This window comes from Papaver somniferum, chromosome 9 (assembly GCF_003573695.1).
Source record: "Papaver somniferum cultivar HN1 chromosome 9, ASM357369v1, whole genome shotgun sequence".
In the NCBI taxonomy this organism is placed as follows: Eukaryota; Viridiplantae; Streptophyta; class Magnoliopsida; order Ranunculales; family Papaveraceae; genus Papaver; species Papaver somniferum.
This window is the reverse complement of record NC_039366.1, coordinates 99,879,516-99,951,604: the sequence shown is the minus strand read 5'-3', so window position 1 is coordinate 99,951,604 and position 72,089 is coordinate 99,879,516. Positions and strand designations below refer to the sequence as shown.

At 35.3% G+C, this 72,089-nt stretch overlaps 3 protein-coding genes across 5 annotated transcripts; 1 reads left to right on the top strand and 2 right to left on the bottom strand.

Moving 5' to 3' along the window:
• Positions 1–4,241: 4,241 nt before the first annotated feature.
• On the bottom strand, positions 4,242–11,966 carry LOC113311016 (kinesin-like protein KIN-12E). The gene is made up of 22 exons (XM_026559851.1): positions 11,512–11,966; positions 11,156–11,311; positions 10,997–11,080; positions 10,709–10,828; positions 10,463–10,576; positions 10,118–10,210; positions 9,769–9,858; positions 9,600–9,670; positions 9,402–9,476; positions 9,208–9,295; positions 8,875–8,933; positions 8,688–8,751; positions 8,493–8,558; positions 7,961–8,119; positions 7,778–7,882; positions 7,438–7,673; positions 7,054–7,123; positions 6,899–6,955; positions 6,752–6,805; positions 6,473–6,532; positions 6,272–6,351; positions 4,242–6,155 (listed from the first exon to the last, which is right to left on the bottom strand). The coding sequence occupies exons 1-22, from the start codon at positions 11,773–11,775 to the stop codon at positions 4,403–4,405; spliced, it is 3,918 nt and encodes a 1,305-aa protein (XP_026415636.1). The 5' UTR covers positions 11,776–11,966; the 3' UTR covers positions 4,242–4,402.
• Positions 11,967–42,995: 31,029 nt separating this feature from the next.
• LOC113312344 lies at positions 42,996–44,993 on the top strand. Its single transcript, XM_026561103.1, has 6 exons — positions 42,996–43,011; positions 43,101–43,308; positions 43,399–43,495; positions 43,582–44,078; positions 44,182–44,272; positions 44,454–44,993. Exons 1-6 carry the CDS (start codon positions 42,996–42,998, stop codon positions 44,991–44,993), a joined length of 1,449 nt encoding a protein of 482 aa, XP_026416888.1.
• A 4,391-nt stretch (positions 44,994–49,384) lies between these two features.
• On the bottom strand, positions 49,385–60,967 carry LOC113311015 (D-lactate dehydrogenase [cytochrome], mitochondrial-like). 3 transcript variants are annotated; one of them, XM_026559849.1, is made up of 17 exons: positions 60,506–60,967; positions 60,267–60,367; positions 59,985–60,033; positions 59,693–59,785; positions 59,302–59,416; positions 58,195–58,255; positions 57,654–57,690; positions 57,520–57,581; positions 56,755–56,851; positions 55,748–55,822; positions 54,957–55,065; positions 53,064–53,173; positions 52,180–52,242; positions 51,338–51,417; positions 50,994–51,124; positions 50,241–50,284; positions 49,385–49,822 (listed from the first exon to the last, which is right to left on the bottom strand). In XM_026559849.1, the coding sequence occupies exons 1-17, from the start codon at positions 60,887–60,889 to the stop codon at positions 49,652–49,654; spliced, it is 1,782 nt and encodes a 593-aa protein (XP_026415634.1). In that variant the 5' UTR covers positions 60,890–60,967; the 3' UTR covers positions 49,385–49,651. The 3 variants fall into 3 exon arrangements, 2 of the variants coding, with proteins under 2 accessions (XP_026415634.1, XP_026415635.1); XM_026559850.1 differs by having other exon boundaries at positions 49,385–49,771; positions 60,506–60,966; XR_003341522.1 differs by having other exon boundaries at positions 49,654–49,771; positions 52,169–52,242.
• Between the last annotated feature and the right edge of the window lie 11,122 nt (positions 60,968–72,089).

The window sequence follows — 72,089 nt, the reverse complement described above, 5'->3', positions numbered from 1 at the left end:
CATGTGTAACTAGAAGTTACACACGCATCTGTCTAGTGTAATTGAGAGTTACATATGCATCTATCTAGTGTAATTGAGAGTTACACATGCATCTGATTTGTGTATTCAGCGTCAACTCCAATTCCAGCGAGACCATTACCACATTTAAGCAATTAGCTTTTATGAAGTTTAAATCTTTGCCTTTCCTTCTTGTCTTCTTCACTCCAAAATGCTTGCATATCTACAACAAAATAAACATCCATGGATTAGGTTGGATGAACAAAAAGCAAAAAAAATAATATTATACAACAATTGTAAGGCAAAATTATAGAACAAAGATCACAGAAAAGACACATGATAACCTATCTTAGCATGCGTAACTCCCTACACATGCATCTGTCATGTGTAATTGACAGTTACACATGCATATGACTTGGATACCTAGCATGTGGAATTTTTTGGTTGCAAGTTTGTTCATTTTAGCATGTGTAGTTACAAATGCATCTGTCTAGTGTAAAGAGGAGTTACACATGCATATATCATGTGTAACTGAGAGTTACAGATGCACCTGACATGTGTAACTGAGAGTTACACATCCATATAAAGCACACATTTTCAACTATAAAAGAGCTAAGAATCATCACTTCTCACCTCGTTATTCAAGAGTCTCACTGATACCAACAATCACCTTAAATCCTTGAGAAAGTGCATATGCAACATTCTTTCTAAAGAACTACATAACCATATTTCAAAAGAATCCAATCAATGTTATGGAACTATATAAAAATTAAGAAATACCAAAGGAAAATATGTTGTGCCACAAGAGTTGTACATAACAATAGCAATTAAGCTTATGTGCAAAAAAATAAATAAAATTAATTACCTCATTTGATTCATTTAGCAAAGCACTTCTTTCAAAGAGGTTGAGAATAACCCATGGGATGTTTAAACTGGAAAGCATCTCAATACATTTTATTTATTCATACATGCCTGAGTAGGATTCTAGTATCATAGCAGAACACAGAAAACATGAATGCATGATGTGAGAAGATTAACTACTGTAAATAGGAGTTACACATGCATTTTAATAGTGTAACTAGGAGTTACAGATGCATTTGAATAGTGTAACTGAGAATTACAGATGCACCTAACTTGTGTAACTGAGAGTTACACATCCATATAATGCAAAGAAATGTCTAATGTCTTACACCTAAACTCGTAAGAAATGTATAATGTCTAGTGCAACAAAAGTTGTTCAGCAAATGAAGTTCAATAAAGATAAAAAGTGAAGGTGCAAAACCATACATGTGAGGGATGTATTTGAGGCATCCTCAAGTCGCCTTGCCTCCCATAGAAAATCCAATTATATAGAATTTTGATCCTAGACCCAACTGGTCAGCAAGCTCTTCCACATCTAAAGCAGTACTCTTATCTGTAGGTTTCGATTCGGATCAGTTTCTCCATACCTAGCTCTATAAAATTAGCATGTGTAACTGGCGGTTACACATCTAATTAGCATGTGTAACTAGTAGTTACAGTTCTACTTAGCATGTGTAACTAGCAGCTACACATTCATATAACTTGCGTACTTGTAAAGTCTGAAGGCATCATACTTCAAAAGCTAATAGACCATACCAATGCTTAATGTTGTTGATAAATACAATGAACCAATACGGTATACACACATGAACTAGTGCCAAAATAAAAATGGAAACGAATATTGCTCAATATTTACCTTTCAACAGACACACATGAACCGCTGCTGGCCACCACCACTACCTTCTCATCCTCCTCCAAAACCTGTACCTCCGCCACCAAAATCACCACAGCTTCGTTTGTAGACCAAGACTGAAGATAAGCAAACTAAAAAACAAATTCAACTGTGAACTTCAGTAAAATGTTAATGTTGCTTATATCCAAGCAAACCAAACGCAGAAAGAGACAAGTAGTGAAAAATGAAATCAAGTCATGATATCTTCTGAACCTTGTTCCCATGCTTCACAGCTGCCTCAAACACAGACACCTGAAAATTACAAATTCCAAATGATTCATTAACGAATACCACTTCATAATCAGTTCAAGATTTCTATGAATATAAAAAAATGACCACCTACTCCAAAAGCACTGCCACTACTAAAATCTGCTGACAGACATACAAACGCATTGTAATCTGCTAGTACACATACAAAATTCATGTGTCATCATAAGTTACACATGCATATGGCATGTGTAATCAGAAGTTACATATCCTGGTACCAAGGAAAATGACAGGCATAATTATGGACAAATCAAAATGAAAGTACAAACATCCCCAAATCAAGTCGGTGCTACTAAAATTTGATGACACACATACAAACGCATGTGTAATATTCTACTACACATACAAAATTCATGTGTAATCAGAAGTTACACATGCATATGACATGTGTAATCAGAAGTTACTTATCCTGTTAACAAGGAAAATGACAGGCATAACTACGGACAAATCAAAATCAAAGTACAAACATCCTCAAATCAAGCCAGTACTTCATATTTCCATAATCTAAACACTCGTAAACAAGCATCCTTGTAGCAAGCATTAGGAACTTCCAACATAACACAAATTAAATCATGTTTTCATGTTACTTACATGTAATAGTTTTATGCTTTCAAAATTACTAATAAATAAACAAAAAAAATTGCAGATCAGAACACTCTTAATAATTGATGACAGGAAACTATCAATATTTCATATAACATACTTGAAATCTAAATAATTTGATAGTTTAAATATGAAAAATCAACAAATCGAGCAACAACAATAACAACAATGTTCAAAACTTACCTAGATTAGAGATCTGTTGATTCAGGAAAAATCGTATTGGTCTTTTCCTTCGATCTGAATGGAATCATCCAAAATAAAATTTTAAAACATGATTACAACAAACGAAAAAGAATCACTATAGATTGAAGTTTATCTAATTTCAATGATCTCATATGGGTAGAAATATAAAAACATGATGATTACTAATCTGAAATTAGATTTAAGATTAGATCAAAATTTCGGTAACAAATCCTAATAAAGAGATTTCGTTGAAAAAAAAAACTCTGAAAACCTTAGTTCCAATTGAAGAGAATGATAAAAGTAGTATGGATCTAAACTATGATTCCAAATCGGATCAAAAATTCGAAGTGAAATCAAATGAATTAGGGTTTTGAAACCGTAAATCAGTCATTCATAAGTTTATTTTTGTTAAAAACATGACGAGATTTCAATTGAATCGAGTATAGAGATGAGAAACTTATCTGTTTTGTTAGATTTGTTGATGAAATTGTTGCGATTCAACATTAATCTTCTGATATTCAAAACCTAAAAATAATTTTTGCCGGACCGAGAGAGAAAGAGAATGGAGAAGAGAGAGAAAGAAAATAGATAAATGAAAATATCTACTGAGATTCCTCTTGTATATATAGTAAAGGGTAGTGTTGTCATTATTAAAATTCGTAATAATTAATTATGGGCCAGATCTGAAGAAAATTTGATTTTTTGGGTCAAGCAGTATCATTTTCCTAAAGTATGGAGTTGATAGTGGATGATCCATTTTGTGGGGCTTCAATATATTGAACCCATATAGTAGGGGGTTCTAGTATTTTTCACTATTAACAGTGGCGGAGCCAAAAAATTTAGGGGTGCTAAAATACATCTGTAAAAATGTAGGGACTTTTAATGGGCTAAAATACTATTATTGGTGGACTAAATATAAAAAAATAGGTAAAACAAAGGTTTTTATGTTGTTTTTGAGAATTGGGGCTCCGCCCCTGATTGACATTGTCTGGCGTTATGTCTTTCCTTAAGAGACGATGCTTGTTGCTATTAGTATTTCACTTATGTGGTATTGACATTGCTTGTTCAAATCTCCTAACTACTTTGCTTCTGTAGGAGGATTCAAACTGCTTTCTAGTTTACTACTTTGCCAAGCATCAGACAGAATTCTATGTTATGGTTTTGATGCTTTAGTACTGGTGTTCGTTGCACCTTCTCAACGAGATTTCTCTTCTTTTAGAGAAAGCTTTTGATTTTTGAATCCGAGATGCAACTTCATATACACACTAGCAACTCTTTGCATTTTACGACCGCCAAAATCTGGTCTTCTGTTAATTTAAGCATGAAATTCAAACAAAACATTTTATCTGAACCCAGAACCTGTAATCTTCTGGTCCAACTTTCTAATAGTACAATCTTGTGCATCTGAATGTGATGCAAAAGTTAAATTTAAGGGAAATTTTTAAAAAAAACCATTCAAGTGATATTGATTAATCCCACCCTCACTCTAGTAAGAGTCAATACAAATTACAATGTGTTCGTATCAAATAGATACAATCCACCGTTAACAGTAATTTACAGAAATTACAGACTCTCAAGGGGAGAAGAAAGAAACTAGAATTACATATCAACTTCACTCAGCAATGATGTAGCTTCTGAAACAGATATTCTAGTTTCGTTCAGTAGTTGAGCCGTCTTCTGAGTTTCGATTTCCTGCATCTTTCTTAATTCCTTTAAGTTATTCATTTCCATCTGAAGTTCCTCACCAAGTAACTCCAGTTCCCCTTCTTTAAGATCAGACTCGAATACACATTGCTGGTACTCTACTACCATATTGCCTATTTCGTTCATCATAGTTTCTCTAGACTCATTAATCACCTCCTTCTCTTGGAAAAGTTCTTGAAATCCCAGTTCCAGTTCCTCTACCGATTTCAAACCAGCTGACAAGTCCTTTCTGACAGTTTCGGTATCAGTTTCTAACTTCTCTGACTTTATTTTCAACTCATCGATTTCCATTACCATACAATTCAATTTTTCTCGAGTTTGCTTGATTTCCCTTTTCAACTTAGTCTGCAGCTCTTCAGATATAAGAAGTTCAGTAGCTTTACCCCCCATATTCCAATTTCTTTGTGCTGGAACAACCACATTACTGTCTATTGAAAAAAGTACCCTTTCTGCCTCTACTTTCTTGTTCTCCTCATCCAGTTTTGATTTCAGACATATGAGTTTGTTCCTCAACTCATCTTCAGATTGATGAGCCCTCTCCTGAGCAACCTCAACTTCATCCTTCTTGGCTTGAAGACATGCCAGTTCATCTTTTTTCTGCAAAACACAAGTTGAAGACGACTCCAGCTTCCTCCTAGCTCGCTCTTCTCGCTCTTCCCAGTTGCTAAGAGCTAAAGAAATACTCGAAAGGGAAGATTTAAGAGCTAATAGCTTATGGTAAGCAATAGCTTTCTTGTCATGTATCTCAGAAGAGAGAAGTTTACTGTCTGCTAAATCTTGCTGCTTCACAAGTATACATTTCTCTGCAGCTTCAGTTTCTCTTGAGAGTTCCTCTTCCTCCGTAGTTGCCTTCTCGAGTAAAGCGAACAAGCTTAAAGCTTTGGCTGCACTCACAAGCTTATGCTGTGCTGTTTCAAGCTTCCGGCTAGTCATACCCAGCTCCTCTGAAGTTTCTGTGGCTGACATTTTTGGTTCCGCACCATCAAAAACATTTTCTTCTACTTCCATCGGATCCCCACCAACTCCGAGAGATTCTTCAATAGATCCAGAGACATTTAACTCATTTCCTGAATCTTTTTCTTCCCCAGGTTGAGAAGCAAGGTCTGTTAACTTGAGACTTTGGTCTCCATCCAGATTCTCTGAATAACTACATTCTTCCTTCACTTTAACATTGCTTTGCCGACTCTTAAATTCATCCCTCTCCAGCATAGCTTTCTCGTACAAACTCATTAGTTTCTCATTCTCTTCATGCAAATCTTGGAGTTGATGCTTCAGGTTATCAATCGTCATTTTACTGTCAGTATCTTTCTCTTTCTGAATATCTGCCAACCGGATACTGTTATCTTCAGTTTTCTCAGCCTTGTTGACTTCTGATACGGCCCCGTCATATAGTTCGATCAATTTTTTGTTGTCCTCGATAAAAACCTTTAGCTTCATCCGAAGTTCGTCATTCTCCTTAGCCAGGATAATTGCCGTTTCATGAGCTTCAGCTTCTCGTTCACTTGCAGCTGAAATTGCGTCAACCATGGTTTTAAGCTCCATCTGATCATCAGAAGCACCAACAGGAAGATTTTTCCTTGCTGCTTCCTCCATATTACTAGCTCTTCTTTTCTCATTCTCTAGGTCTCTTACTAAATCATCAATCTGTCTGCAAGGTTTCAAAACAGTTTCATACTATGTTAGAGTAGTCAAGGGATATCGCACAGGAGCTTCAATGATCTGGGAAGGAAATAAGTTTGAAAGAGAAATAAAAAAAACAAGAACCTCTGCAAATTTTCTTTTTCTTTAAGGCAGGAATCTAGTTTCTTGTGCAGTGTTTCAACTTCGCTCTGGTTTTGTATAGCCTGCAAAATCAAGACAATTCAGCGATATGTTATTGAAATTGATTTAAAGTAGAAACAAACTTGAAACCAGCTAAACAAGACAAAAATAGTTGAAAATCATGTCCGGAGAAGCAAAAATCACCTGAATACGAAGGAATTCATTCTCTGCGCTCATGGAAGAACCCCAAGATGATGCGGGATCCTAGTAGTTAACATACAAAAGAAAAACATTAGACAATAAAAGGGTGTTTAAACAGCTACCTATAGCTAGAAACTTTGTGACTGTATCTGCAGAATACAAGTCATCAGCCTAAAAGAGGAAACCGGCATATTCTGAAGATGCGTAAATCAACTAATCAAGCTCTATTATTTAACTGCATCTATACTATAATCATGCTTGGAATCAAGTTGGCTTTCATACCTGACTAGAAGTCAGCAAACTATCCTCAAAGCTGGCCAGACTAGAATTTCCTTTCTGAACGAAGAAACAAATTCAGAATTTCAGTTAACCAGATAAAATCGTTTAATCCAAAATGCTTCAAAACATCAAAAGAAGCATGTTGTCTACCTGGTTCATCGAAAATTCAGATTCATGCATAAGCTTCCAATCTAATGCTTCTAGCAACTGCAATTTATACATGATATAAGCACAAAAGAGTGGAATAAATAAAAATGAAGGGTATACAAACTAATGACAAATATCAATTCTGACCCACGGAATACCTTATTCTGTAGTATCATGATTTGTTCACTCATCATCTCGCGCTCTCCCTCCTCAGAAAAACTCTTTAATCTGGAATATCATATGTTCAACACTGAGATAAGAATATTTGTCACAGTTTCTACCAATGATTTCAATTAAATTGAGAAACATGCTTAAGTGTAAACGACTTCTAATAGACTTGCATAAAAGTGCATGTGTGTTATCTAAGAAACGTCTCCTCGAAATATCTTTTTCCATTCTAACCTAACAAAGCTTTCCTTTCATTTTGCAGTCGATAAAATAAAATTGCAGGCTGATTACTAGACTAGCATAATTATTAGTGCATGGAGTAACAATTTGAAGTTCCTATCCACTCAGATTGAATGGAAGAAAGAAACACATGCCTTCTGACTTCTTCTTTCAAACGAAGATTTTCCATCGCAAATCTAGTCACTTCAAGGTTCCTATCCACCTGGTTATGGAGAACCTCTATCTCTTTCAGATATTCCTCCTTTTCCTGTAAGAGATGCACCTCAGCTGAGATCTTCCCAGATGCAACTGCCTCCAACCTTTTGATTCCGGCCTCGCGAAACCGAAGCCGCATTTTCAGATTCTTTATCTCATCTTCTCTTCGTTTGGCCTGTTCAAAGTAGATAGAACCCAAATCTTTCAGCAACAATTTCCTGAAAAAAGAAAAGAACAAGCTAGATTTTATCATGCAAGATATGAAGTCAGCTATCTCACCAATTGCATTGCTGCCTGATTTTCAGCAGCCAGTGACTGCATTGCTATTTGTTTCTCCTTTTCCCTCCTGAAGGCCCCAACCAGAGCAGCTTCAAACTCTTTATTCTGTAACATTTTAACCAGATGTTAATATTTTAGGGGATAAGGCAGCACCAACAAATTTAAGAGTGGTTGAACCCATACACGAGGCTTCTTTCTATCACACGTTAGTGGACTAAATGATCCCTGCAATCCTTCCCACTTAAAGGAGCCTGGAGATCCCGGAAAGGAGACACTCGGAAAATCAACTTCCTGGTTCTCAATTCCTCCGTTAACCAAACTCCGCAGTTGGTTTACCTCTTTCTGTATATAAACCAAAATCAGAAATGAGCTACAATATCTTAAGTCAAACGATAGGACGTAAGAAAGCACGATAAATTTGGTAAATTAAATAAGTGAAATGTCACCTAATAATGTGCCATTAAAGACTAACCGCTCAACTATTAAAGGTCATTGTCAAAGTTTTTGATATGATCCAATGTATACATGAAAGATATAATAGCAACAGGAAGGCCACTTCGGATGATCAAATACTAGAGAATGTAATTTTGAAATGTTGATATTAATTAAGCCAGAAGTTTTAGTGAACTATTAATCTGACACCCAATAGATATCATAGCAATCCAGTACTTAAATAAGGAAAACGATGAAAAATGAAAACGGATGTAATCAATACCTTGAGTTGTTGAATCTGGATACGCATGGTAAGCACATCTCCAGATGCATCTTCATTCACTATTGCCTGCGGAAATGGACAATAATAGCAGTTAAAGCATCGGGTATAATGATTCATTTTATCTCTTCAAGTAAACAATTACACAGCATGAGGCATGAGGGGGGTAGATGTATAAGAAAAGCGAATCACACATACATTGTTCTTGATAAATTTAGCACGTTGTGCAAATTTCAATGTGCCCAGAGTCTCCAGTGAGTTACTGCGTAAAGCCAGAGAAGATAAAAAGAATAAATTAAGAACATCAAGGTAAGGAAATTGTAAATACCAAGACACTTGGAGAAATTAACAAAAGAAAAAATAACTGTTTAGATGAATCACTGACCAATTAGCAGGACTTATATTGGCGATTATTGTTGTTTTTGAATTCCCACCAAGTGAGTCCTGGACAAAAGTGGCATTGATATTTAGAAACATGTTAACATGTCTTGCCGTAACAATACAGTCAAGGCTATTTGTTCCTTTTTTCGTGCAACAGTCGAGGATATTGCAAGTATTTAACTTATTTACACTTTCTGTCGGAACCTCAATCTTATATGTCACCAAAAAATAAGAAATTAAGAATTTCCACGATAGCAAGGGTACACTTGCACGGTATATTATAGTGATAGGATACATCTACTGGAAACAACATTAGCATTTTCAATAAATTGTCTACCTGAAGCAAAAATGTGAGCTTTGAATCACGGTAAGGGACATGAAGTGACTTCCCATTGGAGATGTTTACTAGATTCATAATTACCAGCCTGCAAGTCACCAAACAAACTCAATTAGAACTTCTTATAAATGCAAAGACACGTCTCCATAAGGTAAAACCACTTGACACATCAAATATGGCAATAGTGGACAAACCCCAAGGTCGAAAGCGACTTGTTGATGTTTGTGGCTTCTTTTAGGCGTTCACCTTCAGCACCAGAACTCTTTTGCCTACAAGTCAACCATGCCTTGATGATCAAAAAGATATAGAGAGAAACAACTGTTATTCTACTTTTTAATTTTCTGAATAGGTATCCTCTTAATATTGGTTATGGAATATTATACAGGTATTACCTCTCTGAACCAGCCAAATCCACAAGATTTAGCCGTGCAAATCGATGGTGGGTAACACCTTGAACCTCCCACTGCATAAAAAAACAACAACCGTTCATATCATATGATTATAAAATAAACCCCAAAAATATGTAAGCTTTAGTTGTTGTTGTTGGTGACATATACCCACCTTACTCTCAATTATACATGTGAAAACACTATGAGAACGACTACTTGCATGGTTCATGTTTGTGGCAGCCACCTTTCTGTTAGTTGTTCCCTGCAAACATGAGCATAATCATTCTTAATTACTCACTGCTCAGTCAATGCTTCAATCATTAGCAACAGATAATACTATATATGTTATTTTTCATACACTCATGAAATGCTTAAAACATTATTTCAGCAGGAGTTAATCAAGCTGAATGAAGGTATATTAGAAATGCTGAGGTGCAATGCATAAACCAGTAACTAATCTCCAACCGGACCGGCAAATAATCATGTAACAACTGTAGAGCTAAAAGAAGGTTAATATATACCTGAACAAGGAGTTGAATAACATCCCGTGCACAAGTAACTTCCATCTCCTTCAGATTCTCCACATAAACACCTTTCTTGGAATCTTCTCTAATCTGAAAGAATATAAACCAAAATTTCAACTAAAATAGAAAAAATGAAATTAAATCGTACAGGAAAGATGATGGAACAAATTTTAGAGTCTTGTCATTCCTTATAAAATTCAGCTGGAAAGAGTTAAAAGCATAAGATATTAAAAGAATCCTAAGTAGTGTTCTGTTGAAGAGCACAAACAAACACACAAGTATGATCTGGAGAGATATGGTTGATGGAAAAAAGATGCATACAAGCAAGTTATTGTTTGTTACCTGTAAATTAGCTGATGATGGGTCTAAAAGATCTAAAATCTGCTCATTGTATATCTCCAAAAATGAGCACTTGCAAGTAAATCTCAGCTTTTCATCTCTGCGAGCCTCTTTATCCTATGAAACAAAATCCAACACGAGTACATAAAAACCACTGAAGATAGAACTTGAAACACTTGAGCAAAAACATAAAAGGTGGAATAGATTTTCAATTTCATATGTTACAAGTATATAAGAATTAACTCATACCTTTTGGATTCTTGTGAACAAGTGTTCAAAAACTCTTGGTGTCATACCACAATTAACACTATGTCGTCGAGTACCTCCGTCAATGTCTCCCATCATGGTGTGTGTCTTACCACTCCCAGTCTGTAAAGAAAAATTAGTTAAACCTTTAGGCTACAGTCTATAAAGAGAAGTATGAATGTTCAACAAAATTAATCACCAAACAATTAAGGTTTGATTATTATAAACTCTAACAGGTAGAGCAAATAAACATAAAACTCCACTTATTTGTGCAGCAATTTAATAACTCACTTGTCCATATGCGAACATGCAGCTGTTGTAACCTCCCATACAATTCTCAACCATTGGCAATCCAGCCACATTGAACAGATTTTCCTGTTACAATACTATAATGAGATCCATACTATGACAGTAAAACACATTAATCATCAATAATAGGACAAAGCCTACCTGGGTGACATTCTCATCTGCAACAAGATCAAATGTATAACGAGATTCTGGATGCCCTGTCCAAGTAATAGTCTGACTACTCTCCTGCCTAACACATTTGCTTAGGCCTTGGATTGATATTTCAGAATTACTAAGAGGACGTACTCTAATAACAACCTGCACAAAACCATGTAGATATTTGTAATTTAAATCTATCAGTATAACCACAGATACTATCCAGAATCTAGGTAAAAAAACAAGAATTAATTTGAAAAGAAAAATGAAGAAAAATTTGACCTAATTCCAGACAAAGGACAAAAACCTAGAAATTGAAAAAAATAATGAAATCTGAGAACAAAATAGGTCTTTAAAATCACCTGAACATTGTGATCTTTCCAGAAAGAAGGATCTTCTTGTAACTCAAAATTAAGGCTGGACGATCTCTGAATAACTCCTACATGATCATCTCCTCTTTCACCAAAATTGCTTACTGAAGAAGAAGAAGGAGTAGAATATACAAGATTATTTTCTTTGAAAGACGATTTCAAGAAAGGGGAACTCTTGATTAAATCTGTATCTGAAGAAGGTTCATGGAATCCAAATCTGCTTTTGAGAGCAGTAGCTGCTTCAGAAATCCGCATTTTTTTTAAATCTAGGGTTTTACAGTTAGTCGTTTCAACAAATAGTTGATGCGATTGTGTGTTCAAGGAAAACGAAGGGTTAAGAGAAAAAGAGAGAGAGAGAGAGAGAGAGTGAGTGTGTCTGTGAGAAGTTGAAGAGAGAGACGGGGAAATGAGAATGAAAAGGGTAAGGAATGAGTAGGTTTTAGGGTCGAATTCAAATTTTTAGACCGTTCCGTTTGCTTTTAGATTTTTTATTAATTACTATATTCTTGGTTTTTGAAATTCAAATATGGAAATGGCAGACAAATTTTGTAATGACAATCATGTCCACTAAACTACATGGAACTGGAGCATGCGGTAAATAAACGGGAAGTCCGGAACAGTAGATCTACTCCTTGTTCCATTTGATAATTTATTAAGTTAGAGCAAGCACTATGGTAGCTATACGTAGGTAAGGGATAGTGTCAACTTTACTATGGTGCCCTCTTTTCCCTTCTCTACATGTGACGGTTACTGAGTAGCCGTATGAATAGTGTCAAATCAGTAATCGTATTTTTCTTTTTAGTTTTTTTTTTATGGAAATTTATTTATGTAGGTAAAAAAGAGATATTTTAGGGTAATAAAAGACATAATAGATTAAAAAAGGAGATATAATAGGTAAAAAAAGAGTTTTAGTAAAAAAAAGAGTGAAAATGAAAAGTTTCAAGGTAAAACTTTTAAAAACCAGAAAAAATGTTACGGCTACTAAGAGTAGCCGTAAAGTGTAAAAAAAATACGGCAACTGAGTAGTTGTATGGTTTCCCTTCCCTACAAGCGGGATCAGATGTGATCCTCCATGTAGGGATTCCTGTGAATATCCCTACATGAATAGGGATTTGGGAGACCATAGCACTTGTTTTTTTGTGTTTTTAAGGGATATGGAGGGATAGGGAGGGGATGAACCCCTTCATAGTGCTAGCTCTTAGAGTAGGTTTTATGTGCCTACATTTATAAGTTCCACAAATCTCTCCTCTATCTCCTCTCTATCTCCTTCTTCTTCAACAACAACACCATCTAGAACAATCCTTTTCTGCTCAGATCTAGTCCATTTTGGGATGGATCTGAGCATATTTCTTCACTATTTCTTGTTTCCTAGGTTAGTTAGTAGTTATAGCTTAATTTTTATTATGTTTTTTTTCTTATCTACACCATTATGGTGGTTTTATCTACTCTTTTGAGGTTTATCTTCGCTTTAATGGCGGTTCTTGGTTATTGGGTTGGGTTTCAAGATCGATAGTGATGCTCTCCAACGACGAAATCTTCATCTTCATCGGTGTTTTCTTTGACGACGGAAGCTCCATCACTAGTTTCAAGAGATTTGAGCAAATCACTCCTATTTTGGGAGCATATCTTTCTAAAGAAGAAAAACAAACTAAATGGTTGGATTCTAATTCCGCGAAAAACCATTCTTCCTCTGATTTAATCGGATCTTATTCATACTTGTATTTGTCTTATTCCGGTAATCCTTCTCTTTCTCTTGTCGGATTTCTCGGTATTGTACTTGTACGGTATGTTCTTGTTACTTTGTATTCTCTTATTTTCGATCTGAAACTCATTGTAACCTTGAATTTCCATTAATGAAAAGGTTCTTTTTTTATCAAAAAAAAAAAGTAGGTTTTATGGTGGAAGAATTCCACCTTCCATATTCCATGACACCCAGGTACTTGGAAATGTTCATGAAAGCTCAAGTCTTATGATGGAGTCATATAAATACAAATCAACTAGCATTTGACGCTAATCAAAATAGCGTTTTGAATTTAAATTTTATGTTTTCATTTTTACGTTCTCTCTAAAATAGGCAGAGGATAAAGACGTATTGCATCAATTACTTTGCGCCCTGGAGTAAGCCCTACTATGCGCCCATTCCAACATGGTAGTTTGATGTGTTTGTTAGTCACGTGAATGATCATCTCTCTTGTGGATTCCCTTTCTCTCTCTCTTAGTTGAAAAAGAAAAAAAAAAGACAGAAAAGGAAATTGCTCTCTCATCCTTCCTCTTTTCTGTTTAGATTAACGGAGAACCATACAAATTTTAATTCTGATTTAAATTTATATCAGAGAGCGAAGATGATATCGAAGAAATGATTAGTGAGAAACTTAGTTAAATGATTACTTGTGGTTCTGTATATGGATGATAAATTTATGGAAAAGAAAAAGTTACTTTGTTTATCATTTTCATTAGTTTTTTTGGTGAACTTCTTCGGCTATGGAAATGATAGATAATGATTTATTTTTCTAATTGATAAGATGGTGATTTTGTTCATCGATTTATGCTCGGATAAAGAATTTCAAAAAATAAAAAAGAAATACTATTCTTAATTGAATCAGACTTACCCAGTTGATGAAAACTCGTCGTGTTGCTATATGACTATATGAGGAATTAATTAAAATTGCACGCGCTAAGCGTATATTCAATCTTAACTTTATGTTATATACAGTCTTATTTTGATAAATATTGGATATAAAAAAGATTTCTTTTAAAATTGAACAACTTCCAATTCGGTTTGCTAATTTGGATCTATAATTTAGTATATTGACAAAGTTGAAAAGAACTTATACTAATAGATTTTAGGGTTTTTTTTCCATTCAGTTTAGTCTTTCTATAAATTAATTCAGGGTTATGGTTTCCGATGAAACTAATTAGTCAGTGAAATTGAGAATCTTGCTTTGCTCTTTGTTGATGAATTTAGAGTCTTAAAAAAAAAACAACGTAGAAGAGGAAAAAAAGCGAGGTATGAAATATGAAGATGATAAAAGAGAGAGGAAATACACGTCATCGGTGGTTTTGACCTTTTCCAACATATCAGCATGCCATCTCATCATGGGCGCAGACTAGGGAATTGTCTAGGGCGCAGAATAGCATTTCCGTTTTAATATTCTCTTATTATTATTTTTTATCGGCTAGTTAAATTCTAGCAAGTTATCGCCACGTCACGTAAAAGGATTTGAAATTTAATATATATATTTTTTTCTCAACTTATTCTGTAGGCACGTATGTATCACTAACTTTAATAAGGAAGTAGTGTTTATTAGTCTTCGGGATTGTTAACGGATAAAAACAAATTGATAATAATTTAATGAAAGACGCTAGATTGAAAAGCAAAAAAAGCTAAACAGAATAGCGTTTTTTGGTCATCTAGTATGCTATTCTGAATAGCGTCAGACGCTTCATATTAGTGTTTCACTTGGATTCCACGCACCATTCCACATAACCATGGAACATGGCTTGGAAAAAGCATGGATTTCCCCAACTTGGAAGCCATTAGACTTGACATTTCATACTATCTCCAAGCTTGGAATAGGTTGGATTTCATCATAAGACTTGCTCTTAAAAACACCTTTCCGTATCTTTTACAAATGCCCTTACTAGATGACCGACAGTGGAAAGCAGACGACGGAAACAAAATAATGAACTCACTACATGAATAAAGACTCTGGATTTTGATATCTCACTAGTTGAACTATCTGGGACAATGAAATCTTTGACCCAATATGAGTGACCTTAACTAATGTGCATCGGTTTTCATTCGCGGTTCCACCAATAACATGTTAACATTATGTTTTAAATATCACTTAAATCAAATCCCCTCTTTCCATAAAAAAAAAATATCACTTAAATGTGTGATCCAAAATGCAGATAATTCAACAAACAGAAAGAATAAGAATATAGAAAACCTCGCCTCTTGGATTTTTAGCCACTGGCCTTGCTTCCCATGTGATCATTCTCTCATTAGCAATTTCATTCGGTCACAACTTAGCAGCAACGATTTATAAGGAGCAACGATGTAATTCTCGCGCAACAATGAGTCTTCTTTGACCTGATATTCAAAGGCAAAATCTTCGTGTTCTTCTTTGCATAATCTGAATGCAGACTTCTGCTTCATTGAAACCACAGTAAGCACTTGTGCAATTGATAGCCTCCCCACCTTTCTTCATCCAAAACACAATACCAAATTTATTTCACCCCTAGTACGTAGAAATCATCAATTTTCCATTCAAACTTTATAGAGCTTCCTACGTGTAATGAACTTCAAAACTCTTATCCAGTTAAAAATATGAATCACACATTACCTTCAATCCATCATTGAAATCCGTGTATGAATTGCGACAATTTAACTTCAGCTTCTCATTACAACCACACTTCAGCTTCTAATCTCAAATTATTAGTTGTAACATACTGTAAGAATACAATTAATATCTAAACCCGTAAATAAACAACTATTATACAGATCCATTACTATAAAACCGTGTTTAAACTGAACCCACTAATCAAAATCCCTTTAGAATCCTTAAACTACAATCAATTTTTTGATCAAATTAAAAAAAAAGTACAATCAATTTCAAAGAAAATCATTAAGGCATTTTATCAGACACAGAAGGTTCATTGTTATAAAACAATAAGTGTTTCAAATTAGGCTAGATAAATTATCACATATAATTAATATTAATAATAATGAGTTCATGAATCATGATTATTATATGTTCTTCTTTGCATAATCTGAATGCATACTTATGCTTCATTGAAACCACGGTAAGCACTTGTGCAATTGATAGCCTCCCCACCTTTCTTCATCCAAAACACAATACCAAATTTATTCACCACTAGTACGTAGAAATGATCAATTTTTCGTTCAAACTTTATAGAGCCTCCTACGTGTAATGAACTTCAAAACTTTTATCCAGTTAAAAATATGAATCACACATTACCGTCAATCCATCATTGAAATCCTTGTATGAATTGCGACAGTTTAACTTCAGCTTCTCATTACAACCACACTTCAGCTTTTAATCTCAAATTATTAGTTGTAACATAGTGTAAGAATACAATTAATATCTAAACCCGTAAATAAGAAACTATTATATGGATCCATTACTATAAAACCGTGTTTAAACTGAACCCACTAATCAAAATCCCTTTAGAATCCTTAAACTACAATCAATTTTTTGATCAAACGAAAAAAAAGTACAATCCATTTCAAAGAAAATATTTAAGGCATTTTATCGGACATAGAAGGTGCATTGTTACAAAATAGTAAGCAAGTGTTTCAAATTAGGCTAGATAACCTATAACATATAATTAATATTAATAATAATGAGTTCATGGATCATGATTATTACATTGATAACTTCTGCAAACAAGTATACATGAAACATTGTATAGTTGCAGAAAGTTTTAATTAGGAATTAGGATACACAAAAGAGGAAGTATAGAGAAGAAGAAAAATACGAAGCTTTGACATGAAGCAGTTCGAAAGATGATAAGACCATATTGTTCAAGTTCAACGTTATCAAATTATTTGTAACCTGAAATATGGAAGGAAGAAGAGTTATGAATTTTCAAGAAATCAATTGTATACAGGGTGTTGTTGTTCACTTGCTACACAGAGTGTTGTTGTCAAGTCGAGAAAAACAAATGAGTCTAGTTAAAAACCGGTGGGTTGTGTGCAAGACTGGGTGGAAGTAATTAAACTATATGACCATCATCTTCTCTATTAATTCTTCTTCGTTCATTCTCTGTAAGAAAACTTCAATTCTCTGTAACAAAAATTGAAATTGGTTAATGAATTTTGTTTGAAAATCTGTTGAATGGGTTATTCATGTTAATTTTCCTTTTCAATTTTACGAATTTTCCATTTCAATTTCATAAAATTCCACAGAAGAACATCAAAAAATTGTCATTCAAAATTTTAAAATTTTGCATGAAAAGGATACTTAAATTCTTAGATTCCAATCAAATCAGTTTGATGAACTTTGAACATGTAAGTTGTTAATTCGATTGTATTAGATTGGAATCCATGATCAATTTTTTCTATTGGATTCTGAAATTCCATAAATTAGTTTTTTTTTTGTGTTTCTTTGCACAGAAAATGTGACGGACAAAGACACAGCTTTTCATTCATAAGGAACTCCTCCCTTAAGTCGTTGTTTGACTAAAAAGCTATTTGATTCTTGATTAAGAAATCGAATTGTTGAACCCTACGGGAATCGACTCTCACATGTGAATGATGGGTCTTGTGGTTGTTTAGTCGGGATTTACCATCTCCAAGTGGGGTTCGCCATTTCCATGGACTACCGGTTTTGGTGGTATGTTGAGAGAACCAGTGTAGAAGGATTGGAACTATTGGGGTATATCCAGATTAATCAGGGGTATGTAATAAAATAAAATAGGGTCATATTGAATAGATTCCAAAACTCCCCTTATGAGATAATTTTAGTAATGGATACTATTTGGTATGATTATTTAAGTTAATTTGGTTAGAGTAAATTAGTTAAGTATAACTTATGATTATATTTTTTTGCTAGATTTAGCTTTTGAATTTGTTAAAAGCTTTTTTTTTTTGGAAAAATTAAGTTTTCAAGAATTCCTTGACGAATATGAATAACTCTAGTCAAGCATTTCTTAAAATGGAATTTCATAGGGTTTTGTTGGTTTAATTCTTCAAATGACAGGAAGAAAAATTTAGACATTCAGAATTTAGTTCATAAAGATTCAGAAAGCTCGATCGGAAACTAGCATGCCTACACAAAAAGTTGCTCGGGTGTTATTTAATAAAATGACGACGTTTGAAATATGAAGCCAAGCAAAAAGAAATATGTCATTCTGAATTCGTATGAGGAAATTATGAGCAAAATAACCAGAGAAAAAAAGGTTCCCAGAGTCTACAATTGTGGATGTTTATCCACATATGGAGATATTTTTATACATAAAACTCTGTTTTTGATTCTTAACAATCGTCACTTTCCTGGGATTGTATCCACCGATCTTATGTGATATTTTATATACAAAACTCTCAATTTTGAAAGTTTAAAATCTATAGTTGTGGGGGTTATATCCACTGATTGTAGCTCGACGAAAAAGACTTATAAAACACGTTTTGATTTCTACAACAGGGAAACATGGTCTTAATGGTTTTATAAACCTTAAAAAGAGGGGAGACTTAAGGGCTAAGCATGCAAGACTATAAAAAGAGAAATTCTAACTCAGACAATATATCTCACAAGTGGTCATCTAATGTTCTACCTCTCTACACAAGAAACTTAGGGTTTTTACCTTATGAAGGAAACCATTCTTCTTCTTTTTTGTATATTTTCCATAGGTTTGTAGTAGACTCACGACTAGCTAATTTTCTATTGGTCAGGGATGTAATCCGAAGTCCTGAACATATGAATCAATCTGAATGATTATTATTCATATTTAAGATCTCTTTTTATCGTTGATGCTTTACGGTGTATAACAATTGTGTGATTGTGTTGATGTACTATAATGATTTTCTTGAATGTTTAGATTGTGTTCATGTACTATGATGATTTTCTTGAATTTTTAAGTTGAAAATTAAATAAGCTTGGGATATTTTCTACGACTAGTTAGGGATCTTAGGTAAGTTTATCAAAATTCCTAGCAACAAGTAGCAAATTGTGATCATTGGCGGTGCAGATCGTGAAGGGCGTCTCAGGTAAAGCTTGGCCTAGGTTGAATATTCCATGATAAGTGTGTATTGTGATCATTAGTGGATTCCCTCAAGTTGAATCCCCTAGCAATAAGAACTAGTTTATTTGGTGGAAAAGTATTCACATATTAGTGATTGCAGTATATGTTGATATGTGGAGGCGTAACGAAGTATTACACCAATTGGGGATACTTTAGTGTTAGAGCATAGCTCGGTTGAACACATCAAGCGTTGTTATGTCAAGATTGGTTGTCATATTTTAGTGAATTAAAACTCAACTAAAGAGTCGTTTGATTATGTACTAGAGACAACTTCGTATAGGTTAGGCTAGAAATATTAGGATAATGAGACATGCAAGTATTACTCGAAGACTTGAAGAATGTGAAGAAGTAACAAGCTACATCGACGACATCATCCTTCCTCTTGAGGTTAGTAATATTTTGACTTGAACTCTTTCATTCCCAACGTATCTTTCAAGTTGTGCTATATTGAAAACATAACTGTGAAGCTATGAATGATTATACTCTAGTAGACATAGTGTTAAGGAATTAGAATACGAAGTATAACGCTTATCTTTTGAACTTCGTATATAAGATATCGACATAATCGTATGAATGCTATTGTGATTATATGTATGGGTATGGGTGAAGTTTCGTCCTAGGAAACAATGTTTACATTCGTTTAAAGGAAGTATATTCATGAACTTGTTTTATGAATCGAAAGGGAAATCGCTAGGCTTATTGGTATTGTTATTCATTGCATATCTTTGGATTACCAATATGTGTGATTTAGCAGATTCGATCATAACTTGTTATGTATCTTGGTAAAACTAGTCACAATGCCTGACTTATGTATTGGTATGACTTTTATTAGTGTAACCGATCCTAAGTAATCACCTAAGATGGTATGATCGATATTTGTAATTGGTGTGACCGATCCTAGTAATTGGTGTAACCGATCCTAGTAATTGGTGTGAGCGATCACAAAAAAGTGTGTAATCGATCCTTGTAATTGGTGTAACCGGTCCTGCTAATTGGTGTAACCGATCTTGGTAACTGGGGTGACCGATCACAAGTAGTACCATGAGAATATGGTAACTGGTCCTGGTAATTGATGTAACGATCCTGGTAACTGATGTAACCGGTCGAAGTAACCATATTAAGGTAGAACCGTCCTTGTGTTTGGTAGAACCGTAAACCCATGATTAGTGTATTGATATTTGATCAATCACATAGTTCTTGGAAATCAGATGAACCAGTTCTAAACTTGTTTGGAAGTGTGGTATAATCGGTTCCAAGATTGTAAATATGAAAAAAGATTTACAAAGAAATAAGATGTCGACATACTTTGGACATGATCAGTAACTCTTATCTTTTATTGTTCAAAGATATTCCTTAATAACTCAAGGAGATCCATACCGAAATAAGTTGAGAATCTTTTAATTAAGATTGTTAATTTAATATGTTTTTAATTACCAGCAATTAAAATGCATATCTCTGGAAAATAAAAATTGGTAATGAGCATTTACTAATTGGAGATTTTCTAGTAGGATTTCGGTTAATTTTGGACAGAGCATTTCTAGGAATTATGAAAACCGATTTGGGAATTTATTGCATATCTTGAGAATATTCGGTTTTGGAAATTCCTTGGTGTCCAAACTTCCTTGGTCTATAAATACCCAAGTTTGAATTTCGAGCAAGAGCCAGCAAAACTACCTTGTTGTGTTGTTACTGGTGGAGTCGTCTATTCGGAGAGGAAAGTACCCTAATTAGGCGAAATCTCTTACGACCGCTCGTTTAAATACTTCTGTGGGATCAAGAATCTCTACGAGTACCGTTGGTGGGAAACTAGATAATTGCAGTATTATTAGTTTTTGATTTGATTTGATTGACTAACGGTTGTTGAACTTTTATTGCACCTAGTTTGTTTATTCTTGGGAATCTTCTCTTCTGATATAAGATTTACTCAAACTAGATTGAAGTGTCGACGGGATCTTTAGAACTGTTTGTAGATCTAAAGACATCTCGTGATAATCCATTGTTAAGAGACTCCGTTCTGTGTGTGATTGATCACAAGAGATTCGAGTTGTGGTGTGCAGGTGTTTATTGAAGATTTAAGAAGACTTGAAGACAAATAAGATTTCTTATTGGTTTCATAATCTTAGGTGTGCACAAAACTTGGTCGACTGGGATCCAACTATAATATGTTTATCCTTGATAGATTTGATTGATTAGTTGCGTAGTTCGGCATCACTATATAGTATCTTGGTAGATCCTCTGATTGCAAAATCTAAACTCTGCTACTTTGGTAGTTGTTGGATAGATAGATCTAAACCCGACAAAGGAGTTTATTGGATTAAACAGAAGAGCCTTTGTCTATCTCATATCACTGAGATTGAATAGAGTTGTTACCGAACAAATTTGTTGTTCCTTTACTGTTTCAAATACGAACCAAAGGAATTGTTCCAGTGCGTGCACTTATTGAATGTCGGAAGCGCATGGATACTGAAGAAACTAGGTGAACTATAGGTTTAGTTTCTTGGTCTCAACTATAAGAAGTTGGTGTGATGTTGTATAGCGGCTTAATTCTGAGAGTATTCAATTCCGGACTAGGTCCTGGGGTTTTCCTGCATTTGCGGTTTCCTCGTTAACAAAATCTTGTTGTGTCATTTACTTTTGTTTTCCGCAGTTATAATTTTTGTTATTATAATTTAAAGTAAATTACATAAATATTAGCTTCATATTACTTGATAGTGATCCTATAGAGTTTGGTTAAGTCCGAACCTATTATCAAGTAATCACACTTTGATTGTTGTATTATCTCGATCTCGTATCCATAGACGATTACACAAAGTGTGAATACCGATTTGTTGTATTGTCTCGACTCAGTCCATAGACAATCACTTTCGGTAAAAGGACTTATAGGTGGCAAAGTTTAAGATTGTGGTATATTTGGGTACCCTCGTCTTTTCATTTAGGATTATTGAATTAAATTGAAGAGAGAACAAATGTTGATTCTAATCGATTAAGGATCGTAATCGTCGATGGAAAATGAAGTCCCTTACCAGTATTTTCTTCTCCTGATCTCAATTTTTATTTAGTTGTTTTTACTTTATTAGTTAGTTTACTTGAATTTTTCATAATCCCCCTTCGGTTACATAAGAAGTTGAAAACAAATAACAATTACACCGCTTTTTATAAGAATGATCCTTACTACGGCTATATTACTTGTTAGTATTAGTGGAAAATATTTAAAATAATTTCTTGCACTTATGACATGTATCATTCGTCATGTTATCTAGTGTTGAAGCATACCGATAGTTTATATACCTCATAAAAGTAAAACTCAAAAGAAGTAACCTACTTATTTTATATGATGTGGTTTAGTACAAAATCTAACTCACTTTTGTAAGCTTCACAGATGCATTTGGCATGTGTAACAAACTATTTAACCCCTAGGCGACCATATTGAATGAGTTATAGTCCCGTGAGGGTTTACGTAAAGATGTACCCACTACCCACAAAATCTAATAAAAAATTACTATATGTGTCAATCTTCATATGATGATTCGTCCACATCTCTGAATGACATATACTCTGGGTCAAACTCTGGAATCTTTTACTTCATAAATTAATAGCTTTTATCAAATTTTTAATTCTTCTCTATCTTCAAAGTATTGCATTTTTGAAGTTCCCTCCTATACAAAAACAAACACAAACTTATTTTGTTAGTGTTTTTAATTGAAAGATCAGAAAACAACTTAGATTATGTAAAAATAAATTATAAAAATACTTATAAATTCATGTATCAACAATATTAAATGGCTACGGAAAAAGATTAGTTATTTTATGGCTACATAATCAAGTATCCATTTTTGGAGAACTTGGTACCTACCGTGAATTTTTTGCAGAGATCTTCCCTTTGTATTCCTATAATCTTTCGCATATTGGTTCCGCCCTCTACCCCAAAAGGTCGTGGGTTAAATCCTTTCATCTTGGACATCTTCACAATGGGTTTCATTATACTATGCCTTGATTATGATTAAATCTTCAGCTAAATCATATGATGCCACTTGTAGATATATGAAATTATTTTGATGGATTAGGTAACTAAATGAAGTTTGTAGAAAATATGACACTAGATGTGGGTTATTTGGTAGAGAGAATAAGTATATTTATAGGATAGTTTCAAAAACTAGTCCTTGGTAGATTAAATAAATGTACATTGTACTAATCACTGCACTTGCACTTGTACTAAAATTTGAATTTTAAAAACCCGTTCTCGTGGTTTCAATTTTATACAATGACGATGGTAGCACAATTATCATCATCATAATGTTATGATGATGATTGTAAACAAATTGTCATCCAGGAAGGGATCAAATTTGAACACATTTAGTAGTCATGGTTGAGATATTATACCATGATGATTACCCTATAGTCATCATGATGATAATATTGTGACTATCACGACTGTATACAAATTTTCATCCCGAAAGGGGTCAAATTTTAGGACTTTCAGTCGTCATTGTTGAATTTTTTTTTAACATGACGACTCTGATGTAGCCGTGAAGGTCGTATTATTATAACTTTGACTATTGTAACCAAATTTTCATCCATGAAGAATCATTTTCTGCACATTTAATCATATAGTTGAAGTTCTTTAAAATAAAGAGTTTAGTTTGATCGTTAGGTTCATAACATTATGAGCATGACAATTGTAACCAAATTTTCATCCAGGATAGGTCATTTTTTACACATTTGGTCGTCATATTTGATTTTTTTTTAACATGACTTTGTTTTGGTCGTTAGGTTCATAACATTACGAGTATGATGTAAGTAGACCAAACCAAACTGACTAGGGACTACCTAAAATAGGACCAAGCCATAATTCATAGCCCAATTGGCGAGTATAAAAGAAAATATTGAACTTCTTCTATTCCTTATCTTTATAGAAGAATTGACCCATGTAAAGAATAAAGTAAAAACTTTATCTGAGTGAGAGAAACAAAAAAATATAAGCATTTTGTACACGTCAGGGGTAACAGTGACAGATGTATGCCACATCATGAGGACAATGCCATGATATTTAGCCATTTTAATTTTGCTTTAAACCTTTTAATTGGCATGTGTTGAACTAACAATAATTAGAACATCTAGGATTGTTTATAAAATGAAAGAAACATATAAATTTGACACAAATATGAAACCTACTATCGAACCTTCTCTAAACTACTCAACCGAGCAACCACACTATATCATTATTGACCAAGAGCAACCACACTATATTGCTTTCTTTGACAGTCACGCGCAAGAAGGGATTCGATTTATAGATATTAATGGTAAATGTTATTATGACGCTGAGGCAACCAAAGAGTACACGTATCGATTTAAAATTGGCAAGTCTTTTATTGCCAAAGTTATCCCTCAATCGTGGTTTTGGTGAAGGTTTACAAGATCTTCAAGTCTAGATTGAGTTTTTTTTTTTTTTTTTTTTTTGGTTTTCCAATTTTAACATAAGTTATGAGAAACTTTCTTACACAAAAACACCATATATACAGACAGTGAGCAGAGTAAAGAGTGAAAAAGCGGGGGTCTAACAACCTCACCCAATATTTAGATTAGTAATCTGTATGGACACTCCAATATACTTTCTAGAGAATCAACTAGACAGTCAGACTCAATCCAGATAAAAGTATATCAAAGAGTTAATATCTCAGTCTCTCGATTTGATCTATACTCAAGCAAATGGAAATCTGCGAGTCTTTATCAAATACTAGAGAGATAAACTTTGATGGTACCAAAGACCAATATCCAAGTGTCAATCAATTTAAATCAACAACCAAAGGTTGGATATTCTAATTGATTGATCTTAATGCACAACCTGTGATATTTCAATTACATAACAAAATATAATTCGGAATAGAAATAACATAGACACCAGAAATTTTGTTAACGAGGAAACCGCAAATGCAGAAAAACCCAGGGACCTAGTCCAGATTGAACACCACACTGTATTAAGCCGCTACATACACTAGCCTACTACAAACTAACTTCGTTCTGGACTGCAGTTGAACCCTAATCAATATCACACTGATTCAAGGTACAGTTACGCTCCTTACGTCTCTGATCCCAGTAGGATACTACGCACTTGATTCCCTTAGCTGATCTCACCCACAACCAAGAGTTGTTACGACCCAAAGTCAAAGACTTTAATAAACAAATTTGTATCACACAGAAAAGTCTATGATAATAGATAAATCTGTCTCCCACAGATAAACCTAAGAGTTTTGTTCCGTCTTATGATAAAATCAAGGTGAACATGAACTAATTGATAACCCGTACTTATATTCCCGAAGAACAACCTAGTATTATCAATCACCTCACAATAATCTAAATCATATGGTAGAGAAACTAGATATTCCGGAATCACAAACGATGAAACGAAGATGTTTGTGATTTCTTTTTATCTTGCCCTATCGGAGATATGATCTCAAGTCAATTATTCAATTGAACTCGTACGATAGAAAATGGAAAGACCAGATCGCTCAACTACAAGAGAAGTAGTTTCGTCTGGATTCACAATCCCAATGAAGTCTTTCAGTCGTTAACCTACAGGGTCTCGAGAAGAAACCTAAGGTTAAAGGAGAATCAACTCTACCAAAAACCAACTAGTATCATACACGAGGTGTGGGGATTAGTTTTTCTAGTTGCTAGATGTCTCCTTTATATAGTTTTCAAATCAGGGTTTGCAATCCAAGTTACCTTGGTAACAAAGCATTCAATATTCACTGTTGGATGAAAAACCTGATTTAACCAAGTTAATATCTTTCAACCGTTAGATCGAAACTTAGCTTGTCACACACAAATGAAATGTATTTCATTTAGGTTTGAGTAACCGTACCTAAACGTGTACACTTAGTTGGTTCATGAATAGTTAACCAATGGTTAGCCATATGAGCACTTCCATATTAACCGTATTCATCTTCTTCACATAACTAGTTCAAATGACTTATAAGAACTAGTTGAAGAGTTGTTCAATTGCTTAGGTCTTTATGAATAGAGACAATTGAAACAAAATTGGTTTGATTCACTTGAATCAATTCATGAACAATATAGCCACGGTTTGCAAAGATTGCATTCCTTATTGATTTATTGTTTAAGTTCATGAAACTACCGATTTGAGAAACATAACCAGCTTGGGTACGCGTACGGGTACGTGTACCATAGCTACCGGATTTGAGTTTACAAACTCAACAGAATTATCGGTCGAAAACTTCCGTGGGTATGCGTACCTAAGGTGACTGGTTTAACAGTTTGCGAACTTACAAACTCAGCAGAAATTTTCGGTTCGAAAACTTCCGCTGGTACGCGTACCCAACCTGTCTCCTTCACAAATACCGTATGCACACATATGCACACACTTGGTTTCCGGCACATGGATTTATACACTAATGTGCGAGCACACTATATATGCTTATATCCATAGTTGGTTATGTAATCTCAACTCTACATTTCAATCATTGAAACATTCTTCTATAATGTTATAACAGTCGTTATTCACAACTATCGTCATCAAAGCTATTTTCAAGATTGAAACGTCATCATGACTTTCGTCATGGGTAAAGATGAAAAGTGGTTAAAGCGAAAGCTTACCAACACATATTTCGAGAAAAATATAGGCGAGTAAACTCGGCTCGAAATAACAAATGTGTATGTATGAAAACTATCATACTTACACGACTTTGTCTCAAGAGTAGGAGATAGAGTAGATAGACTTTTGAGTGATAGATAAGTTCAAGTTTCCACATACCTTTTATTCGTATGAAGTTCCACTGGTTCCTTGAGTAGTTCTTCGTCTTCGTAAGATGATCGCCATGGAGTCTGGAGCTCAACTACACTAAATTGTCTTAAACCGAGACTTAGCCATAAGTAGTCTAGAAATCAAGACATATAGTTTTGACAACTAAACTTGACAAACATGCTTGAGATAGCAACGCATGCGAGTTCGACCGAGAAATGCTCTAACAATCTCCCCCTTTATCAATTTTAGTGGCAAAACTATCAATACATATGGATTACAAAACAAATAAAACTTTGTAGCTTCTCGTCCACATGCTTGATCTCCTTGGTGCTTCAACATTACTCGAAAACTTCGTCTTTTCCAAGTACTCCCATGATTCCATAGATGTTCAATTTAACATCATAGTTGTTTAAGATCCGTAGCCATAACAATGAGAAAACAAAAGCTCTCGATCATTGTTATACAGTGTCATAGTATTATTACACAGTATCAAAGTTCTTATATCACAAATTCGACAACAATACTATGGTAATATGTATCACTCCCCCTTAGTCAATACTTTCATCTCAACATGAAAACCACTCCCCCTTACATAATGATCCGTAAAACACGTAAACCATATGTATTTGTAGTGTGAACTACATATTAATTCTCCTCCTTTTTGTCAATAAAAGTGGCAAAGGTACGAAAACGGGATCCTAATGAAATTTCCACGGAGATGCTTCAAGACTAAAGAAAACTACATATCAAATTGTTTAGATGCAATCATAAAGCCGAAGCTAAATGCATTCATCAAGGATTTTATAAAGATACAAGATAACCCCTAAAATATTCCACATCTGCACTCCCCACAAAGATATGGAAATTAAGCGCAAGTTCAAAAGAACTCTCCCCCATTTGATGTCATTCCCGAAAGAGCAACAAGAGCGACCTTATTTTTGCAAGAAAAGAAGGATTTCTTTGGACACCAAAAACCACAAGGAAATGATTTTGTATCCAAAAAATTCTCTATAAAATTAATCACAAGAGAACCCATGATTAATTTAATCGGAATACACAACCAAATTAATCGCAAACGAATCTATGATTTGTTTAGTTGGAAATGCTCACATAAGAAAACTTATGGAGCCGCAAAGTATATACATAAATTATGGATCAGGGAAGATCAATACTGCGGAATATACAAAGATTCATTCTATCTTCATCACTATTTGCATAACGACATACAATAGACATAATATTTGTAAACAAGATATTTTAACCTATCTTTCATCAAAGAATTGACATAATAGGCTTAACTTTTGTTTGTCAAAAGTTCATCGATCTTGTATCAATACATGCATATCGACATATGAAAGATATAATTTTTGACATCGTATGGGACAATAATAGTTCACGGACGCAAACACACATATCCCATAACATATTGCAATATATAAAACTATAAAGATTAATACTGCAAACATCATCTTCCAAATCACTTTAGAATTTAAATAAATAAATCCAAAAACATTGCAAGATGAAAATGTTGGACATAGCTACGTGTACTCACAATAATGGTTATTCCAAAACCTAGTTATCCTTCTTAAACAAAAACAAGAATAAAAATTCTCTTAAGAATTTTCCTAGACATTAAGATCTTTGAAAAATTCCTTATCGTCCCCGAACTCCTTGTCGTCAACAACCATTGGTACGTATGGTTCATGGAGGAATGAGTCAATACCAATAAACCGTCTTGGCTGATCATGATGTCGAACCAGGGCCTTCTGAATTTCTAACGATCTTAAAACACAAGCCTTTATTTGTTGAATCTCTTTTCTTGCCAGCTTCAACTCGTCAAGAACATCAGAAAACTTCTGAGAAATAGAAGGAACTGTTATTGGCTTCCTCACATTCCTTCTTTTTCTTTTCAAAGTTGGAGACAAAGGAGATTTCTCTTTTTCCTTGGTGATTGATGGCTTAACAATCATATTGGTATCTTTTCCATCAGAAGACATGATGCTTAGAGTACCCTTATGCAACCGGTTTTTTGTGAGAGGAATTCACAAACTCAACAAGCAGTCTTAAGATATAAAGTGTATCAGAGAAGGAAAAAGGAATGTAGGGTTTCGAAACCTTTAAACAGGTTCGTACACGTCCAACTCACAACCCTATAAAGAGTAGAATTGTCGATAATAACCCTCTTCTTTTGGCAAAACTGTCCTTTCCAATATCAACAGTGATATAGAGGAATTCAAGAAACCAAACAACACAAAGCTAAAAACAAAACTAAATTTTTAAATCATGTGGTGTGCAAGATCTTGTCTCTTTTGAACAGGCACATGAGACAAGATGCACATGACAACACAATCAAGTTGTGTTGTGGTGAACAACAATTTGTCCACCATGACCCTTTTGGTTGGAATTCATGGAACCTTGCCTTTCCTTATGTTTAGACCATGTTTTCTTCTCTAGTGGTCTAAATCTATCTTTGGAAGCTAATTTCTTCGATGAAGATAAGATCTTACATACCTTAGCTGTTTTCTCCGCTAATTTAAGCTTGGTAGCTAGACGATCTGCTCTTCGTTGAAGCTTGTTGACATATCTCATCTTGTATTTGTACTTGAAAAACTTTGAAAGTTCATGACCCTTGAGAGAACAATAGGGGCATATCAACGCATAAGATGATTCAGGCTCCTGTGAAGTGCAAGCTGATAGGCACAAAGTAGATCCTGAAACATTAAACATAGAGTTTTCAAAAGAAAGGTCAATTAATTCTTTCTTCTTGATTGGATTGTCTTCTAAAAGATTATCAAGATTGATGTATGTATTGCTACAATTATCAAAATTAATATTTTCACATAGAAGAGCAACACTTGATTTTTTGTCTTCATCAGAATAATAATTGTCAGACATCTCATCAAGTGTTGCAGCAAGACCTTTGTTCCCAGTGTATTTTCTACGATTTGGGCATTCGTTTGCAAAATGACCAAAACCCTTACACTTAAAGCACTGAGGCATATCCTCGTCATCAGTTTCATCAGTGTCCCTTTTTTTAGGAATACGATTATGAGGTTTGACTGATGCCTTTGGCTTATCTCTGGAGAACCGTTTACTTATCTTCAACAGAAGATCCCTAAACTGTCTTGTGATCATCGAGACCGATTTTTCAAGATCTTCATCTGATGAATCCGTCTCAGAGTAATCACCCTCAGAGATACACACATTTTTACTTTTATCAAGTAATTTTGTGCCTCTTAGTGCTTTGAACGCCACATCCTTGGATTTGGACGAGTGTTCATGATCAAAGATCTTTAGCTTCACAACCAAGGTATTTTTGGAGAGGGTATCAAGGTTATTTCCCTCAACGATGGCATGCTTCTTAGAATCATATCTAGATGGTAGCGATCTAAGAATTTTCATCACAATGTCCTTTTCATGAATAGTCTTACCCAATGCAAAAGATGCATTAACAATTTCAGGCACTTTGTGATTAAACTCATCAAATGAATCTTCATCTGCCATACGAAGGTTTTCCCAATCGGAATTTAGGTTTTGAAGCCTGGATTCCTTTTCACTGGTATTTCCTTCAAATACGATTTCTAAGATATCCCACGCATCTTTAGACCTAGTGCAATTTGACACATGGTGCTGACGATTTGGGCTAATGGCATGTATGATGACATTCAAATCGTTGGAGTTTTGCTTTGCAACAAGTATATCTCAGCAGCATCGTATTCGCCAATATTCTTTGGAACAGTAGCGTTACCTATTGCCACAACGGGAGCATCATAGCCATTAACTACATATACCCATGATTGAAAATCATGTGCTTGAAGAAAAGCTCGCATGGCAATTTTCCACCATAAGTAGTTTGATCCATCGAAGACTGGTGGCACGTTAATAGAGATAACACCTCTGTCCATAGAGTCAGATCGCTAAAAACATAGACTTTGAGGTTTTAAACATGTTTGCCTGCTTTGATACCAATTGAAAAAGCGGGGGTCTGACAACCTCGCCCAATATTTCGATGAGAAATCTGTATGGACTAACTCCAATATACTTTATAGAGAATCAACTAGACGGTCAGACTCGATCCAGATAAAAGTATATCAAAGAGTTAATATCTCAATCTCTCGATTTGATCTATACTCAAGCAAATGGAAATCTGCGAGTCTTTATCAAATACTAGAGAGATAAACTTGGATGGTACCAAAGACCAATATCCAAGTGTCAATCAATTTAAATCAACAACCAAAGGTTGGATATTCTAATTGATTGATCTTAACGCACAAATGCAGACACCAAAAATTTTGTTAACGAGGAAACCACAAATGCAGAAAAACCCCGGGACCTAGTCCAGATTGAACACCACACTGTATTAATCCGCTACAGACACTAGCCTACTACAAACTAATTTCGGTCTGGACTGTAGTTGAACCCTAATCAATATCACACTGATTCAAGGTACAGTTACGCTCCTTACGTCTCTGATCCCAGTAGGATACTACGCACTTGATTCCCTTAGCTGATCTCACCCACAACCAAGAGTTGTTACGACCCAAAGTCAAAGACTTTAATAAACAAATTTGTATCACACAGAAAAGTCTATGATAATAGATAAATCTGTCTCCCACAGATAAACCTAAGAGTTTTGTTCCGTCTTATGATAAAATCAAGGTGAACATGAACTAATTGATAACCCGTACTTATATTCCCGAAGAACAACCTAGTATTATCAATCACCTCACAATAATCTAAATCATATGGTAGAGAAACTAGATATTCCGGAATCACAAACGATGAAACGAAGATGTTTGTGATTTCTTTTTATCTTGCCCTATCGGAGATATGATCTCAAGTCAATTATTCAATTGAACTCGTACGATAGAAAATGGAAAGACCAGATCGCTCAACTACAAGAGAAGTAGTTTCGTCTGGATTCACAATCCCAATGAAGTCTTTCAGTCGTTAACCTACAGGGTCTCGAGAAGAAACCTAAGGTTAAAGGAGAATCAACTCTACCAAAAACCAACTAGTATCATACACGAGGTGTGGGGATTAGTTTTTCTAGTTGCTAGATGTCTCCTTTATATAGTTTTCAAATCAGGGTTTGCAATCCAAGTTACCTTGGTAACAAAGAATTCAATATTCACTGTTGGATGAAAAACCTGATTTAACCAAGTTAATATCTTTCAACCGTTAGATCGAAACTTAGCTTGTCACATACAAATGAAATGTATTTCATTTAGGTTTGAGTAACCGTACCTAAACGTCTACACTTAGTTGGTTCACAGATAGTTAACTAATGGTTAGCCATATGAGCACTTCCATATTAACCGTATTCATCTTCTTCACATAACTAGTTCAAATGACTCATAAGAACTAGTTGAAGAGTTGTTAAATTGCTTAGTTCTTTATGAATATACATAATAGAAACAAAATCGGTTTGATTCACTTGAATCAATTCATGAACAATATATCCACGATTTACAAAGATTGCATTCCTTATTGATTTATTGTTTAAGTTCATGAGACTAACGATTTGAGAAATATAACCAGATTGGGTACGCGTACGGGTACGTGTACCATAGCTACCGAATTTGAGTTTACAAACTCAGCAGAAATTTTGGTCGAAAACTTCCGTGGGTATGCGTACCTAAGGTGACTGGTTTAACCGTTTGTGAACTTACCCGTACCCAACCTGTCTCCTTCACCAATACCGTATGCACACATATGCACACACTTGGTTTCCGTCACACGGATTTATACACTAATGTGCGAAAAAACTATATATTCTTATATCCATAGTTGGTTACGTAATCTCAACTCCACATTTCAATCATTGAAACATTCTTCTATAATGTTATAACAGTCGTTATTCAAAACTATCGTCATCAAAGATATTTTCAAGATTGAAATATCATCATGACTTTTGTCACGGGTAAAGATGAAAAGTGGTTAAAGCGAAAGCTTACCAACACATATTTCGAGAAAAATATAGGCGAGTAAACTCGGCTCGAAATAACAAATGTGTATGTATGAAAACTATCATACTTATACGACTTTGTCTCAAGAGTAGGAGATATAGTAGATAGACTTTTGAGTGATAGATAAGTTTAAGTCTCCACATACCTTTTAGTCGGATGAAGTTCCACTGGTTCGTTGAGTAGTTCTTCGTCTTTATAAGATGATCGCCATGGAGTCTGGAGCTCAACTACACTAAACTGTCCTAAACTGAGACTTAGCAATAAGTAGTCTAGTAATCAAGACATATAGTTTTGACGACTACACTTGACAAACATGCTTGAGATAGCAACGCATGCGAGTTCGACCGAACAATGCTCTAACAAAGAGGCAACGCGAGAGGAGAATAAAACGTAGAGCATTTCCGCTTTACATTTGAGAGGTAAAATGTGGCGCACATGTGTCATCCTGATGTGTAAAGTGTCACAAATTTATGCAAATCAAAAAAAAATCTCGTTTCGTTCCCCTTCTTTCTCTCGTGAACCTTTTTCTTTTTATAATTGAGCATTCTTTGAAAAATAAAAAATAATAATACTTTTATGTATTACCAATATTACTCGGTCACTAATTATTTATTTATTATTTGAGCGAATGTTAATAATAAAGGTGTAATATAAGGTCGTATATAATATATACAGACCACTAATATTGGAATATACGGTGTATGTACTAGAAGACCAAGTCACCAACAATATAAGTTGAACGTAGTCAAGATAATTAGTTATTATCTATTAGGGTTTATTTGGAATTTGATTATCCTAATAATCCTACAAATCGGAACCATGTAAAATCATCTCATAATTCTGGTGATCAACGTTACTCATCCTCCGAGGTTTTATCAATGGATTCCACAATCAATTAATGTTTTCCGTCGGGAAATATTTTGTGTTTCGTCATTGTTTTAGCTACATATATTTCTCGCACAAATGTGTATAATTGAATTCCACTAATTTCGTATTCAACCATTTTTAGTATGTCTAAGATGGTAACGTAAATGGTGGTCCTCTTCCACAATGTGTTTCTATGTTTTCACTTTCATACGTTCACAGCCATATCTCCGCAATACCAAACACTGGATTAACATGTTTGCTACCCTGAAGACTTGTTGGTGCTCACTGATGATTTGGTTTCACACGTCAGTGAGGTACTTTGGTTTCTCAAATATACAACAGATTATTAGTTTTTACGCTTATGATCAAAAGTGTAAAGACTGTATAAATGAAGAAAAGAAGATAATAAAGAATGTTTGCAGCCATTTTCTCAACAAGTTGAACACTTTAATTCTCCCTGTGTCCAACTTAAGGGGGTATTGGAATATACAGTGTATGTACTAAAAGACCGAGTCAGCAACATTATAATTTGAACTTAGTCAAGATAATTAGTTGTTATCCATTATGGTTTACTTGATTATCCTAATAATCCTATAAATAAGGATTCATAATATAATTGTAAAACCATCTCAGAATTCTAATGATCAATGTTATTCATCCTCCAGGGATTTTGTCAATGGATATAGGTGTTAATGTCGAACCATTTTAATCTTTGTCTTCTCCCTTTAACTCCAATCCTTACTCTCATCATAAATATAATAACTAACTCCTACATATTACTAACTCTAAAACAAAGTATGCATATAGTATAGTAAGAACAGAATGTTAGTGCTTCTTAAGGTTTTGTTACATCCACATATCAATAATGGAAGGGCTATTTATAGCCACCGGTATCGAGTCGGTAAGGTACACGTGTTTACATTTTAGTTTTTACTTAGCTATTAAGATGTTTAATCTTATCCTAATAGAGTCGGTTTTCCTTAACCATGAAGTTTATCCAGTTTTCACTGGATTGTTCTGGACACGGTCAAAGAAGGTGGATGAACACTCCATACTATTCTCTGTAATTCGTGGTGGGCCATACATAAATCATATTTACATAACATCCCCCTTGGACCACCATTCCAAGAATGTTGCCTCATTAACACCTTGCCAGTAAAACATAATGGGGGAAATATGGACGAAGAAAAAAGAGTACAACAAAACATCTTAGAACAGTGTTTGACACGCGTATGATTCCTCGTCAAAACCGTGATAAGGAAAATCCAATGGGACAAAACCTTGGCGAATGAAAAACAGTACAACGCGTTAAAGTCCATAACAAATCCCCCCCTGAGCGAAACTTCTGTTAATTTGTCTACTTGTACATGGCACATTCCAATTCCATATACAAACTTGCGAAAAAAAAATTGTCGGTAGAGACTTGGTGAATAGATCAGCATAATTATTACAGTATTGTATCTTCTGGATATCAATCTCGATGTTCTTCTGGAGGTGGTGAGAATAGAATAACTTTGGCGAAATATACTTCGTTTTATCACCTATGATGTAGACTTATTTCATTTCTGATATACACGCTAAATTATCTTCAAAAATTATTGTTGGTGAAGTAGTAATGGGGGTAAGATCACAGGAGCTTCTGATGTGATCAATTAATAACTGGAGCCACACAAATTATCTACTTGTTTCGTGGAGGGAAATTATTTGAGAGTGATTTGAGGAAGTATATGCAATGCTCCGCTCACAAGAACACCATGAAATTACAGTACCATTGTTGGTAAAAATGTACCATATCTGCGAGATTCCTTTGTGCGGGTCTAATAAATATCCCGTATCTATATACACTTTTATCTATGGACATGCTAAAGAATCTTTCGAGTAAAACAAACCTATGTCATTAGTACCGCGAAGGTAACAAAAAAATTGTTTTACCCATGTCTAGTGTTGTTTCGTTGGCGCAGAACTATACATCTGTAGTAAATTTACAACAAAGGAAATGTCAGGCCTGGTAAATTGTGTTAAGTATAACAAATCCCTAATTGCACTCAAGTATGGCACTTTTGGACTAAGGAGTGCTTCATTCTTCTATTTATGACGAAATGGGTCTATTTTAGGGTCAAGAGATCTAACAACCATTGGGGTGCTAAGCGGATATGCTTCTTCCACCTTAAAACGCTTCAGAATTTTCTGTGTAAGTGGATTGATGGACAAGAATTTCGCCTTCATAATGCTTAAATTGTAGGCCAAGACAAAATTTTGTTTTACCGAGATATTTTTCATCTCGAACTTCTTGTTTAAGCATTCAATTGCTTTGGAGAGCTCATCAGGAGTTCCAATCAAATTGATGTCAATACAACTATTATTGTAATTCCAGATTTTGTCCTTTTAATAAATACACAAGGGCAAATAGGATTGTTTACATATCCCTCTTTTATAAGGTATTCACTGAGGCGATTATAGCATATTCGCCCAGATTTCTTTAATCTGTATAGATCTCTACTTAATTTAAGTGAATACATATGAAGTGGTTTTCCTTCAAGTAACCTGAATCCTTCCAGAAGTTTCATATAAATCTGTATCAATCTTAATATATAGACATGCAGTGACCACGTCCATTAGATGCATGTCAAACCTTTCAGAGACTGGCAGACTAATTGGATATTGAAAGGTAATTGCGTCCATAATTGGGGAGTATGTCTCTTGATAGTCAATCCCAGGTTTCTTCAGGAAACCCTTTGCCACTAGTCGTGCTTTATAGCGAACGACTTCATTTATCTCATTACGATTTCTCACAAATGCCCATTTGTAATCTACATGATTCATATTTCTGTGGAAATTTGCAGGTACCTGTGTCTCAGCCGATACTTTATCCTCATCAGGATGTTCATCAGAGAAAGTGGATCGTTCCTTGATAGCTCTTCAGGATCACTATCTGTAGCCTTTTCAGGGGCGCTACTTTTGAATGAGACAGATTGGCTTTTCCTCTTTCGAGGAACATAACCTTTTGAACCAACTGGTCGTCCACGTCTAGGCGTGGCTTTGACGACTAGTTTTCCGCTGAGCTCCAAAATTGTCATGTCGGCATATGAATCCGAGATGGAGCATTTTTAGCATGCACGTAAAATTTTGTAATTCGACTAGTATCAGTAAATGCATCAGGAATTTGATTTGCAATATTTTGCATATATATAATGTTTTGCACCTCAATTTCAGATTGATAAGCGCAAGTATCAAGATGAGACAAACTGGGTGTGTACCAAGATATTTCACGTTGTTATTCTGATGGCCTACCCTCTCCTCCTAACGACGGGAAAAGTGTCTCATCAAAATGGCAATCTTCATATCTATTTGTAAAGACATCACTTGTTAAAGGTCCTAAACACCTTATAATAGACGGTGAATCAAAACCAACATAAATACCAAGGTGACGTTGTGAAGTAAATTTACTGTGTTGTGATGGTGCAATAGGCACATAATAAACAACACAACCAAAAACACGTAAATGCAAAATACTGGGTCGGTGCCCTAAAAAAGGTTGTAAAAGGGAATATTGATGGCTAGCAGTTGGTTGAAGATGGACTAAATCCATTGCATGAAAAATATCATGTCCCTAAGCGGAAACTGGTAATTTAGTCCTCATAAGCACTGGTCGACCAATTAATTGACGATGCTTTATAAAAGACTTAGCCAAACCATTCTGAGTATGTAAAATACATGTAATGCGGGATGCTCGACATTGACCCAACCGGAAGGCAATAAGCATCAAAAGCTTTAAATGTAAATTCACTAACGCCATCAAGCCGAATGGACTTAATAAAAAGTCCAAAAAATGGGCACGTAAACCAATAATTTGGGCAAGCAGCCTGGCAAATGCAACATTTCGTATTGATATAAGTATACATGAGATCATCTAGCATATGCATCTATCAATACCATAAAGTATTTAAATGGCCCATAATGTGGGTGGATAGGTCCACAAATGTCACCATGTATCCTCTGCGGGAATGTTGGTGATTCAATAATGACTTTTGTTAAAGATGGTTTTACAACCAGTTTTTCCAGGGAACAAGCAATACAGTTCATATCATTTCTTAGCAGAATTTTTGGTTCTACAAAGGATGTCCATGAGCATTTTATATTATTCTACTCATCATGGTAGAACCTGGATGTCCAAGCCGATCATGCCAAAGCTTGAAGAATTCAGGGTCATTAAGACTATCATCTATCGTTTTGAATATCAACCATTAAAAATTAACGTTTAAAATTAAGATTTGTGGATGATGAAGTTCCGTATTTCGGAATTGTCTTATTTTTGGTAAGAATGTAGAGATTTATAAGACGAACATATCACCAAAAGATTAGTTTTAAATTCACTGTCTTTTGTAGAAAAATGGCATCACCATGTCATGATGATATCATTATAACCATGTCATCGGATCCTTTCCTATATATATATATGCATATAGTGATAGTTCATATGGTCATATTTGTAATATTTGGGTTAGACTATTTTGTCTTCTTGTGACCAACCAAAAATACCTATTTTCTTTATAGGGAGGGGATCCCTTCACACTTCTATATTCACACTATTATCTCACATTTTGGGAGATATTTTTCTCGATAAAACATAAATGATAGAGTATTTAAAGCTAATATTTTGGGAATATGTTCGTCTAACAAAGCTATACAAACCTCACAAAAAATGAGCTCATTCTAAATTTTAAACCTCACCATGTCATGATGATATCACTATTACCATGTCATCGGGTCCTTCCCTATATATATATATATATATATATAGTGATAGTTCATATGGTCATATTTGTAATATCTGGGCTAGACTATTTTGTCTTCTTGTGACCAACCAAAAATACTTATTTTCTTTATAGGGAGGGGATCCCTTCACACTTCTATATTCACACTATCTCACATTTTGGGAGATATTTTTCTCGATAAAACATAAATGATAGAGTATATAAATCTAATATTTTGGGAATATGCTCGTCTAACAAAGCTCTACAAACTCACAAAAAATGAGCTCATTCCGAAATTTTAAACCTCACCATCTACCGATCTTAATTTTAATCGCTGAAAATTCGTTAACTTTCGATGGTTGATTTTCAAAGTGGTAGACGGTAGAGTTGTTTTTTTTTTGGGGGGGGGGTGGGGGGGGGGGGGGGGGGAACAAAAAGGTAACCAAGAAAACTAGTTATTGTCTACATTCCAGAGACTGGCAATACTAGTAGGTAAATTGAAACTTGTCCACATGTGTTGGGCGTTATGAGTGAGTGCACAGGCTGCCAGAGAGTGTGCAGCTGAATTAGATAACTTTGGAACATAATTGTAGGCACTTGCACTGTTGAGAGAGTTCATCTTGGTTATGATATCATTCTTCAATCTCCAAATCCTCCAAGGAACATTTCGTATTTCCCTTTTTAAGATTTTCACGACCACCTGATTGTCACCTTCTATAATGATGTTATTCACATTCAGCCAAATTGTTAGATCTGCAGCTAGGTTGAAGCCATCAGCTTCTGCAAAAACCACCGTATATGATCTTCCTAACCGATTTCCAGCCCTACAGCAGATGCCATCATTATCTCTCGCCACAGCTGCACAAGCATACACTTCATCTTTGGATTATAAACAGATGTACCCCTATATTTACACCCGACTTAACTATGTACCCCCGTTTTTTTCCCATTTACAAATATGCCTCTGTTGGATGTTTTCCATCCAAAAACGTTAAAAAAGTCAATTTCTCGGTCATATGTCCATTTATCTTGACCGAGATGAGAAAATGATGCCACGTATTTGTGAAAATGAGGCCACATGTTTGTTTATAATTAAGTATTACGTGTCACAGATCTCGGACACACATCTAGGTCTAGGAGATCCCTAAGATATCTGATGGTATCAACTATGTAACTATGGTTTTTCCGCCAACACGTGTAGTTACTTTGTTTTCTCCGCCAACACGTGTGGGATTGCTGGACCAGAAACGCAACACGTGGATGTGTGATGACCATAGATCTGAATTTCAGCACATCTCTATGAAAATTAACGGTGTTCGATGGAAGAGTTTTAGATGAAGATGGGGGAAAATAAGAGAGAAGCGTCATAATCTCGTAAACACTTTCTTCTTCTTCCCTTTTTTCCTCTCTGTTGCTCTTCCCCCTTCTCTGTTCCTCTCTCTTTTTCAGATAGAAACGTCGATTTTCCACTCTCTGTTTGTAAACGAGTAAGTAAATATGGTGAAGTTAAGACGCGGAAAGAAGAAGAGAGAAGAAGAAGAAGAAACCAGAAAAGAAGAAGAAGGAGAAGAAAGGTAAGTGAAAAACATCATTGGGTTCTTCTGTGTGTTCGATTGATTAAACTTTTTTCTAGGGTTTCTGTTTTTTTTTTCGATTTTGGGTTTGTTTGTTGATTTTGGGTTGCTGTAAATGTTTGATTTTAGGGTTTTCAGTTCTTAAGGATATGGGTTTTGTTTCTGCAGTAATTGATGATTGGGTTTCGATTGTGTGGATTGATTAAAGTTTTTTGAATAGATTTTAGGGTTTCTGTTTTTTTGAAGTTTAAGTTTCAATTGATATTGTGGTTTGAAATACAGTCAGTAGCAATGAAATGAATCCTAAAAGCATCAATTCTGCAACAACAAATCAAAAAATTACAGTCTTTAAGACCCATTGGGTAGAATCGAGTAAAGAGATGATAAGTGGTGGTTTACCTTCTTTGATTTTCAGTAAAGCTTCAAAAAGAGGCCTTTGATTTTTCCTCTTCAAATGTTGTAAATCGTCAAAAAAACCAAAGAAAACAAATGATTTATCATCAAAAAATATCAGTGGGTTTCCATTAATTTACGAAATTAAGCTAAAAAGAACGAGAGACATGCATTCAAATAAGGAAAACAGTGGGGGGAAAACAACATGAGAATGGAAATAAGATGAGAGTAGCTACCTGTATTGGTCATGTTAGGACTATATGTCTCTAATTGGTTGATTTGTGAGGTTAGTTTGAAGTAAATGATCCTTGTATATGTATGTTTGAGCTAATACTATGTATTCATTTGGTGCAGACCTGAAGTTGAAGATAAGTTTCCTAAGAGAGACATAAAGGTGAAGGTTATGAACACTGTGATGAGTTTTGAATTCAAAGGGTTGGCTAGAGCAGATATGGGTCTCCTTCAATTGAAAGAAAAGATCAAGCCCCTACTTAGATTGCAGCCTAATGAGGAAGTGGATTTAGTATGGTATAGTGACCCCTGTTTACCAGATTCATTACTTATTGAAGAAGAATTTTGGAGGTTTTGGGATAATGCAGAAGTACATGAGAATTGGACTACACTGCATATGCAAGTTATCATTCCACATGAGTATTCTGAAGGGTTAACAGAGGTAGCTATTCCACACAAGTATTTGACACCAACAAAGTCTTCAACACCAAAGAAACCAGTGAGCAAAACCAAGCAAATTCCTACAAGAACAAGTCTAGACTATCTAAGAAGAAGAACCAAAGTCAGGCAGCGAACAAGAAGTTATTCATTGACTTAGATAAAGAAGAAGTATATGTTCCTCAATTTACACAACAAACACAGTCTAGTGTAGCTGATAACATACCTGAAGAACAGTTTGAAACATTTAATCCTGACTTTTGGTTTGAAGCAACACAGGCAGCAAGCGTTGTTGAGGATGATCAGTATGTTGTACAACTTCCAAATGAAGAACCTGATGAGTGTCACCTGAGCAGGATTTAGAAAACTTCAACTGTGGGTATGATAATGAAGAACAACATGCAAAGGACTATGAGGAATTTTTGATGAAGGCTGCGGATGGTGGCTTGGCAGATAATTTTGATGATCCTAACTTTGGTGAGGTGGAGGTTGATAATGACAATGAAGGTAATGTTCTCTTTTCTTGGGTATTTGATTGTTTGTTTTGTTTTTGTTTTGTGTTTGTTATAGTATCTCAAGTATCTTAAAAATGAATTTTGTATGGGTTTTGTGTGTTGTTTCAGAGGATCATTATGGGGATATAGTGAGTTCTGATGGAGAAGATGAAGGTAATAATATGCTTGTTTAATTTGTTTCAGTTCATTATTGTTAGTTATTGTATTTTCAAAACAAGTTAAGATGAAGGTACTGACAAACACAATTTGTTTGTTTGTTTGTTAGGTGGACAAGAAAAGCTAAACCAGGTGGGCCTGAATGTAATGCACCTCACCAGTTTAATGGACCTCAAGCTAATGAGCCCTGTCCCACAGCAGAGTTCGAGAAAGAATATGCAGAGCACTTTAGGCAAGAAGAAGAGGAAGACTTGTTCCAAGAGGAGATAGGTGAGGAATTTAATCCTACTAAACTTGTAGTTGGTACCAAATATGTAATAAAAATGAATTTAAGAAACATGTTAGGCATTTGTGTAATGAATGGACATGAATTTGTATGGAATAAATGTGATAATAAGCAACAAAGAGCAGTATGTGTTAATTGTGAGAAGACGGAATGTAAGTTCTTTATATATGGCATCAAGCGAAAAGGTGAAGGAGACACCTTTACACTCAGAGGGTATAATATAGAACACAACCACCAAGGTCGTGGAGATGGGTACAACAGAAGTGCAATTCCTCCTTATGTAGCTGATTGGTACATGGAAAAAAGAAAGGAGTCAGGTTGTGATGCAGAAATACCTTGTCCATATGACTTAGCAGCACAATTTAAAAGGGACACAAAGGTCACCATTGCATACCATACTGCATGGAGGGCAAGGGTTATGGTGTTGGAGAAGCTATATGGGAGTTATGAGAAGAGTTACCAACAAGTTCCTAACTTTTGTGAAATGGTTAAGGTAATGTTACTCTTATCTCTGACATTATTTTTTCTTGTTAGTTGTTTTTGCAAATAATATTCATTTTTTTATTCTTGTTAGTTATTAATTCTACTATGTTGTATGCAGAGGAGAAACCCAGGAAGCCATTGTTCTTTCTCATATGGCACTCTAGACAATACTTTCCTTTCTTTAACCATATCATTTGCTCCTGCAATAAAGGGGTGGAAGGCTGGTTGTAGAAGGGTCATTGGCTTGGATGCTTGTCACTTGAATGGAAAGTTTGGTGGTGTGATGCTATGTGCAACAGGTAAATTCTTCTTTTTCTTCACTTATACATTCTTGTAATTCAATTTATATGTCATTTTGGATTATAATTCACTTTTTATATGCAATCAGGTCTGGATGGTCAGAATGGCTTAGTTATGCTAGGTATAATGGTGTGTAGGAATGAAACCATAGAAAATTGGAAGATTTTCCTTGGAGATTTGAAGCCTCTGGTAGATGAAGATGGTGTGCGTATCTGTTTCATCTCAGACAAGCAAAAGGGAATCTTGGAGGGTGTTGACTATCACTTTCCTTTAGATGAACACAGATATTGTTTTAGGTATAATGTGTATGATTTCAGATTACTATTCCCTTTTTCTTTCTAGATCACTTGTAATAATCCTATAATGTTTGAATTTACATGTGACAGGCACTTGCTTGCAAACTTCAAGAAGACCTACAAGAGTTTTAGTTTGCAGAATCATCTTTGGAATGCAGCTAAATGTTACAAGAAAAAGCATTTTGAGGTAATGCATAAGCACATTTCACTTGTTTAAGTATATTTCCTCAAAATTCTTAAGTTATGTAACCATAAGCATTGTTTTTGTGTTAGGAACATATGGCCAAGATGAAGGCTGAGAATGCTGATGCTGCTTGGTATCTCTTGAAAGAAGAAAAACCACAAACCTGGTCCAGGTCCCATTTCGAAAAAGACAGCAAATGTGAGCACCTTAATAATAACTTTTCTGAGTCCTTCAACAATATGGCAAAGAAGATGAGGGATAAGCCCATCTGCAAGTTAGGCCTGATGTATGGAGATCTGGTGATGAATACTTGGTATAAGAGAAGAAATGAGTCTGCAAAATGGAGAGATGGTGACATAGTTCCTAAAGCAATGAAGTTGATAGAAAAGATGATAGCTTTGAATCCTAATTTTAAGTTGGTTCCAGCTGTGAAGTACAAAGTCTATGAAGTGATTAGTGTGCATGAAGCAGTTTTTATTGTGGATCTTGAGAAGAAAATTTGTAGCTGTTTGCAATGGGAGTTAAGGGGATTTCCATGCCAGCATGCTGTATGTGCTTTGGCTCCAATGAGACCTAACTGGGCTGAGTTAGTTTCCTAAACTTGAACCCCTTTGTACATTTTGGTTTGTATTACATTTTTGCTTGGACATTGTTTAACCAAAGCCATTTTGTTTTGTTATATATTGTAGGTACTGTAGCCCTTACTACACAGTGGACTACTACAAGAAGACATATGCTCCTGAATTCAATCCACTAGAGGGTCTAGCTGACTGGATAGAGGTACATTTAATTTTAAATATTTTTTGTTTAAAATATTATATGTTTTGTCTTTATTGTTTGTTGTGCAATAAATCAGGGTAATAAAGTAGATTCCTTTAGGGTTTCATTGTACTAGTATAACAGCCTCCACAAGTTTTCTAACTCTTATCTTCTTCTTCTTCTTCTTCTTACTTCTTTGCAGCCAGAAAAACCAGAAATGATGAAGCCACCAGTAGACATTAGAAAGCCAGGCCGGCCAAGGAAGAAGAGGATATTGTCATATGATGAACCAAGAGGTCAGAAGAAGGCTAGAAGATGTAGTAGGTGTAAAAATGAAGGTCACTACTCATCAACTTGTGTTGGTGGTCCAGTTGGAGGAAATCCTAAGGGATTCAAGCCTAGAACATGTGTTGATGGCACAAAGCAGACAACAGTTGAAGCTCCACCAAAGAGAAAGTACAAAGCTAAAGCTGCTGCAAATTCTGGAGGTGCATCTGCTGCAAATTCTCAACCTTGTGCTAGCAGATCTAAGACGCAAACAAGCGTTGCTCAATCTTCCCAACCAGCTGCAACATCTTCTGCAAAATCCAAAGGTGTCATGAGAAAGGCAGGTGATGAATCTTGTTCTCAGCCCAGTTTCAGTCAGCACAACACCCATGTTGGATCTGTTAGCAACAACATAACCTTTACAGCTCCAAACCCAAAAGGAAAGAAGAGAGCAAAGAAGTATATGAAGCTTTAGATGTACCTATATTATGTTGAGTTGTGTTTATGATGACTCTATTTTATATTTGAATGTTAAGACAATTTCTGGAATGTTATGTTAAGACAGTGTAGAGTTACTGAAATAGATAGTCTTTTATTACTATTGCAGTTACATTTGCAGATTTTTCTTGAATTCCTTGCATACTTCATATACTATTGTTTCTATAACTATTGCATCTTACACAAGTTCAATTTGAGTTTGGAATTACAATTCTCTTTGGAGCACTGTTGATTGTTAAGTGAACAATTTTGAAAATAGTAAGGATTGATTGTCTTCTCCACAGGCTGAGACTTACACAAGTTCAATTTGAGTTTGGAATTACAGTTCTCTTTGAAGCACTTTTGATTGTTAAGGGACCAGCCACGTGTACACAACTTACGTGGAAGAATAGACGAGTTGGCAAGTGAGTTGGAAGATTTAACTGTTGACATGGAGGTTAACTTTCCGTTAGCCGTTTTCAAAAAAAAACGGTCAAAACAGGAGTACATTTGTAAATGTGGAAAAAACGGGGGTACATCTGTATGCGCCCAAAAAAACAGGGTACATCAGTATTTCACCCTTCATCTTTCCAATCAGCATCCACGTTGTTTGGCAATGGGATAATTGGGTGCAGTCCAGGATGTATGGGAGACTGCATCTGTGTTTTGATTTATCCCTGCCACTTGAGGATCCTCATCTTCAGTGAAATTATAATAGAGATTGTACCAATACAGAGCGGTTGCTAGAATTCCTTGCACTTTGGCTGTCTTGTTCTCAAAAACTTTATCACTGCGAGCTTTCCATATAGCCCAACATATTGACATCCCCATAACCAAAGACGACTCATTATCATTTCTGCTAAACAAGAGTTCCATTAGGTTTATAACAGTCATCTGATTATTTCCTTGTAATCTTAAACCTAATGGGGAGGCAAACCAAACAGCTTCAGCCAAATCATAATGAACCGGGAGATAGTCTATCGATTCTTCTTCCTTGTTGCATCCTCTTTGAAACAGCAAGACCATTATGTAAGGATCTCCACATAAACATTTATTTTTGGAGCAACTCGTTTCACTTCCCATAACATCTTCAAAGGGAAAGAGTTTTCTCTCGTGGCAGAAGACTTACCTTGTTGATCTTGAAGCATCTTCTGGAAAGATTGAGGAATGAATTTATCATGGGTAGTGAACTTCCAGATGAGTTTGCCAGTTGAATTTGACTGCAGATATAAGGATCTTCAAATTGTTGGAGAGCCTGTGCATTCCATTGACCTGTTGTGTCATCTAATAGTTCACTTACTGTTTTAAACTTCCATATTTCCACCTTCTGGATTGGATGGAATAAACCCTTGGATAGTGGGTATCCAGGGATCAGTGAAGATGTTGGTAGTCTTTCCGTTACCCACCAGCCAAAGACAACCTTCTTCAGTTCATTTCTACTGCCAAGCATTGCAACCCGAGTAGTAAAACAGTGTTAAGTCTTCTTAACTTCCCAGAATGAAGCCTCTTTCAGGTATTTGGCTCTCATTATTTGCACCGATAATGAGTTTTGTTCTTGCAGGAATCTCTATGACAGCATAGTAACAAGATCCAGGTTCAGGTCTGAGAGAGATCTTAAGCCCAATCCTCATTTTTCCTTAGGCATATTGAACCAGTCCCATCTTAAGAAGTGCATCTTTCTCTTATCTCTTGAATGGACCCACCAGAAATCTCTTATAATCTGGGTCAACTTGTTAAGCACAGTCTTGGGAATCATAGTTGTTGCCATAAAGTAAACATGAATAAGTGCTAAAACAGATTGGATAAGCACTGTTCTTCCTGCATGAGATAAGGTGTTTTTCTTTCTTCTTGACAGAGCTGCATCAAATTTTTCAATGAGAAAGTTATAATTAGAGACCTTGTTACCCTGTTGTAAAATCCTCACCCCTAGGTACTTTTCATCATTGGTCGTTCTTTTAACTCCCAACTCCTGGATGATTTCTTCAGCATATGTGTCTGGAACATTTTTGCTGAAATGTATTGAGGATTTTGAGTAGTTTACAAGCTTACCTGATAAAGTGTAATATTGCTACAGAACTGTAGTGATGGAGTTTATGGTTCTTGTGTCTGTATTGCCAAATAACATGATGTCATATGCAAACATGATATGAGAGACACTAGGAGCGCATCTGTTAATTTGATACTCACTATAAGATCCTTCCATTTTCATTTTGTTAATAAGACCTGATAGTGAACGAGCACATGTGATGAACAAATATGGAGAAAAGGGGAAGCCTTGCCTTATGCCTCTTTCCCCTCTGAATAGACCTTCAGGCTGACCATTGATAAGAATAGAGAAGGAGGAAGTCTTCACACAACTCATAATAAGAGCATGGGCTCTATTTGTGATGCCAATTTTCAAGAGATCTTGACTCAAAAATCCCAGTCCATTTTATCATATGCCTTACTCATATCCAACTTCAGAGCAAAGGAACCTTGAGATGTATTTGAATATTTCTAAGGCTGACTAGTTCTTCTCTATGAGATTGTCTAGAAATGGACTTAATCTGTTGGTGAGGATCTTGGTGACAACCTTATACAACACATTACAGAGAGCTATTGTCCTGTAATACCTCAGCTTCTGTATTTTTTTCTTGGGTATTAGGGCTAGATATGTGTGATTCAGGCCATGGGGAATTGTTGAATATCTGAAGCAGTCTTGAATCATGTGTACAACTTCTTGACCTACTACTTCCCAGCATTTTTTGTAGAATAAAGCTGGGTAGACATCAGGTCTCAGTGACTTCAGGGACATCTTCTTCACTACATTGAAGATCTCTTCTGCACTGGGGATTGAACTAAGATGTCTACAATCATCTTGATTCAATTTATTAGCATTCTCCAGAGCCAGAGCTCTAGGATTTACATTAGTATCATTTGTGAACATATACTGAAAATGATTGATAAGAGTATCTCTGATCTGCTCAGGATCAGAAATCCACTCATCATTTTGATTTTTTAAAGCAAAAATCTTATTTTTACTCCTTATGTGAATAGTAGAGACATGAAACACTTGAGTGTTTTTATCAATGGATGACACCTATTTTGATTTGTTTCTTTGTTGCCAAAACATTTTGTCTCTTCTTTCAAAAGTGATGATGTTGTCACGAATACATCTTTCTGCTTCCCTTGTGTCAGTCAAGTATGCAGCTGCTTGAAGATCAACCATCTTTTGTTTCTCTTCTTCAATCTCCCTTTTTGTGTCCCTAAAAGTTTTCCTGCTCCATTTCCAAAGCTTTTTCCCCAGATCAGTGAGTTTTGAAGCACATTTTTGAATTGTGGATGGTCAGTCCAATAAAAATTATACTTGTAGTTTGGTTTCCTCTTTGGGGGTCTTCTCATAGTGTTGAGAATAATGGGAGAATGATCACTCTCAATCCTTGGAAGGTGTAAAATTGCCGCATCGAAAAATAAGGTCCTCCATTCTGAATTGGAAATTGCCATGTCCATCCTTTCAAATATTGGAGTTTTGAGTCGCGTTATTTGACCAAGTAAAAGCAGGTCAGGCATATCCAAGGTCAATAACATCTCTTTCTCTTATCATGGCTCTGAATTCACCACAGCTTATCTCTGTATTTGTTGATCCACCTTGTTTCTCATGATGGTGCATTAAGACATTCAGATCACCAATCATGCACCAAGCACCTTCTATCCCTTCTATTGTGGTACTCATATGTCTCCAGAACCTATTTCTTTGAGGGTGTGCAGGGGGGTGTAGACACATAACAACTCCCATTTTGGCATTGATAGCTTGGATTCAATAACACAATTAATACTATTCTGAGAATTAGAAATCACTGATAAGTCAACTGAATCTTGCCAAAGTAGTGCAAGTCCTCCACTTCTACCATTTACAGGAACATAAACAAAAAGCGTAAACTTCAAAGAACTGCAAACCCTACTACCGTTTGTCTCATTTAGTCTTGTTTCTGATAAGAACAGTATCGAGGAATTACAACTACGAAGGAACGAGTTTAATGTTAGAACTGTCGTCTCGCTCCCTAGCCCACGACAGTTCCAGGGTTGTATTAACGTCGACCCTGCGACTTTTTAAGGCAAGTCGCCACAACCTCTTTAGCATTGCAACATAATTGCTCGAGTGGTGGGTCACAATCCATAGATTCAGTGCTTTGGTTGTTTGTGACAAATCTCTTCCATTGTGCGTACATTCTTGAGCTGAGTTTACTCAAGTCCATAGGTTGCTTTGGTAGAGCTATACATTTCGGAATTTGCTCATTTTTTGTGGGTATATAGAGTTTTGTAAGACGAACATATCCCCGAAATATTAACGTCAAATACGTTACCGTTCGGTTTTTATACGAAAAATAGTTTCTAAAGTGTGAGATAGTGTGAATATAGAAGTGTGAGGGGATCCTCCCTCTTCTTTATATTGGTTAGATTAGATGAAACAAGGGGAAAATTATTTTTGCGTAAATTACATACCGATAGATACATATAGCCGTCTTCACTGAAAATAATCGACGTGTTTAAAAAAAAAAGGACAAATGGATACCCTTTCAGCCGGGACAGACTCAACATGGCGGACAAATGAAGTATTAATGGCAGATCTAATTCTTGTATTACGCTCCGAAATGTAGTATCTGTCTGCCCAAGAGCTTAGAAACAAACATGTGGAGGAATGATTTTTCCTGGATTCATGATATTGTTCGGATCTAAAACCGACTTAATTTTTTTCATCGTCTGTAACGCCTCAATGCCAAGTTCTTTCTCAAGATACTGCAAATATATAGAAACAATCTTTTTAACAGATAGATGTAGAATCTTAATCTGCAATAGTAAATCATGTAAGAGTCAAAAATAGCATACACCAATGCAACTTCTGGATCCACAGATCAGTTGCAAGCATTTGTTAATCAAGCAATGTTAACACCACTGACACTATTGATTATATCAAAGGTCACCTGTCCTATGGCTGAAAGTTTCAAATGTTCTGTGCCATTTTAACATGTATGTCCGCACTTTCGATATTACTTAGGAAAGAAAACAAAAATGGTGCTACTGTCACCCTCTATTTTTTGTTTCTTCTCCTTTATTTAACTTGCAAATATATTTTGTTAAATAATATTAGTCAATCCTGTATGGTGAATTGACTGGGTAGGTATAATTAACACTATGTTGAAACTAGAACTTAACCCTATAAATTGCATGTTTTCGCGACTTTCAGGCAAACTAAAAAAATATATACCTTCATTTTTCCAGTGCCAACACCATGTTCTCCGGTACAAGTCCCTGTTAAAATAGCAGATAGTAAGCATGCTACATTACTATAGAATAAGGACATTTTTAAGACATTTTTCAGGACCGGAATTAATTGTAGTGCATAGAATAGCTAAGACTTTACAACAAACTCAAACGCATAACATTGTGACTCATATGAGTCAACAGTTTATAGCCGGTACAATATAACTCAAAACCAATAGGCAGGGCAGGCGTGGGTAGGTGAGCCTCGAGTATGAGAATTAGATAGAAGCTTGCTGCTACTTAAGAATTTAAGGCACACGCATGACTGCATCAAGTGGCTATGCTGTAAATCCCCAGACCTAAAAATAGTTCATGGTCAAATTCTTATGTGGGTGCACAAATGTCTATACATTTAAGACGACCTGCAATGGAACTGTTGACTGTAACTACACTAGGTTGGAATGAAAGCATATTGATCAAAGCACAAACAAAAACAGTCTAGTTACATATCGAACTTTCCTTCATATATATTTTCCATTCAGGTGAGTGATTACTTAAAGTAGAAACCCCTACGAAAAGATATACTGCAAAATCGAGGTACGCATATGCTCTTTTTTAATTTTCATCGAATATATATATTTAATAACTCTCGTCTGTAACTAAGAATATTTTACACCAAAGGTGGTTGCTGAGTAGATTGAAAGAGATTCAAGAAACACTATCAGTCCAAAAGAAACATGGAAAACTTATCCCGTACCTTGCATTTCCAAGGCATTATAGACCATCAACTGGTTTAGTTTTTCTGCTTCCTGTCTTTGCTCTTCTTTATCAGGATCAAACAGAATCAGAGCATGCATGTTACCGTCACCAGCATGAGCAATAACCGTGCTGATATTTCAAACAACAGGAAACAGAAAATCAAAGCGTTCAATATATGGAAATTGGAATAACCAACATACATAATTATCCTAAGAACAAACACCGCCCTCCAACTCGAGATCTTCCCCTTTTTCGTAGATGATTATGTACAATAGTTAAAAACTTTTAATTCAATTATTCAGTACCACAAGTGTAACACATATTCACAAGAAACTGGCATACCACACCAATGGTGACGCATCAATCTCCTTTTTACTCAGTGATATTAATTCCGCAAGCCGTGACAAGGGAACGCACACGTCCTGCAAGAAATAAGAAACAATTAGAAAAAGAAAAAAGGATAAAAAAAAAAGTTCCCCTTTTTAATTCAATCAGGTGAGCACCGGAGGAGTTCGATATAAAAGATATCACACGATAACTTAGAATTTGACCGTGTTTACGAATCACCAACCGAAAACAAGAATTTTAGTTTAGCATGTCAACATCCAACCCTTGGAATCACATGCTATAATCTTAATCAGTTTTTGCATTTTGCTTTTAAGCATCCTTTTGTTATATATAATATAAGGCAAAAAATGCACATCAAAAGAAACGAGTGCATGCAGATAGATGGTAAATGCTGGTCGAACCCATTAAACAAATAAATAAAGGACTAAATAATCTAGCAACAAGGTAAAAGAAAGGATTTACAAAGTAGTTAAACCAACAGAAAACTAGGCACCTGGCGTCTTTTGTCATTTCAAGCTTATAGAAAGACAAAAAACATAGAACCACAAATCAGAAAACGTAAAAGTTCAGTACAATCATGAGTAACGTTCTTAATCTGGTAAATAACCTAGAGTAAGTACAGGAAACTATAACTTTTCAATGGAGGAGGCATAAGTTTCCATCAACACAAAGCATATGATTTATTTATTTTTTTGATAGAAAAAGCATATGATTAACTGAGGTAGTTCTGAGACGGGAATATGAAATCTCAAAATGCAAATTTGCCAGCATCATTTTCAAGGAAGATAAAATAGCAACAACATTTGATTGAGAAAACTGGATTACTTTAAACTGACCGAGATCATTGCTTCAAAATCAGGTTCCATTGCAAAAAGGGCCCAGAGAGCTTCCTTCCTTATCTAAATGCAAAAGAATCACCATATTAGACAACTTGTAAGAAATACAGTGTATCTCAGGTGAATGTAATAACTAATCATTTGATTATTTTATCAAAGCGAGCATTCAGAAGGTTAGCAGTTGTTATATGTCATTGATACTCAGCTGCTTGTCAGTTAGACTTTCGGAAGTCTATTCATTATTTCGGTAGCTAAAACTGAGGCTAACTGATACTAGTTTTCTTAATGGGAAAGCTGCCAGTTATTTGCTTGTGAAGACAAGGGAACATGTTTTTCTTGTCACAGAAGAGCCGTCTTCATTTCTTGTCAGTCAACATGCCCATCGTGATTTGCATGATGCATAAAGTCTTTCTGTTGGAAACTTGATGCAATGCTGGTTTCATAGTGTGTAAGAAAACACTTGCATCCTTAAGAATGGTATGGTTTTATTGTTTATGTGATAGATATGAAACGTCGATAACTCATATGATACAAAAGATGCTTCAACTTTTAGTATTGCTCTCTCACCCAGATTCTAGTCTGTTGAACCTAAGTGGATAACGGTATATCTTGCTCATTGTGGTTTACCAGGCTTGCAGCTTAATTCGTGAAGCTAAAGAAATAGGTACCTCCAGCCATTTTTGGGGGAGTAAGAGCTTCATATTTCAGGCTACTTGTTATCTGACTGGCTGGCCCTAGTTACGCTGACTAGATATGATCATTCTGGACGACAATAATCAACAAGTAATGCCACATGGTAATGTTATGGGAATGAACGGGTAAGTATTAAGTCAGTACAAAATAGAATTAAGCATTTGCATGTGTTAGTAAATTGTAATATCTACCTTCCAAAGTTCCTTCTTTGCTTCAGGTTCTTCAGAAAAAACAAAATCAGAGCCATTGTGCTCCGAAACAAGCTTTTGAACAATAAGTGTTTGCTCACGAGAATATGCCTCTGGAAAAAATAAAACAAGTAAAACCGATAAGCAAATTTAATGACTGGAGAAAGTGACAGAAGAGAATTTTGTGTATGGGATGAAAGATTTTATGCATCGAACAGATGCAATCACCAGCGAAAATGAGCTACGTGCAAATATGAACTAAAACTTACGTGAAGGAAGAAATATTCGATAAATCATCTTTGAAGGATTAAGTAAACGACCTACTTCGAACCACCCAATACGAGATACATTACTAAATATTCGTCAAAAAAATACAACTGATTTCACAATCGTCTTGATTTCATTATTTTCATCACATGCGATCTAGTTGCTTCCAACATTAGAAACATTGACATACTTCACACAGTATAATATATATATATATATATATAGGGGTGGGATCGGCTCACAGTCTTGGTTTCACAGAGTTTGTCACAGACTCCCACGGCCGTTGATTGTTATCACCTTGAATGGCTACGATGAATTGACAAAACAAGCGGATTTTTAGAGTAACCCACGATCCGATTTGATATGTAACAAACTTTTGACTTTTTTTTTATCTCCTCCTAATCATTCTTCCACTTTCTGTAATACTCCATCAAGATCAAAAGTTCATCAGTTGATGAAACTTTTATTTTGTTCACTATGGAAATTGGAAAAATCTTAAAATCTCGAAAATTTATCATGTGAATAATTATTGGGGAAGAAATGAATGGTTTATATTCCCTCAATATAAATTTTGGATCGTTGAACTCTTTTCTAACATCATGCCTGCCAATATATTTCCAGTTTTTCAGAAAATGATCTGATTTCTGTTGCTTTTCTGCAATTAAATGGACACTCAGTATACTTTATCAAACAAATCAGTATAATTATTTCTCTAACAACACCAGTTATTGCTGGAACTGAATGTAGTAGAATCTTAAAAATTCTACATTTCAAACATAATCCAGTGAACCAACATAATTGTAAGTTTAATAATTCGATTGAAGAACAAGAGAAATGAAATCTTAGCATAATGAATCGAATTGTTTATCTAAGACATTAGAGTCTCTAAATATAAAACCCAATATCCTGATCCCCAAATCAAAACCCTAAAAATGGGTTTCAAAATCAAAAGAAAACAAACAAACAAAAAAACGTTTAGCTAAGCAAGAAAAATCAGGATCACTTTTGGTACTCTAAACTTTTCTCAGTTTTCTGTAGTGAAAGAAATCAAGGATTTCATCAGAGACTGGGTTTGATTTCTCCTATTGCAGAGAAGGAAGGAGAAGCTGTTTGATGTAAGAAAGAGATAGAAAGTAAAGATATTTGTGAAGTTTTCATCGGGTCGTGGATACTAATCACAACCCACGTCTTTTTATTTTAATCTCAACCGTCGGAAATCTCTGTATCCTTAGGCTGTACGAGGCTGTGACAAACTCTGTCATTTGAACTCTGTGAGCCGATCCCTCCCCATATATATATTCTTAAAAGGGTAAAAGATAAAGGACGTTCGAGTGAATATTGTTTAAATAAGTTGGACTGTAGGAGCCACAGAACATAGGTCGTGCAACACACAGTAGAAAATGGAACAGAAAGATAACCCCTATAAAACATTATTGTCTTGCACACAAAAAACACATTCACGAATAACAATTAATACTGAATCATGAAAATTTACGATATGCGAGCAGCAGTAAAATGATTCAGAAGGATCTGAAATTCTGGTAATCTGGTTTGAGTCAATTTGGATTAAGAAAACTAACAAATAATATACGCAATTCGAAAACGTCTATGTAACCAACCATCTCGTACCTGTGCCTATAAATTCAAACATCAGAGTTGGAAGCTCTGGCAGATTTTTCCCATTTGCCAGATTGATGGCCTTCACTTGAACCTCATCCAAGAGCTCTACTCTAGACACCTACTACAAGCAAAGCAGCCAAATCAGTAACATGTGCCCATGTAATCCAAGAACATAATAAATCAACAAAATCCTTGTATACCCCGTATTTTTTTATATGGGCTGAAGGCCCAAACCGACACTTGGGAATGTACATTGTGGATATGGGCTGATGCATGCTAAATTATTTCGAAGATCAACAAATTACATTGCTTTAACAGAAGTTTCCGATCATATGCATAAACGATTTATAGACAACTTAGGTTCCTTAAGCGATCAAGGTAGAGGTTTACTACTAATACAAACTTACAACTAACACCACATTTTTCATTGCATTAATTTTAATTTGTATTAGATAGAAAACCCCTACCTCGATCGCTAAAAAGAAATCCAAGTTTCGTATGTGCATTAATACCTCGTAGTTTTGTATATGGGCTGGAAAACTTTAATCTAGATAACCACACAGGTATTGCTAGATCTCTTTGATTTCCGATAAGTGACAGAAAACATATTACGGCAGGTATAGACATGCGATATCAGTACCTAATTGAAGTATTTACAAGAATCAAACATTTGGCCCTGGACTCTCAAACTCTTTGAGCCCCGTACCACCTAAGAATCAACTTGGGCAACAGGTCTCTAGCTAGGAAGAAGAAGAAAAAAAATGATTATCGAGAGTTGAGAGTTAAAGCTAACACTTCACCTGTATCCCAGATAGCATAGTAGCTATGGCAACATCAGCTGCATCCTTAACAGTTGGAAAATTGCACATTGCAACCTGAAATAATATTGAAACATGAGGTGAAGGGCGAATTTATTAGCATATGTGAAACATAGGCAGCAAGAAGACATCAAGTGGACAATTTAGCAATCATGAAAAGACCATCCGACATTTTTGCATGGGACTGTTTTAAGCGGCTGTTTAATTAAAAAAATCAAACCGACATCGGATTGGGATATCAACTTTGAGGTTCTCAATGTTCATGGTCATCCAAGGTTGCATATATTTGCTATTCATGACAGACTTTGAAGTCCAGATGCTGATGGATGCAATGATAGAGCTAGAGTTTTAAAAAGAATTAGAAGTAAATAAAGCCATCTGTGGTGTAATAGAAGTAAATAAGTCCACGATGTGCAGCTTACAATGCTGCACCACTAAATTGTGTCGACCACAAGACGGAATCTTAATCGTAACAGATCAACTACTACCCACACGGGATACTGAAGAAAGCGCTAATATAATGAAAAGTTTTTACACTCCTAACAGGCATTAGTAGCTCGATATGAAAACACTTCTCCAGATAGAGAAAATGTGCAGGTCGCTAGTCAAGAGTGCAATATTAAAAGAACATGAAAGCTCTTAAGAATCTCCTGAAAATAACTTAAGCGGACACCTCAACATGCATTTAAGCTTCACCCATACAGTCACTGATCTCTTCAAGAAGCCTGCCTTCTGGGATTCATACTTTCCCTTCATTACAATATACATACATAATACCGATAGGGAAGCATGCGGAGACGTTTTCCATAATTACTAAGAAGCCTGCCTTATGTTTTCCATAATTACCATCAATTTTGAACTTCAGGAATATGGAGCTTCATCGCCAATTTTGGAATATAATAGGTTAGGAAATAGATGCAAGTACCTAACCTCAAAATGATAGGGAAGCAAACCCACCAAATAGTGCAAACTAGGAGAGAGAAAAGTACCACTGAGTGCTGAGGGATCTTTTGTAGTTTTAGAGTGACCTCCGTTATCACGCCCAAGGTTCCTTCACTTCCAATAATTAAGCGAGTTAAATCGTACCTAAACACACATAAGCTTCAAAGGTAAGCAATTTATATCTAAAACCAGCTTCCTGAAAAATACATGAACCAGCGTACTAGAAGAACAGGTGGTTTACAAATCTGAAAGAGATAATAGTACACGAGAAGCATTTTATTTGATTCCAGCAAAAATTCAAGATTGTCTTGCAGACTTGCAGTAATGTCATGTCAACAGAAGAACTAATGGCCAACAGGAGTAGGAGAAGAAAATTACTTACCACAGCAATCATTATGCTAGATTCCCTACACAGATGACACTATCGTGTCAATATAGGTAGGATAGCCAGAGGGCTCATCCAAGACCAACCCTGATTTCGAGTAGTTTTCAGACACCGAGACCAACGTTTCCAGCATAAGATTAGGAAATCCTAACGGTCGTAAATGGGTAGGAGTTGTCCACTGGGACCTTAAGGTCCCTGACCATATAGAAACTTGTGTTACTATAGCATATAACCTAATTACGCCAACCTTGGAGCAAACTTTTAAAGACAAAAACAAGGCCCAATACTTTGTATAATGAATTACTGAAAATTAAAGTATAAAGTGCGGAGGCCATTAATAAAATAACACCGTCTGTTTTAGGATTATATCTTACAACTTGCCAAACAAAAATGTAGAAGAAAGTAACATAAAGATATAATAACATACCCTGCAGCGCTCTTCCGAGCCCGGTTTCCGGTCTTCACCACATCCCCGTTAGCAAGGACTACCTAAGAAAAGAACCACAAATTAAAAAGTGGCTGGACCAATAGCAGCAGGAACTAAAGGAGGAACTCCCGAACCTTAAGACTTATGACATTATCGCGCATAGTCCCATACCTACAAACTGAGAAAACTACATCAATAAATCCAACTAATTTAAAATATGACAATGGTTCAAACGGTACTTTTCTAAACTAAAACCAAAGATTTGATGTGATCTTCATATGTTAAACCCCTATAATGAAATCAACAAAAAAAGAAAAAAAAGTGATAAGTCTCATTAGGTTCATAAGTTCAGAGTTCTGTATGGGTTACTAATTTACTGAAGAAGTAATCAGTATGTCGAGAATTCATTTCATTAGGTTTCAGGTGTTTCAACATACTTCAGCTGCTATGAGGCTTCAAAATAAGGTATGCAGTGTTAATGTTTTGTAAGACTATAAAGTAAGATTTTAATCCTAGGTTATCAAAGTAGCTGACCCAATTTGACAAGAGAAAGGGTAAGATTAACTAATGTGATTAATGTCAAAGATTTCTACATCAGCACACTCCTCAGAAGTATCCACGGCTTTTCCCGTTTAACTTAAATGATAGACTTAGGAGTAAATGTACTTAATATACCTTACGGCTAAAGAGCCAGAGCAACGTGTCGCACACATGCCACCGATGGTTGCACCAGGTCCTGCTCATAATCAAATAGAATAAAAGAGATCAAACATAACGCAACTGATTCACTGTTCCAAAGACAATGATAAAACGAAAACCTAAATAGCTAGTTAAGAAGGATGCAATCAAGACAGCACCTTCAAGTTGAAAAAATTGATCATGGAAACTAGAAGTGCTCTTATTTTAACATGACATCCTAGATTGATGCAACAAAGCAAATCCAGATGGCATAAGCTCACCATACTAAGGCTGTAATGGCCTAGTGGCATTCATGGAAATTGAGAAAGAGAACAGTATATGTCAAATGTCGCAACACTTTACAAAGGAAAGAGATCAAACATAACGCAACACTTTACAAAGAAAAAACATTGATTGTTTAGAAACCACAGGGTAATCACGAAAGGATGATTTTGGTGAGACAACCTACTCTAAAATGTATAACCCCGTCAAGGATTAATAGGAAACTAGAAATAATAGTTAAAAGAAATTTTTTACTTATAATATAGAACTAACTCTTTACTGGGTATAAGTTCAGGGTGGTCCCCAAAGTGAGAATGTTATATGGTGGGTCTCACTACAGAGCGAAGTGTTTCTCCTCTTTTCTATTTTGAATTCTGTACCCCAACAGGATATGAACAAACTCGAGAGCCACGACAACCTCTCCGTTTTCTCACCCGCCGATGTAGTGACAACAATGAAGAATTTTGGCATTTGAAACTAAAACAGGTGAACTGATTTTGAGATGGATGAAAACAACATGAAGCATAAAATTCCTAGGAAACAAGATAGGGGAATAGCCGATTTCCTTCTTGCTCCTACGTGTTGTTTATCTTTTTAATATAACAAAATAAGAAACATGATCACTTCTCTAGGATTGGGAATGAACGTAGCATATTTCATTTTCAAACATGCACTAAGCTTTGTTCAACTATAACATAATTTGGAATACTCTTTGTTGATTCATCAGGTATACCACTATACGCAATTGAGATTTGACCAACCCTTTCTTTCTTTCTTTGTTCTATATGAAATCCTATGATGAAGTGTAGTTAAGAAACTCACCCGGATCGAGGGGGGAAAACAGACCATAAGGCTCTAGATATTCATTGAGCTCCATCCATCCAATTCCAGGCTCAACCACAACATCCATATCCTCTATATTTAACGATTTAACATTCTGTAGTCATAAAAAATTCAAAAGAGGCAAATGAGAGAGAGGATCACTCATGACTATGTATTGCAATCCCGATGGCACAATCATACTCAGTTTCAAAGCAGTAACTAACGAAATATCAACTTATGTAAATGACTTAAAAAGCAAAACCGATGCCATCTATCAAACAATCCTTGCTTTTGAAGAAGCTAAATGCCAGTATAACAAATTCGAAAAAAGGCAAATAGAAATTAGTTAAAACATTCTGAGGGAATTTGTAATGAAAGTGCAAACACTTACTTTCATTAGTGTCATGTCAATGCATACACCCCCATTAGGTGCCAAGGTATGACCCTCAATTGACGTAGCTCCACCATATGGTATGATAGGAACCTGCTTGAAAAAGATTGACAATTCAGCTAGAACTTGAGATGGCATTTTTTATCCATACACCAGGACCCTAGTAACAAATACGAAGTATAATGACAAATAATAGATACACTTTTAACATGAGGTGAATTTTTAGTGTTTTTAAAGTAGCAATTACATGCAAGACATTCTTATTTGTTCATTCAAAGGTAAAGACCAGAACCTTGTGATTGTTGCAGGATGCAACTATCTTGGAAACTTCCTCTTCAGACCTGCAAATAGAATATAAGCCAATGCAAATGGGCAATAGAGGCAACAATCTTTTCACTTCCATTATCAGAACAAATAACGATCTATCAATTTTTTGAATTATTCCTATAATTAACTTATACCGTCTACACCCAAACAAAAACCTGAAAGCCTTCAAAAGAACTGCAGTTTTTTCAAGCTAGCAACTGAAAAATTAGTCCTACAGCATACCCAAAATGAAAGAATCCACTAACACCTTGGAAAAACAACAATATCCGGGATATTTAGAGCTTTGTGAAAGCTGTTCTGTGGTTTTCCATGGAAATATCTCTCTTCGTAATCCCTTGTCATATTATCCTGTACAATTACAAATCAACAACACGAAATTTATCCATACAAATCCAAAAACCCTAAACCAATACTTGAATATATATATATATATATTCCAGATAAGTAGAATAAGACAATTTAAAATCTAATAGTGTATATAATTACTTGACAGATAGCTTCCAATTCTTTGATAAGCTCTTGAGGGATCTCCTTAGAATTACCCCCAACAACATGTTCAGTACTCCCTTTGCCTCCATAACGAACACCATCAGTGACATTAGAATCACAAACAGAAATATTTCTCTGAGAATCTAAGGAAAATAATCCAGCAGAAAATGTGAGTGCAAGAGGAAGTAAAGAAGACGACCATGAAAAGTAATGTTTGTTTCCTTCAGTGCTAATAATCTTCTCTATAATCGAAGTAGAAGATAATGTTGATGGGGTTTGAGAGATGTGAGAATAAGTATTGTTGAAAGATGATGTTGTAGTTCGAAGAGATCTATAAATTTGTTTGGAACTAAACCGAGTGAACCAAGAAGGAAACGCCATGGAAAAATGAGAGACTCGAATTTTCAGGGACAGAAATAATTTTTCTTTATTCCGCTTGTGATAAATACCAACTTTGAGTAGAAATGTAAAATCAGTTATAAGGGCATGTCTGATGGCATAGACTTAGAGGGCGTCATATGGATACACTTGCACGAAATTTTATCAAAACTTGACTCCTACTACTCTTTTTTTTTTATTTTTTTTAATTTTTAAATCAAGGATAACAACCAAAATATTTTTTATTTTACTTTATTTTTTTGAAAAAACAACAACCAAAACACTAATAATCAAAAACAAGAGAATGCGCAACATTGTTCGTGATCTTTTTGACATCAACAAAATCAATTTCTTCAAAGATGTGTTAGCGAATGTGTGGTTTTGTTAATTTGAATTTTCAGCATTTTTTGTTCTTTAGAATGTTTATCATAACCAGAGCATCCCCTTCCACAATGATACTCGTGAACCCCATGTTCAATAGCAAGTTCTACAGCCATCAGCGCTCCACAAGCTTTGGCTTCAATAGAGGTAGTGAAAGTGAAAGCTTCAGTTTACAGCCTCTGAAAGAGCTACTATTGTCTCTCACAATAGGCGAACAAGCAAATTCTTTTGATCCCCATACTCCTTCAGATTTTATTTTTACAGTTCTACCATAAAGAGGGAACCAACGCAAGATCTTATCTTCAAGCAAAGTTTGTTCAGTGATATAAGATCTTTGTTCCTCTAGGGCTTTCTCCAGATTTTACCGCTACATAGCCTCTAGAAGAATACTCTGGATCCTTGGCTTAATGTTGTTGAATATTAAGTTATTCCTTGTCTTCCATATGGACGAAAACAAGCATGATCCCATTCTGAATTTTGTGTACTCACCTTCATTGTTTGAAAGCTACATAGTTACAATCTCCTTTACAGTTAGATTCGGGTACTCATCAATGCTTAAGGACACAGGAGTCGCAATAAGATGGCTTGAGCCAAATAACAATGGAGAAGAAGGTGACTAATTGCCTTCTTATCATTGTAGCAGAGTTTGCGGTCATTGTATATATATTTTGAATGGACCTGGCCATATTGTTTGAGACTTCAACTTCAATGTCTCTACATGAACATTTATAATTCTTTGGGGGATGTTCTTAATTTTCCAAAATTTGCTCCAAGGAAAATCAATTCCAATGGCATTAGAAGTTGATGGCGCTTCAACTTTCAGGGATTTTAAGAAAGATTTAGAGGAGAAAGTGCATTTTGGATGGTCCGGCCACAACAATGTATCCTTTGCATTATCCTCATTATTTGGGACATAAATATCGTTTTTCTTGTTGGACTCATAATCTATTGAAAAGTGGGTGCAATTTCTCTTCATCCCGAAGTTGGAGTTTTCGATGAAACATATCTTTTACGCATGTAATATCTATTGGAGTTTCAAGTCTAGGCGAAGGCTTCATATCTGGCAAATTTGGTATCCAAGGGTCTGCCCAAGTAGACGAAAGTTTGGAACTTTTATTTACCTCCCAAAAATGATGACAATTTAGGTATTTAACATTCATTATTTGGACTCAAAGACACTCCTGGTTTGTAAGGAACCTCCACGCCTATTTGGCGACGATTGCTTTGTTGGGATATTGAATAGGTCTAATTCTCAGCGCTCCAACATCTTTGTTAGCTTAAAACTTATCTTATTCTATGAATACACCTTTTTAGTGTCTCTAGAATGACCCCACCAAAAGTTACACATTGTTCTTGTGAGTTTCGCAATTGTCTTCTACGGGATAATTGACATAGCCATGAATAAAGGATAAATCATTCCAAAATTACTTTTAATCATAACTGTTCTGCCAGCATGTTTACCCCATTTTTGTGACATCAATTTGCACCTTTACCCTAGCATATTTTCCTCATTTTTTAGTTGTTTGAAAGTCTATGAGATTAGATTTACCTACGTCTTTTATAATTTTGAAAACTTTAACATAATTCATCTTACTTATAGGGAGACTGTATATATGAATCCAGAATAACACATACTTGAATTCGTACTCATGGGGAAGTAAATTCTCTTGATATCTCTCTGTGATCATCAAATATTCATTAACATGCCAAGGAATCCCATGTAGAGTAGCTTCCAGATCACAAAGGTGTTGGAATTTAGCACCAGAAATTCCTCTACCAAGATCATTGATGTTTAAGAAACTTGGTGCTCCGTGCCTTTGAAATAACATCATTTAAAATTTGAAGATTATATGTTCTTCCATAAGTAAACTTAAACAACATTTATTTAAGAGGTTCAGTTGGTGTTTCATGTTCATCATCTACATCTACGAATGTTAAGGTTTGTGGTTTTTCCATAAGAGTTGTCATTCTCTGTAAAATATCTTCAAAATCTGAACTATTTGGATTTGAAATACTTATTTTTGCACCACCACACTGAAAGGGAGATGATGTAAAGGAGAGATAATTGAGGATAAAAAAGAGAAAAGCTTGAGAAAATCACCCAGATATGACAGAAAATTGTTCCTTGTTGAAGAAAAAAACCCTCAAATTGCCTCTCGCTTGCTTTTGGGTGGCGCGAGATGGTACTCGACATGGGTCTCGTGTTCCCATTGCTCGCTGATTTTATTTATCTCGTTCTCATGGCACACAAGATCTTTTTTGTTCCCTTGGATGTCGATGATTCCATTGGGAGCTCGGAGTATTTTCTGAGCCCCAGAAAAACGGTTTCTGAAATCGACTGTTGTCTTCTTCCGCCTGATGTACGATAAAATTCCGACGATGGTCTGGACCAGAAGATAGCGTTATTAAGGTATGCTACCTGGTTGATCCTGGTAATAGTCGTATGCTTGTCTCAAAGATTAAGTGATACATGTGTAAGTATGAACCAATTCAGACTGTGAAACTATGAATGGCTTATTAAATCAGTTATAATTTGTTTGATGGTACTTATTACTCGGATAACAGTAGTGATTCTAGAGCTAATACGTGCAACAAAACCCCGACTTCTAGAAGGTGTATATTTATTAGCCAAAAGGTCGACACATGCTTTGCCCGTTACTCAGAAGATTCATGATAACTTCGCGGATTGCATGACCTTTGTACTGGCGATGAAGAAGGAACCCTTGACTAGTCAAGAGAGCGACGAACAACATTAACCGCAAAATAACTTGACAAACCTTACAAACTTCCACCCAAAGTATGTTACAATAGAAATCATTATCAAATAAAATAATGCAGTGAGAGTGTAGTTGCATGAAACCTAGTAACTACACCAAAGAGATCCGATGGTGGTAAACTAAAATACATGATAAGTGAAGGAAAATTTACAATATTCTCTCCATCATTAAAAAGATGACTTTCTCTTTTTAAAATGTTGTCCCTATAAAAGTTGACCTATATCGTTTAACAAGGGTACATTTCTAAAATTACCATTTTAATTTGTTATTGTTAGTATAAAAAATATGTATAATTTGATAGTCATGTTTATATTCATTAGGTAGATGTTTTAAAATGCCTTTCAATGGTATAAAGTTTGTGAAAATCCGTGTTATAGTTTGAGAGATATATCATTTCTAAATTTTATTAATTATTATCCATAAGGGTATAACTATAAAAAAATAGTTAAAGATACTCCCCTTTCCTCCTTGCCTTAACAATTGTGCAAACTTGATACATATCATCTTTTTAGGGACAGGCGGAGTGGTAAAGATTAACACAAGGACCTAACATAGTTCGGCATAGAAGAGATCTACGTCCACGGGAATGTCTTCATATGTTATCAAGTTATAGCATCTTCCTTTTAACTCAAATATTGCAAGTACCTTATTCTCTTGCTCATTGTAGTCGGTCTGAATTTCATGGACTTTGGAGGTTTGCAAACCCTGTTTGATAACCCCTCACATACGAAGTTTGGGAATGGGGTGGGTAAGTTTGCAAAACCCTACCAACTGACTTCACGAATTGCCAAGGTATTCAAACCCCTGTGGCATGAATTCGCAAACTGCCAGTGGTTTGCAAACCTGTTCAGTTTCAGTATTAGCAGAAATTCACGAACTACTTTATATGACTATGTTCGCTTTTGCTACAAATCTCATAGATACTTCTAAGTCAACTTTATTCACAAAAAAAATTTGGTCTTTTGGATTATTTTTTAGTCTTGAGTTTTATTGAATACCATTATGTGCTTGTGACTTCAAATGTATACTTGTCGCTATGGACTATCATTGTGCATGGTTCCAAAACCCTAGACCATATTGCATATTTTTTGTGTAATTTGAAGGAGGACTTTTCACATGATTACATGAATTCCTAATAAGAATTTCATCTTAACTGGGAAAGTGTTTGCTTTGATATCAAGCTAACCTTAGCTTGAATTCAAAGCTATATGTAGCCTTGAAATTCTATAAATAGTGAGACTCTTGCAAAGTGATTTCTTAATTTCTATGTCCTAGTTGCAAAGTTAAAGTCGTCCTCTAAAACCTAGGTTTCTTTACAAAATTGTATTATAGGTTACGACTTTGAAGACTTCACTTACGAATTCGTGAAGCTAGGTCAGACTATCTTTTACCTGATAGTTCTTGAATTTGGAACTTGTTCTACTTGTTAGAGCACTGCTCGGTCGAACTCGCAAGCGTTGTTATCTTAATATTGTTTGTAAATTTTAGTGATCAAAACTATAAGTTTTGATTTTTAGTCTACTTATAGCTAAGTCTCGGATTAGGATAGAAAGTGTAGTTGAGCATTAGACTTCACGGCGTTCACCGATTGAAGACAAAGAACTACTAAGGGGAGCTTGTGGAACTTCATCAACAAAAGGTATGTGGAGACTTGAACTCATCTATCACTCAAAAGTCTATCTACTTTATCTCATATTTGAGACAAAAGTCGCATAGCTATATAGACTTCGATTATACACATTTGATATTTCGAGCTGAGTTTAACTCGCTTACATATTTCTCGAAATATGTGTTGGTAAGCTTTCACTTTAACCAAGTTCATCTTATATTCTCGACGAAAGTCAAAAGATGATCATGTGAAAATCGCCTTGTAACATCTTACATGATTTGTATGAGACAGTCATTTGATGTAGACTCGGAATATTTCGTATTGATCACGCGATCACTTGAAAATTGCTTTGAAGCATAGTTTGTGTGAGACAACTATTGTCGTCTTCTAAGAATGTTCAGTGATTGATATGAGAGTTTATAACAAATAACCATGATTTGATATAACACGGTAACTGTTGCAAGTTATTCCAAGTCCGGGAACCATAGTATGTATACTCGTACGCGTACTGGTTGGTTAATAAAATTTCGGGAAATTAGTATGCATACCGGTATGCGTACTGGCGTGAGTTTCAAGTTCCGAAAATTCAACTGAGTTTGGAAGGTATGCGTACTCGTTCGCATACTCACGAACCCAAACATAATCCGACCACTTAGGTATGCGTACCCGTATGCATACTTGAGTAGGTTATGTTCTAAAATCGTTTTGTTCATGAACTAATACATTTATATAATAAGGAATGCAATCTTTTGCAAACCGTGGCTATAATGTTCATGAATTGATTCGAGTGAATCAAAATCGATTTTGCTTGAATTGTGTCTTGTATACTTCTATGATAATATAAACAATTGAACAACTCTACAACTAGTTTCATTTGAGCCATTTGAACTAGTTATGGTTAAGATGAATAAGGTTGATATGAAAGTGTTCATATGGCTAACTTCGGTTAACTATTATTGAACCAATAAATGCATACACGTTTAGGTACGGTTCCTCATATCTAAATAAAGTCACTTTTCATTTGTGTGTAACAAGCTAAGTTCGATCTAACGGTTAAAAGATATTAGCTTGAGTCTAATCAGGTTTTCATCTAACGGTGAATAGTGAATGCTTTGTTACCAAGGTAACATTGATTGCAAACCCTGATTTGAAGACTATATAAGGGAGAACTCTAGCAACTGGGAAACCTAATCCCCATACCTCATGTGTGATAGTAGTCGTGACTAGAGTCGATTATCCTTTAACCTTAGGTTTTTCCAAAACCATGTAGGTTAACGACTTACAGACTTCATTGGATTGTGAAGCCAGACTCAACTATTTGATATGTAGTTGCATGTTCTGATCTTGTTGTTTTCTATCGTGTTGAGTATTGTCTTCTCTAAAATTTTCTCGAGATTTAATCTCCGATAGGCAAGATAAAAATTAGTCACAAGCATCTTCGTTTCATCATTTGTGATTCCACGATACTTGTTTTGCTACCATATGATTAAGATTATTGTGAGGTGATTGATATTTCTAGGTTGTTCTTCGGAAATATAAGTCTGGTATATCAATTGGTTCTTGTTCACCTTGATTTATCAAAAGACGGAACAAAACTCATAGGTATATCTGTGGGAGACAGATTTATATATTCAATAGACTTTTTTGTGTGAGACAGATTGGTTTATCAAGTCTTCGACTTTGGGTCGTAGCAACTCTTAGTTTTGGGTGAGATCTGCTAAGGGAATCAAGTGCGCAGAATCCGACGTGGTTCTAGAGGCGTAAGGAACGCGACTGTACCCTGATCAGTGTAAGATTGGTTAGGGCTCAACTACACTCCAGTCCGAAGTTAACTTGGATTAGGCTAGTGTTTGTAGCGGCTTAATACAGTGTGGTATTCAAATCTGGACTAGGTCTCGGGGTTTTATACATTTGCGGTTTCCTCGTTAACAAAACTTCTGGTGTCCGTGTTATTTCTTTTCTGCATTATATCTTCTATATAATTGAAATATCACAGGTTGTGCGTAAGTTCAATTAATTGTGATTCCAACCTTTGGTTGTTGATTAAATTGATTGACACTTGGATATTGGTTTTTGATACCGTCCAAGTTGTTTCTTATAATAATCAGGCTCACGGATTTTTATTTGTTTGATTTGCTGATTACATTAAGAAACAGAGATAGAACTCTTGGATATATTTCTTGATTGAGATCGCTTTATTAGTCGGTGCTCTCATAATTATATTGGAGTTATTCCATACAGATTTCTAAGTAAAATATTGGGTGTGGTTGTTAGACCCCCGCCTTTTCAATTCGTATCAGAGCATGCAAACACGTTTAAGACCTCATAAGTCTGTGTTTGTAGCAATTTGACTATATGAACAGTAGTGTTATCTCAGATAAACGCTTTATCAGAAATAAAAGTTTTGTTTCCATGAAATCTATCAAATAGAAAGATTCGTCTATATCGATTTTAGATGAACATTGTGTGTTAGAGCATAGCTCGGTTGAACCCACCAATATGTGTGATTTAGTATAACCGCTCATGACTTGTTTGTGTTCTTGGTAAAACTATTTACAAAGGCCTGACTTATGTATTGATATGACTTTTGTTAGTGAAACCGATCTTAAGAAATCACCTGAGATGATATGATCGAGCTTGTGATTTGTGTTTTACCGAATATGGGTAAAGGGGAACCGATCCTAGTAAGAGGTGTAACACATCACAAAGGGGAATCGATCCTTGTATGAGGTGCAACAAGTTTGTAGCAAAAAGGGGAACCGATCCTATGGACATGTGCAACACATATAAGTTAGATACCATATATATGTGGGGAACCGATCCTAGTACCTAGTCAACCAAATTTCGGAAAGCTAGTGTGACTATGCACAGTACTCACATGGAGGTAGAACCGAAACTTATTTTGGAAGAACCGTTAAACCCATGATTTGTGATTGAGTGCTCTTGATCAATTACATAGTTCTTGAAAGTCAGATGAACCAATTCTAAACTTGTTTGGAAGTGTGGAAAATCGGTTTCAAGGTTGTAAGTATGAAAGAGGACTTACAAAGTAAGGATGTTGACACACTTTGAACATGTGTAGTAATGTTTATCTTTAATTGTTCAAAGTTATTCCTTAATAGATAAAGGAAGAAAATCTCAGGATCAAAATATAAATAAGTTAAGAATCTTTTAATTAAGGTCTTAATTTTATTTTAGGAAAATGAGAATTAGTAATGTGCATTTACTAGTTAAATATTTTCCAAAGAGATTTTCGGTCATTATTTTGGACAGAGCATTTCCAGGAATTATGGGAACCGAATTTGGAATTATATTGCATATCTTGATAATATTTTTGGTTTTGGAAATTCCTTGGTGTCCAAACTTCCTTGCCTATAAATACTTGAAGTTTGCATTTCTAGCAAACTAATCCTTCGTGACAGCAAACTTCCTCGGCTGTGTTGTTACTGGTGAAGCCGCCTATTCGGAGAGGAGAGTAACCTAATTAGGCGAAATCTCTTACGGCCGCTGTTTAAAGTCTTATTTGGGATTGAGAAGCTTTATTAGTATTGTTGGTGGGAAACTAGATAATTGCGGTTTATCTTGTGCTTTCGATTGATTTGATTGACTAACGGTGGTTGAACTTTGATTGCACCTAGTTTGTTTATGCTTTAGAATCTTCTCTTATGATATAAGATTCACTCAAACTAGATCGAAGTTTCGACAGGGATCTTTAGACTGTTATTAGTGCTAAAGACGATCTTGTTATAATCCATTGTTAACAGACTCTGTTCTGTGCGTGATTGATCACAAGAGATTCAAGTTGTTGTGTGCAGGCGTCTATTGAAGATCTAAGAATATTTGAAGACAAAGAAGATATTGAAGATTCTTGATTTGGGGTTCATAATCTTTGGTGTGCACAACACTTGTTTCGGTATAAGAGGATCCAACTATAATCGGTTTATCCTTGTGGTGGATTGGATTGATTAGTTGTGTAGATCGGCATCAATACAATTCTTTGTGATTAAAAGTATAGATTGCAAAATCTTAACAATTACCTTTGGTAGTTGAACATAAGATAGATCTAAGAACCTGACGAAGGAGTTTATTGAGATAAACAAAAGAGCCTTTGTCGAACTCACATCCCTTGGTTGAAGAGAGTTGATACCAAACAGATTTGTTGTTCCTTTACTGTTTGGAATACGAACCAAAGGAATTGTTCCAAGTACGTGACTTATTCATAAGTTGGAGGCGTGTGAATACAGACGGAACTAGGTGAACTATAGGTTTAGTTGCTTGGTCTCAACTATACGAAGTTGGTTTAATTTCGTGTAGCAGCTTAATCCTGAGAGTATTCAATTCTGGACAAGGTCCCGGGGTTTTTCTGTATATGCGGTTTCCTCGTTAACAAAATCTTGCTGTGTCATTTACTTTATATTTCCGCATTATAATTGTTTTATTATAATTAAAGTAAACCACACAAACGTTAATTCTTATTTACTTGATAAGCAATCTTATTGTGTTTGGTTAAGTCCGAACCTTTTTGCCAAGTAAACATACTTCGTTGTTGTATTGTATCGATCTCGTATCCATAGACGATCACACGAAGTGTGAACCGATTAGTTGCATTGTCTCGACTCAGGCCATAGACAATCACTTTCAGAGGAAAGATTTATAGGTAGGAAAAGTTTTAGCTTGAGGTATATTTGGGTACCCTCGCCTTTTCATTGTGTTCCAACGAAATAGGATTTGCACTGATAAGTGTTACCCCGATTACCTTTCGAACGAGTCTGATTCTGTTGAAGAAAGGGAAGCAACCAAAGAAAGTGAAATGATTTTAAACCTTGTTAGAATCCAGGATGATAGAATCAATCGGTTGAAACACAACGTCAATGCACTTACCTGTATAGTAAAAGATCGTGACTCTAAATTAAAGGCTCTTAGCGAGGAGGCGACTCAAAAAGGATGCCTTGGTAATTGAACATCTTTTGAGTAAATTATCTAGTCGAGGATGTTCTAAAGAGTCCACTATACCAATCGCTTCTGACCCAACTGTAAATTCAGTTTTAGAAGCTAAATCGCAATCCCTTATGATTAGAAATGATGTGCGTGTATCTTCCTCTAATCAAGGAAACTTCATATCGCTCGTAAGGAAGAAATTTCTTAACAATGTTGTTAAGTCTGTTCACTCTAATCACTCAGGTGATTAGAAAGTGTGTTTCTTTTGTGATTCAAAAGGACATATTGAACGAAAAAGCAAATCTAGGTTGAATGACAATTCTATTGTTCAACTTCAGCACACCTTAGATTTAATTCTCAAGAGTGTAACTGACATTCGGATGTCTAAACCTATTGGTTTTAGTACTCATCCTGTGAATTCTTCCAGGAAAGTTTAATTTGCTCATCGAATGTTAGAAAAAATTATAACTTTAATACAATTTGCTCAAGGAGATTTCAGAAAGGTTCCTCTCAATCTAATGTGAAGAATTATGTTCAAGATGCGAAAAAGGTTCTTGTAGATGAAAGCAACACTGGAGATATGAAGGACAACCTTAATCTGATAATTGAAGGATGCAAGGATCTTATCAACAGGCTGTCAAAATCCTCCAAACAAACTCCTTCTGGTAAGGACTCGAACTTAGTCTCGTATTTTGATGACAGCAAGTTTAATGATAATTTTTCACATCAAAAAGGATTATTTCATAGAATTGGAAGGAAAAAGAGACTCAACCGTGAACACCATTCATTTAATGAGCTTAGGGCTCATACTTGTGCTAATTAATCACAAGGTTGAAATCTCACTCACACAAAAATCCTGGTTGAGTGAGATATGGTCAGATATACTTGTTGGTAAAATGCTTTCTAATTAGTCGAGTTATTTTCTTATTGTCCATAGCTAAACTATTGTCTACGGACAGCTTTGCCCAAGTATTGTTTGTGTCTCAAGAATCTCTTCGTTTTTTTATTGATTTAGTTTCGAAGAAGTTTTTGTTGCAACTAAGTTGCCTGCTACTCTTATGCTCGAAATTGTTTCTCTGTGGAGATATAAGATTTGTGAAAGAAAATCTTCATGTAGCAAAATTATACTGTTTTGTCTTAACTTGTAAAAAGGTACATTTCGTTTTGATTTTGTTTTTCTTTTGGGTTCGGATTGTGTTCGTCCTTAAGAAACCATTTAAATACCAAAACTACTGAGTCACGTACGCGTACTCTAGGTTTTTGTCTTTTTGTCAAGAATGTCTTCACCTTCTTGCACTGGTGGTTTTGCAATAGGCTTTCTTGATAAAGGTATTGGTTTCGAGTCCAAAAGGAGTAAGAAAAGAACCCTAATAGAAGATGATGATCAAAATCCTGATGCCTCATGCTACTATGCCTATACTCATCAGGATGTTGAGAATGAGGATATGGTTTCTACTGAAGTGGTTCATGATTTTCTTAAATACTTTGAGGAATCAAA

Bases quoted from the DNA above. Each gene is read 5' to 3' on its own strand.
- LOC113311015 (XM_026559849.1), bottom strand. From the start codon at position 60,889: ATGGCGTTTCCTTCTTGGTTCACTCGGTTTAGTTCCAAACAAATTTAT. The intron at 55,066-55,747 runs GTGAAGTGTTAG...TGCTTGTAGTAG, and splicing joins CTATGCTATCTGGGATACAG to GTGTCTAGAGTAGAGCTCTT. The intron at 53,174-54,956 runs GTACGAGATGGT...TATTTTTTCCAG, and splicing joins GTTTGAATTTATAGGCACAG to AGGCATATTCTCGTGAGCAA.
- LOC113311016 (XM_026559851.1), bottom strand. From the start codon at position 11,775: ATGCGGATTTCTGAAGCAGCTACTGCTCTCAAAAGCAGATTTGGATTC. The intron at 10,577-10,708 runs GTATGAGTTAAT...TTTGTTTCATAG, and splicing joins TGTTCACAAGAATCCAAAAG to GATAAAGAGGCTCGCAGAGA. The intron at 7,674-7,777 runs GTGAGATAGCTG...TACTTTGAACAG, and splicing joins ATCAGGCAGCAATGCAATTG to GCCAAACGAAGAGAAGATGA.
- LOC113312344 (XM_026561103.1), top strand. The intron at 43,496-43,581 runs GTAATGCATAAG...TTTTTGTGTTAG, and splicing joins ACAAGAAAAAGCATTTTGAG to GAACATATGGCCAAGATGAA. The intron at 44,273-44,453 runs GTACATTTAATT...ACTTCTTTGCAG, and splicing joins GTCTAGCTGACTGGATAGAG to CCAGAAAAACCAGAAATGAT.